Raw genomic sequence first — 72089 nt, forward strand, 5'->3', positions numbered from 1 at the left:
GACTCCACCGGCTGCACTGAAGCAACGCTCTGACAGTACGCTGGAAGGGGGACAGGAGAGCACTTCGAGGGTGTACTGTGCAAGCTCGCTCCAGATTGGCAGGTGCTTGACCCAATACTCCATGGGATCAACAGGGGCAACGCTGTCAAGCCTGCTGAAGGGCCCCATGTAGTCAGCCACCATGCGGGTCAAGCGCTGCCTGTGACTGGAGAAGGATGCTGCTGCAGGCACCTCCTCTCTAGTCCTTGGCAGCTCTACACTCATGTAGAGCTCGTTGGTCAGAGACAGCAGGTCTGTGGTGCGCGTGCGCTTGTTGCTGGTGGATGCAGGCACCTGCTGCTGCCTCTGTGCTGGCTGGACAGTGGGGGTGGATGGCTGAGGGAAGGCTTCCTCCAAGCACTCAACAAGGGACAGCTGCAAATCCCTCATTTGTTGCGCACGGTCTCCTCCTGCAGGCAGGAACTGGCTGAGCTTCCCCTTCAGACGTGGGTCCAGCATCATGCAGATCCAGATGTCCTCCCTCTGCTTCATCTGGATGACCCTTGGGTCCTTGCGCAGGCACCTCAGCATGTGCGCTGCCATTAGGAAGAGTTTGGCCACGTCTGCTGGCACATCATCGGCAGCCCCAGAGCTGACAGTGCTGTCCTCCTCTTCCTCTGCCTCCTCCACCTCATCCTCTCTCCACCCCCGCACCAGTCCAGCTGCGCTCTGCTGCTCCCCCTTATCAGCAGCAAGGTCAGGGACCTCCACCAACTCCAAGCCCTGCTCCTCAGAGGTGGCCTGTGAAGCTGCCTGCAGCTCCTGCTGGTCCAAGGCTGCTGCTCCCTCTTCCAGCAGTGCATACAGGGCCCTGTCCAGCACACACACCAAGGGGACCCCCTCGCACACCATTGCATGGTCCCTGCTTACCATGTTGGTGGCCTGCAGGAAGGGTGCCAGGACTGAGCACACCTGCTGCATGTGCCCCCAGTCCTCCGTGGAGATGATGGACGGGAGGTTGGTGGCGGCACGCCCAGTTGCAGTGATGGAGGCAACTGTTGCTCGTGCAAGGTACTGGCTGATAGCCTACCTCTGTTCAACCAGACGCTCCAAAATCGCCAGGGTGGAGTTCCAGCGAGTTGGAACATCGATCATGAGCCGGTGCTGTGGCAGGTGCAGCTCCTTCTGCACCTCTTCCAGGCTCGCTATGGCTGCAGGTGAGTGCCGGAAATGACGCACAACCTTCCTTGCTGCCTCAAGGAGTCGGTCCATCCCCTGGTAGGTCCGCAGGAACTTTTGGACTACCAGTTTCAGGACGTGCGCCAGGCAGGGGATGTGGGTCAGGTCTCCCTTGCTGATTGCAGCAACCAGGTTTGCCCCATTGTCAGACACCACCTCTCCGACTCTGAGGCCTCTGGGGGTCAGCCAATTCCTCTCCTGCTTTCGGAGTTTGGCCAGGACATGGTTCGCCGTCAGTTTGGTCTTCCCCAGGCTGACCAATTCCAGCAGTGCTTGGCAGTGGCGGGGCTTCACACTGCTGCTGAGGCGGGGGGTTTGGGCTGGTGTGCCGGAGGATGAAAGAGGATCAGAGGAACCTGCTGCAATTCCGCTGACCCTGCATGGTGGCACCACCCACTGCGTTGTTGTTGCTGCTGCTGCTCTGACAGTGCCCGATGCTGCTCCCCCCCTCCTCACCCCCTTCCACCAAGCTGACCCAATGCGCGGTGAAGGACAGATAGCGTCCTGTCCCAAACCGGCTGCTCCACGAGTCCATGGTGACATGGACCCGTTGACCCACCGCGTGATCCAGCCCTCTCCCGACATTGGCCATCACAGAGAGGTGAAGTGCAGGGATGGCCGTGCGTGCAAAATAATGTCGGCTGGGGATTGGCCAATCGGGGGCTGCACACATCAGGAGCGCATGCATGTCGCTCCCCTCCTGCACAAGGGAATAAGGCAGGAGTTGGGAGCACATGGCCCGTGCCAGCAAGCCGTTCAGCTGATGCATGCGATGGCTGCTGGGAGGCAGAACCCTGACCACCCCCTGGAAGGTGTCGCTGAGCAGGGTCTGGCGACGCCTTTTGCTGGCACGGGAATCACTGGAGGGAGCAGAGGAGGCCACTGAGGACTGGCTGCCAGAACAGGCCTCAGTGTCGGCGGCAGGAGTTGCAGAGGGAGGAGGAGCAGTGCGTTGCTGACGCACTCCTGCTGGTGCTGCTGGAGGAGGAGGAGGGCGGGTGGCTGCTGCCGACGGCTTTGCAGTGGTGGCGGGTCTGCTACTCCCAGCTTCTTTCAACTTCATGAACTCCTCATGCTCATGGAAGTATTTCCCTGTCAGATGGTTGACCAGAGAGGTGGTGTCGTACGCAAAGGGGTCCTTCCCTCTGCTGAGCTGCTGGCGGCACTGGTTGCAGGTGGCATTCTTGCACTCCACATATGGCAGGGTGAAAAAACTCCAAATTGGGGAGGTGAAGTTGCCCCTTTGGCTGGAAGGTGCTGCTGCCGCTGGTCTCCCTGCGGTGGTTGGGGGGGGGGGGGTGTCTTGGTGCGGCTGGTGGCACTGGCAGAACTCTCCGCCTCCGGATTAGCACCCTGTGTGGCCTGCATACCACGCCCACTTCTGATTCTGCCTATGCCTGCGATGCTGATCCTTCTAGCAAGGCCCACAGACGCATCCTCCTCCTCCTCCTTAGAGCTGATGACATCCCCAGGATCTGCCACCCAGTCTCTGTAATTCACCCTGTCATCATCATCCTCCCCCTCCGCAAACATGTCCTGCTGGGATGACCCCACAAACTCCCCTTCTGCATGCATGGTCTGAGGGACAGTCACCACTGTCTGACTGTCCAAAGCATCATCCCCCAAAGTGCCCATCAGCATTTCTTCCTCCTCCAATTCAGCCGCAACAGCACTCCATAGCCCCGCTGTGCTTGCTGATAACAAGAAGGTGCTGCTGACTGACAGGGTGCTGGTGTTGCCCGCTCGGATATCCTAGCTCGGATGAGCATCACTGCTTCCCTGTTCTACATAAAACATGATGTCATGTTTTCCCTTCCTTAAGTTTCCTGATAACACCTGTGGCAGGAAGAGAGGGTACATGTTATAAACACTTTATTACTTCTTATTTAAAACTATCAATAAGCTGAAAATTAACTTTAAAGTAAAGTTACACATTTTGGCACTTATTCAATTCACTTTTTCCTAAGTGCATTCCTTGGTGATATGTTCACACCTTGTCAATAAAATGCCTTTTAAGCCACCATCAAGCAAGAAAATACTTGGAAAAATTTTGACAGTACGTTTTCTACTATTTCTTTGGTAATTTTTCAATTGCAAAGTGCTGAAAATAGGTTTGTTAAACAGAAGAAAAATGATCTCCTGGGAAAAGGGGGTTAGAATAATGACCGTTGTGTTTTTAGTTTTTGTATTCTAAAGAATTCTAAAGAATCCAGCATAGTTTGCGTTGATTGGGAATGTATTTTGTTTTCCATGGTGTTTGTATCCAGTCAGATGTCACACTATTGTAATGCTTGATTCAGAGGTCCAGGTTTCAGAGACAATTGGATGAAAACACTTCTGATGGTCTGATTGTAGGAAAAGTCCACCAAGTTTTCCTTGTTGCACAACAACATTTTTTTATATCTCCTCCTTTTTTGTTTGTTTTTATGTTCTCTAAGTATTCAAAGGAGAGGGAGGATTTCTATTGGTCTGTTTCAATCCAAGGGGAAGGCCCATTATGCTTTTTCCAGCACTTCTCCCTGGTAGCAGTAAATGTGGCGACCCAAGTGGTGGTGCTGAGATGAAGACAGATGAAGGCAGAAGGTGACAGAAGAATGTATACAGCAAACAGCCTAGTGAAAACAAAAACTGGTTTGTTTCCATAGGCTTTCTCTGTTTCTGTCAGCATCCAGAGCGTATTCAATGTTCAAAAATATTGTGCAGGTTGAAGACTTAGCATTCCAATCATGTCCTGATTACCAGAGTGGATCAGAAAGATCCGCTGGAAAAGAACAGATGATAGAATCAACAAATTTATAAAGCACTCTCTATTGAGAGGAGTGTGCTCAGGGCAATAAGACCATATGGCAAAATCAGAAAACAAAATGGTTGCCCATAAAACACCACCACTCCAAGGTTGTATGAAATAGTAATGCAGATGTATTCAATAATTCATAATAAAGCAAACCACAGGTTAAAACCATCTAAAACATAACTCTGTTGGCCAATCCACACATATTTCATGTTTTAATGTGTAATAATTAATAAACAAGCAAATATTGCAACTGGTCCACTGCTCCTTTAAATCAAGAGATGTACAGTGTATTTGTAGCACTCAAGTACTTGAGCACCCAGTATATGAACTTGGTTTTGAACAAATTAAAGTGCATAGTGCTAATTTATGCAAAATCTAGTGCCAACATACAATAATCAATTCACATAAAGTACCGTATTTTTCGGACTATAAGACGCTCCGGACCATAAGACGCACCTAGGTTTAGAGGAGAGAAAACAGGAAAAAAAATATACTAAACCTGGTGCGTCCATGGTGCAGGGCGTCTTGTGGAGTTTCTCCCCCTGAGCCCCTAAGGTCAGTGAGTTGAGTCAGGCTAGGCTGAATTCACCAATTATGGTAAAATATATCAATTAATAATACATTAGGGTAGCTGAAAAAAAAACAATTAAGTGCAAAGTGCAGTTAGTGCATATAATAAGAGCTGAAACCAGGTAAATGGAGAGAACACCTTAAAAAAAAACATTACAACCATGTTTGATAAGTACTGTTGTGAATAAAATAACATTTATTATATAATATATAAGTAAAAAGAATGGAGCAGTGAAGTGAGAGACCATGTGCTGGGAAATGCTGCTTGCTAGCAATAATTAAAAAGTAAAATTAAAGAGGCTGTGTGGAGATGGAGAAGAGTCAGCCTAGAAATATTGATAGAAATTAGCCTGCCTAGGAAGGATAGGAGAGAAGCACCATCAGTGTCACTCACCCTGCTCGTCCCAGGAGCAGTGAGAGCGGTGTCCCCAGGCTAGGCTCCAACTTCTCCCTCTGTGCACATCGTGGCTGCAGCTTGTAATGTCACTCACGCTGGTGCTGTGGTGAGCGGTGATAGTGGTGTCCCCAAGCTAATCTCCAGCTTCACTCTGTGTGCGCATTGTGGCTGCAGATCGACACTTGCCACTCACGCTGCTGGATCCCGGGAGCTGTGAAAGCCGCAATGTCCCCACGCTAGGCTGATACCTCCCGCTCTATCTCCGTGCACAGCGGCTGCAGCCCGAACAGCCCAAGCTAAGCTCCACTCTCTGTGCGCGCATCGTGACTGCAGGTCGACACTGGATCCCGAGAGCTGTGACAGTCACAATGTCCCCACGCTAGGCTGATACCTCCCGCTCTATCTCCGTGCACAGCAGCTGCAGCCTGAACAGTCTGATCGCGCTGAAGTGTCTCGAGTGCAGCGGCTCTTCTTTCCATAGCCCGGCAGGTGTTGCACTTTACGGTAATCTATGGTAAAGTGCAACGCCTGCCGGGCTATGGAAAGAAGAGCCGCTGCACTCGGGACACTTCAGCGCGATCAGACTGTTCAGGCTGCAGCTGCTGTGCACGGAGATAGAGCGGGAGGTATCAGCCTAGCGTGGGGACATTGTGGCTGTCACAGCTCTCGGGATCCAGTGTCAATCTGCAGTCACGATGCGCGCACAGAGAGTGGAGCTTAGCTTGGGCTGTTCGGGCTGCAGCCGCTGTGCACGGAGATAGAGCGGGAGGTATCAGCCTAGCGTGGGGACATTGCGGCTTTCACAGCTCCCGGGATCCAGCAGCGTGAGTGGCAAGTGTCGATCTGCAGCCACAATGCGCACACAGAGTGAAGCTGGAGCTTAGCTTGGGGACACCACTATCACCGCACACCACAGCACCAGCGTGAGTTGACATTACAAGCTGCAGCCACGATGCACCGCTGTCACTGATCTCTGTTTAGTCTCCAGCCGCAGGGCTTCCGAGGGAGGGAGGGAGGAGGGACGGGACCACTAGACGGCCAGGGATTAATTTTTACGGGAGGCAGTAGTTGAACATTCGGACCATAAGACGCAGGCACAATTTCCCCCTCTTTTTGGGGGAAAAAAGTGCGTCTTATGGTCCAAAAAATACGGTAACAATTCCTGGGTGCAAAAATTACATAATAAATCTAAAGTGTGACAATTTCATTAGCGGAGGTGCTATGATACCAAACTGTACTGATGCACTGAGTGCATAGGAGGGTATGTTCGTCACCTCCTAGGAGCAGTGGGAGTGTGGCTAGGAATTGCTCCTATTAGCCATACAGGAGTCAGTTTGCAGTAGACGGGTAAATTGGTATTGCGACAATCACAGCGCTTTCTTAAGACGGGAACTCCCGGTCGATAATTTGTTTGCCGCTATAGAGAACAACCTACGCTGCAGCTATGGAGGCACTGGCTATATAATCTCGGCACCAGAAGTGCCAGAGTTCGACTATTGCATAGCCAAACTCCTGGTAATGTCAGAGGTCAGCAAGTGGCGGTGCACGGAGTTCAGCTACTAAGTAGTGGCCAAGATAGCGGTGGTGGTACACAAGCATGTAACCAAACTCTAAATAGCAGATGAGGAATGTAAGCAGCGGCGCCAGCTATCCTGTAGCTGAACTAGAGATATCGATGGAGGGGGTCAGCAAGGGGCACACAGAGTTCAGCTACCATGTGGCTGAATCCAGATATCAATAGAAGTAGCGGCAGGGTATGTATTTGAGAACATGGGGTTAAATCATTATGTAGCCATAACCCATATCGGCTATCGGTTAATGTTAGGCATATGTGGTGGTGGGGGGGGGGGTAAGATTAAGGTGTAGGTAGTGGGGAGGTCAGTGTTAGGGGTAGGTAGGGTGGAGTTAGAGTAAGGGGCAGGTAGGGAAGGGTTAATGTGAGCGATAAGTTAGGGAAGATGGCAGACTATCATTAACATTACCAATATTCTGGTATCGGTATTACTTGGCACCCAAATTACCACATGCCTTTTTTAAATGCCTCAGCCCCAATATGCAATACATTTTTTTTTTAAATCTATTTCAGAGAAGGTAGCTAACTTTTATTCTGGGCATACACGGCTCGATTTTGCCACTCAATTCTGCCGCTCGATCGATTCCACGCTCGATTCTGCAGGCGATTCTCTTACCTCCTGCTCATTTTTCTTACTTTTTTCTATTGTCCTCAATACAGAGTCGAGCAGCGAAACAATCGGGCGAACTGATCGGGCGGGAGATCGGACGTGTCGGAAATTATCTATCGAGACATCTAAATGGCTCAGAATCGAGCCGTGTATTCCCAGCATAACACCTAATAAAACCATTTTTGCAAGCTATAGAGAATTGCAGAGAAGCCCTCATTCTGTTCCCAGCTCAATCAGCGGCACTATGACTGAGATAACATGCACTCCCAGCATTAATCATATTACTCTAATTGGCAGTTCACAGACTGTTTACATCAGAATAAAACAATCTCTGGCTATAAATAAAGGCCATCTCTGGTCACAGCCACTAATTAAATACTTTGTGTGCAGCGAGAGGTCCAATGCACCTCCAAAGTCACGCTATATACAACATACAATTAAACAGATTAGTACCAACAATTATAATAAAATGCAGAAATGGGTTTTGCATGCTGTGTTAATGGCATGCTATTTTGCATTTTGCAAAAGTCATTTTACAGAATGTGAATTTTTGCTGCCATCCCTTAGAACAATATGTGACAGTTTCACTGAGCTTACATGCAACATAATCTGCAATTAGACAAATTGATTAAATGCTCTACTAATAAATATGACATTTAGATAAGACAGAAGTGTATTTAATTGGACTCTTTGCTGTAACTATGCTTGAGAGTCAGTCGTCACAAAAATAGCCAGCTATAAGCACACGCAGCACAAACAGTTAAAAGCAGAGTTCATATCTGAGTTGATGGAAAGGATTAAAGCTGGCAAAATACTCTAGTCTTCAACTAAATAAAACATCAAAACAAGCAAACATCAGCTTTATTAATGTTAAGCACTATAAGCCCTGCTAAACCGCCGTAAACTCCCCAAATCCCCTGTGCTGAGTCCGGGGAGCACTTCCTGCTTCAGGCAGAGCTTACAGCTGTAGCTCTACCTCTTTGCACGTCAATCCGCGCTGATTGCCGACTCTACCCGCCCCTCTGAATCTTCCTTCACTGGGAGGGGTGGGAAGAGGTGGAGATGGGCAGGGAGAGGCGGAGATCAGCGGGAAGATTGACGCGCATGGGGGCAGAGCTGCAGCTCTAAGCTCTGACTCCATGGGCAGCAAAATCCACGACCAAGAAAGTCGTGGATTTTGCACAGGGGATTTGAGGAGTATTAACCCCTCGTTTTGCCACGGAGATGTGGCGGTTTAGCAGGGCTTATAGTGCTTAACATTAATAAAAGTTAAAGTGGATTTAGACTTGCTTCAGAGTCTCTTTAAAATAGACTGCCATAGAGCATAAACGATAAAACATTCAATCTGTATTGTAAATGTTTAAATATAAAATAAAACCATTTAAAAAAAAAAAAAAGCAATTTTAAGGGCTTCTACACATGCCCAACGCATGCCGCCAGTCGGGGATCAGGAGCTGATCCCCTTAGGCGACATTGCTGAGCCCTGCTGCACAGATGCTGTGTTGCTATGCGGGGGAGGGGGGGGAACGAAAGAGGGACGATGAATGGCGCATGCATGACATCAAGGGGAGCAGTGTGAACAATGGGATCGGCAGGTGGTTGGCTACATCCGTCCTGTGGATTGCTCGCGGTTTGGGCGTCACACCTGATTGTTGGCCGAGGTAGTCGTTATTGGCAGCCTCCACCGACTTCAGTCAGGCATGTGTATGAGGCTTCAGGAGTAGGAGGATAAATACAATGGTTTATCCATCAGTTTATTATCACCTCTGGTTCACTTTAAAGGTATCTAATAAAACCAAAAGCACTCTGTTTGTTAGCTTTGTTTTCCAAACTAGTCAAACACAGGTGGATCTTGTATTATCAAAAATCTAGCACACTTTATCACAATAACCCCATTTATGCTGAAAGGAAGATCAACTAAATGATCCAGTCAATTTACTTCTGACAACAAACTTTCATTTTTATCACCGAGGTCGGCTGTTCACTGTAATCACATAACCAGGGATAACAATGTTTGGTCTCCACTCTCTGGATGCCAAGACTGAGTTGAAGCACAGCCTAGCTATAGGTGCATGCACAGGAGCATGCTTGCACAATGTGCAACATCAGTAAATGGACATTCTCTCCAGGAGTGTAAACACCAATTATGGGACTCCAAGCAAATCTTTGATAGAACGCCACCATATTATAATCCAGAGGCAGGACTTGGCCTGCTCGCAACCAAGGCTGGGATGCCCAAAAGTATCCGCTCCCCCAACACCAAATAGGCAGAATACACACTGATGTGTAGATACAGTATATGTTGCCAAGTTATGAAATATAGCACGCACTCACACTACAAAAAGACAAAGGAGATGAATGTAGATTAGGCCAGGCATAGGGTGGGGGGTTGCCTTAGTGTACAATAAGGTGCAGTGGCGTATCTAAGGAGCTGTGGACCCCGGTGCAAGTTTTAGAACGGGGCCCCCCAAGCACTCTATACAGAACAATTGATACGGCGCACCAAAACCTGCTAATGGCAACTACAGTGTCAGAGGTGCAAGAAGGGGATAAAGAACAGTTTGTTAATAACTACTGCTATTCAAAGTATCTATAGAAGTGATTATTATGAGCACAGGACCACTAGAGAGCTAATACTGTAGTTGAGGGAGGGCCCTTCGGGGCCCCTCTGGCCCAAGAGCCCCGATGCGGTCGCTACCTCTGCAACCCCTATTGCTACGCCCCTGATAAGGTGGGAGGGTTAGTAATCCTGTGTACATTAAGGTATGTACACAGATTAGATAAAAGTCAGCTGAAACAGACGATAACCATCGCATCTGCTGACAATCGTTTGCCTATATAATGTGTGTAAAGTGTCTGCCCAGTGTTGTTTGAGCATCCAACATGTTGGATTCTTAAGGGGCCCATACACTGGTCGATTTCAGCCATCGATCGATCGATTCTATGGAATCGATCGATCAATCAGAAATCGATTCTATCAAATCTACTGGTCGACAGATTTTGATCGATTTGATCTATCTGACAGGATGAAAAATCTAGTTCGATCTGCTGCTTGCAGTAGATCGATGGTCCATAGCGTTGCATTGGATCTAATGGTCCAATAATGCATTTAGATTGATTTCCAATAGATCTCATTCTAAAATCTATTGGAAATCTGTTCCTAGTGTGCGGTCAAGTAGATTCCTGTCAGAAAGATTCCTGTCAGATTCAACTTGACAGGCATCTGACAGAAAACTATCTGATGGTCGAATCTGCTGCAAATCTAGAAGTGTATGGCCACCTTTAATGTCTCTTAGTGACCAAACAGCTCCGATCGCATGTTTTTTTTGCTCCCCTCCCACCTGCAGCAAGCTGCTCCATCGTGCGCCGCTCATTGTCCCTCCGCCCCTTCCATGGATAACAAAGCATCTGTACAGCATTTGGCCGCAGTATCGCTTCCCTGATGGGAATAGACGCTTCCCTATAAGCACATGTGAGTACTTAGCTTCAGAGTCCTCCCACTTTGCCGTATGTACAATCACACAAACATGCATACACACTTCATGTGCACACACAGATTGAAGAGACACATGCTCAGACTGCATAGTTTCTCCCTCTCTCTCTCTCTCTCACACACACACACACACACAACATTCATACTGTACAAAGTCTCACACACATAAGAAAGACACATACTGTTCAATTTCACTTGCATATGCACAAATACATGTACACTAGAGAGAAAAGGCACACAGCAAACAGAATAGTGTCTCACACACAGAGACACAAATTCACTCATAGTACGTACACTGTGGTTCCTCACCTATTCAGTCTTCAGCCTCCCTTCTTCCTTCTCCTTTGTACGGCTTGCTACAGATTTCACATCTCTGCAGATCTCAGCCTTCTCTGGGAGGGGGCAGGCCAGGGATCCCTCTCATGCTATTCCCCCCTGCCATATCTTGCTGTATCTTACCCCAAGTGGCAGAAATGTGTGCGTTTCCCATGCCAGGCCTGTGACTGTTGCAGCCAGAGAGGCCTGTGCTTTTGCCTCTTCTGTTTAGCATGGCCCTGTTCACAGCCTCTTCTCCCTCCACCTGTGGACGGTGACCCCCACAACCAGAGGGCCAATATACCAGGGGATCATATACATGGTGTGGTCACCATTAACTTCTCATAACTGTGCATCCACCATGACACCGCCCCTCAACTTATACCAAGTGTGTCTACACCAGGACAGAGGCTAAGGAGGCACTAACCTCTAGGTGCAGAGCGCCGAAGGTGGCCTGTGCCCCCCCCCCCCCCTTCCTGCATCAGCGCCATCGCTGGAGGGAGTCATAGAGCGAATTTGCTGCTACGGGGCTGAAGAGAGATCGTTGTCTAGAGGTGGATAACTGCTGCAACGCGCTCCACTAGCAACTCTGGGGGGGGGGCTACCTAATACGGGGGACACATCAGGCTTTCTTTATACTGTGGAGGTGGGCTAGCTGATTCTGGGGGCACAACTGGCTACCTTTACTGTGGAGAGGGGATACCTAATACTAAGGGCACATCTGGCTACTTGTACTGGGGAGGGGGGCTACCTAACACTGGGGGCACATCTGACTACCTATATGGGGAGGGGCTATCCAATACTGGGGGCACATCTGGCTACCTACACTGGGGAGGGGGGCACTACCTAATACTGAGGGCACATATGTCCCAGCCCTAGTGCACACCAAAACCTGCTCTGTGGAAAAGTACACACACACACACACACACACACACACACACACACACACACACACACACACTTTTTTGTGTGTGTGTGTGTGTATTGCTAAATCTGTGTCTGTCTACAGAGAATTTTCAAAGTTTTAAAAGACATTTTTTGTTCTCTGTTCTTTCAGACCAATGACAATTCCAAGGCTATGTACAAATATGGCACACATAGGTACATTTTAATGGTTATTTTGCTGTTTTGGTTTCTAATACCAACTTAACCAGAATCTGTGCAATATAACAGTGGAGCAACCCTTATAAATGTTAAGCCCAATCTACTTGATACGATTCTTTGTGCGATTCGATTACGATTCTATTTACGATCCGATTAAATCCGACATGTCCGATCAGGATTTGATTCAATTCGATTTGCCATTGCAAAACAATGGCAAATCGAATTGAATCGAATCCTGATCGGACATGTCGGATTTAATCAGAACGTAAGTAGAATTGTAATCGTGTAGATTGGGCTTAATACTATGTTATCTCTGTACTGAATACAAATTTCCCACTCAGAAAAAGACAAAGAGAACTGTAACTTTTTAAAGCTGTAATGAGTCAGGGGAAAGCTTTGCCATCATTTATTCTTCCTCCTAGTCTGTGAAATACCAACCTCTGTGGCTGCTGCATGAAAATCAAAATGCAACAACCTGATTCTGTCAAGAAACGGTTCCTGTCTCTCCTGTCTGGCCCAGTAATGAAAATGCAAGTAGAAACCTGGAGAGGCTTTTAACTGTCACCAACAGACAATACTGTAGGAATATGGTATAACATACATGGATAGATAGATAGATAGATAGATAGATAGATAGATAGATAGATAGATAGATAGACAACGAAATATTCATGCACTAAAGCCATGTTCATGCACATGCTTTGAAAATATCCTGCACTGAGACGCATCTTGAAGTATTCAGAGGAATTCTTAGCAGTACAGGGAAGCATTAAAAATGTTTCAAAACGCCTCAAAAATAGTTGCCAAAGCGCAGGGCCGGCGCTACCATTAAGGCAAAGGAGGCAGCTGCCCCAGGGCCCCAGAGCTTGTAGGGGCCCCCAGTGGCTACAAGAGGAAAAAAAAATTCAAATCGGCCTTATAGTTTTTGAGAAAATCGATTTTAAAGTTTCAAAGGAAAAAAAATACACATTTAAAAACCTGCCGACTTTAATGGTTAATAGCAAATCCACCTTAAATGCTAGAAACCCTAAATTTGCAGGATATGTTAAGAAGATCATTAGGAATAAGAGGAAAAAACAATTTTTCAAAAAGACCTTATAGTTTTTGAGAAAATCGATTTTAAAGTTTAGAAGGAAAAAAGTATACTTTTAAATGCGGTAAATGTCACTTTTAGTAGCAAACCTAACGGTAGTGTAATTTTACATGCATCAAACGAAAGCGCAATAAATTTCTTGACGGGGTTTCCAGGGGGTCTATACGCAGCCGCAGCGCTTTGGCCAGGGATCGCTATACAGCCGCAATATGGCTGTATGAAGATCCCTGGCATTTTTTCCTATTTTCCCAATTTTTTTTTGTATGTTTAGAGTGTGGGAATTTTTTTAAAAAAAAAATTATGTGGGGTCCCCCCTCCTGAAACTTTTTAACCCCTTGTCCCCCATGCAGGCTGGGATAGCCAGAATGTGGAGCTCCGACCGATTGGGACTTCACACCCTGACTATACTAGCTGCAAAAAAGGTCCCCTAATGCCGATTTTTGTTCTGGGGTATATGTTGGGGGGGCCCCCCAGGTTTATTTTGCCCTGGGGCCCCATTGCTGCTTAAACCGGCCCTGCCAAAGCGGTGGGAGATATTTCGAAATGCTTGTGTGCGAATAGCATAAAATGCCTGACATTCTTTTAATGCCTGTGTTTGACAGTTAAAGTTATCACTACTAGTGTAAGCCTAGCGATTGCCCACTGCAGGCAATTATTTTCTTTACCTGATTCAATACAATTAGTTGTGGGGGGGGGGGGGGGGAGGGGAGAAACAACGCAGAAGTCTTTTTAACAGTTCTGTAATTATCTCAACTGAAATATATTGTGGAAGACACTTTAAAGGGAAACCGTGTCCAAGAATTAAACTTCATCCCAATCAGTAGCTGATACTCCCTTTCCCATGAGAAATCTTTTCCTTTTTACAAACGGATCACCAGGGGGCTCTGTATGGCTGATATTGTGGTAAAACACCTCCAACAGTGTGATGTCAGGACCGGTCCTGACAATTTCCTGTCTGTGAACCTCATTGCATTTGGGGAAATAACAGTCCAACTGCCAAAAAAGCAAGCAGTAAAAATGTCACCATATGGTAAATGTCAGAATGTAAATCAGAGAGAGGAAAGATTTTACAATGGGAAAACACAGACTAAATCCTTTATGCATAATTATTGTAAAAATTAAGCACTTTTTTATTACATTATTTTGACTGGAGTTCCTCTTTAACATCAAAATAAGGCCAAAGGGCTTTTCACCCGCTCTGCTTAGAAAAAAAAATGTGATATTATTATTTAAAAATCCCCCGCCACGCACTCAAGCCTTGTAAACCTCTCCCCCCCATGCGGCTGGTTTGGGCCAAGAAGTGCACATCTAATAACATGGGACTCCACCATCTGGGCAATACCAACACATGATTAATCTAGAAATAATTTAGTTAATTAGGCCCTCTATCTCAGAACAGGTAAAATAAGTGCATGCTGAGCCTAGCAATTTATGTGTCGCCATAGGCCGCAATGCAATTAGCAATTAACGGGTATGGCAGTGCCAGGTGAGTAATTTGGGCACAGGAGTGCACCACTGTAGCCGAACATCAGCTAGGTGCATGGGCGTCCGCACAATTGCACATATGGCAAAACCGGGCATCTGCCCGAGCCTGGCCGCCCGCTGCCCCCCCCGGCCGCGTGCCCATGCAGCCAGAAGGAGAGGAACAGCGCAGAGAAGAGAGAGAGCTATGGGCACAGTGGGGAAGGGCGGACGTCTCCCCCCCCCTTCCCTCACCTTAGGGGACTCTCTCTCCCTCGCTGTCCCCTCCGGAATGAAGTGTGCAGCGGCTGGGCAGCGGGTGGAACTTACCTCTTCTCGCTCCTGCGCCGGAAGTTCTGGTGCCGCACTCTGGTCTGGATCAGACCAGAGTAGCGGCTAATCCATCCGGCGCGTGCGACGTGAGGAGGTAAGTTCCGCCCGCTGCCAGCCGCTGCACACTTCATTCCGGACTCCGGAGGGGAGAGCGAGAGAGGGAGGGAGAGCCCCCTAAGGTGAGTGCCCATAGCTCTCCCTCTTCTCTGCGCTGCTCCCCTACTGCTGGAGCACACATGGCCACCTTTTCTGGGGACATATACCCCTGCCTACATATACTGGGACATATACCCCCTGCCTACATATACTGGGACATATACCCCCTGGCTACATATACTGGGACATATACCCCCCCTGCCTACATATACTGGGACATATACCCCCTGGCTACATATACTGGGACATATCCCCCTGGCTACATATACTGGGACATATACCCCTGCCTACATATACTGGGACATATACCCCTGCCTACATATACTGGGACATATACCCCTGCCTACATATACTGGGACATATACCCCTGCCTACATATACTGGGACATATACCCCTGCCTACATATACTGGGACATATACCCCCTGCCTACATATACTGGGACATATACCCCTTGCTACATATACTGGGACATATACCCCCTGGCTACATATACTGGGGACATATACCCCCTGCCTACATATACTGGGACATATACCCCCTGCCTACATATACTGGGACATATACCCCCTGCCTACATATACTGGGACATATACCCCCCCCCCCTGCCTACATATACTGGGACATATACCCCTTGGCTACATATACTGGGACATATACCCCCTGGCTACATATACTGGGACATATACCCCCTGGCTACATATACTGAGACATATACCCCCTGCCTACATATACTGGGACATATACCCCCCCCGCCTACATATACTGGGACATATACCCCCCCCCCCTGCCTACATATGCTGGGACATATACCCCTTGGCTACATATACTGGGACATATACCCCCTGCCTACATATACTGGAACATATACCCCCTGCCTACATATACTGGGACATATACCCCCTGCCTACATATACTGGGACATATACCCCCTGCCTACATATACTGGGACATATACCCCTTGCTACATATACTGGGACATATACCCCCTGGCTACATATACTGGGGACATATACCCCCTGCCTACATATACTGGGACATATACCCCTTGCTACATATACTGGGACATATACCCCCTGGCTACATATACTGGGACATATACCCCCTGCCTACATATACTGGGACATATACCCCCCCTGCCTACATATACTGGGACATATACCCCCTGCCTACATATACTGGGACATATACCCCTTGCTACATATACTGGGACATATACCCCCTGGCTACATATACTGGGACATATACCCCCTGGCTACATATACTGGGACATATACCCCCCCTGCCTACATATACTGGGACATATACCCCCCCCGCCTACATATACTGGGACATATACCCCCTGCCTACATATACTGGGACATATACCCCCTGCCTACATATACTGGGACATATACCCCCCCCCTGCCTACATATACTGGGACATATACCCCCTGGCTACATATACTGGGACATATCCCCCTGGCTACATATACTGGGACATATACCCCTGCCTACATATACTGGGACATATACCCCTTGCTACATATACTGGGACATATACCCCCTGGCTACATATACTGGGGACATATACCCCCTGCCTACATATACTGGGACATATACCCCTTGCTACATATACTGGGACATATACCCCCTGGCTACATATACTGGGACATATACCCCCCCTGCCTACATATACTGGGACATATACCCCCCCTGCCTACATATACTGGGACATATACCCCCCCTGCCTACATATACTGGGACATATACCCCCTGCCTACATATACTGAGACATATACCCCCTGCCTACATATACTGGGACATATACCCCCCCCGCCTACATATACTGGGACATATACCCCTGCCTACATATACTGGGACATATACCCCTGCCTACATATACTGGGACATATACCCCTGCCTACATATACTGGGACATATACCCCTGCCTACATATACTGGGGACATATACCCCTGGCTACATATACTGGGCACATATACCCCTGCCTACATATACTGGGCACATATACCCCTGCCTACATATACTGGGGCACATATACCCCTGACTACATATACTGGGCACATATACCCCTGGCTACCTGTTCTGGGGACATCTCTACCCCTGGCTACCAGTTCTGGGGACATCTATACCGCTGGCAACCTATTCTGGGGACACCTATAGACCTGGGGCTACCTATTTTTGGGGAACCACTGCTGTCAGATTGAGTGTATTTTGGGGAACTGCTGCTAGGTGAGAGGTGTCTACATATTAAGGGGGCATTCTGCCTATTTATGTGAAAAGCTGTCTATTTATGTGCCTCATGACTGCTGAATTTGACTTGTTGCGGGCCTCATGGTTACTGACTTTGTCTTGTTGGGTGCCTCATGATTTGTTGGGGGCCTCAAGATTGCTGAATTTGTCTTGTTGGGGGCCTCATGATTGCTGAATTTGTCTTGTTGGGGGCCTCATGATTGCTGAATTTGTCTTGTTGGGGGCCTCATGATTGCTGAGTTGGTCATGTTGGGGGCCTCATGATTGCTGAATTTGTCTTGATGGGGGGGGCCTCATGATTGCTGAATTTGTCTTGTTGGGGGCCTCATGATTGCTGAATTTGTCTTGTTGGGGGCCTCATGATTGCTGAGTTGGTCATGTTGGGGGCCTCATGATTGCTGAATTTGTCTTGATGGGGGGGGGGGGGGGCTCATGATTGCTGAATTTGTCTTGTTGGGGGTCACATGATTGCTAACTGCGAGACTATGGAAAAAGCTGAATCATCATCATATGAGACAATAGCATTGACCCTACTTTTTCCACTTTTTAAAACAGAAAATGAAACTGGGAGGTTCTAAAAAAAAATGAATAATTTTTTCAGGAGTACGATGGATGAAATTGTTTATCTTCACAGTTTCAACTTAATTTTCCATAATGTTCATGTATGAGTTAAAACGTTTGTATTTAGTTTAAATTGCTGTTGGCACTGTGTGATAGTAAAGTGACTTTGCAGTTTGGACACTCGACCTCCAAAAGGTTCGCCACCACTGTCCTAATCCAATGTCCCACCATTGCTTAGTTCATGTAAACTTGTCTCCACCCACGACCACACCCACATTCTGGTTCATGACCACACCCATTTTTCGGCGCGGCACGCGTGGCTCCATTTTTTGGCGCGCCAAACAACACCAGCCCAGATTTGCTGGTGATTACAGCTACTCAGGTAAATGTTGCCGGCTACTTGATTTGAGAGGCTATCGGGTTAGGAGATTTGTGAATCCAGTGGCCTTTCAATAGTAGAGGCTCATACACACACTAGAGAAAACTTAGCTGAAACACTTGTTCTGAGATGTCTTGGCCAATAATCTAGTGTGTACAAGTGACAGTGATAAGTGAGTGCATGGTATGAGAACTTACCCTGCCTGCCAGGACCCACTCGCTCATGTGCCACTTCAATGTGCCTTTTCCCCCTCTATATCACACATAGCTCTGCTATAGCCAAGTAGTGTGTGTTTACAGCACTCATGCCCTGCAATGTAGCCATAAGCAAACCTGTGAAATCTACAATTCTGAAATGTAGTTACTAACCAAGGAGGTGGCTTCCCACATCTTCCTCCCATCTACCGATTCAGCATTGGGACCCTCAGAAGTTCGCATCCATGCTCCTGTAGGCTAATGAGTGGAGGAGCAGGACGGCTCGCGTCTGCGCAGTAGCCACTGCTCAGTCTTGGTGGTACAAGCAAAGCCTGTTTGGCTCTGTGTTACTGCACTGGCTTGTACCGTCTGCTCTTGCACAGGCCTTTATCGAAGCGGGGGGGGAGGGGGGGATAGTAGGTGTAAACTTTTGCATTTGGGGCACTTCTTTCTTTTCAGGTATACTGTAAAGATTGAGCAACAATCAATAAGGGTGACACACATTGGCTTTAATTCTCTAAGTATTAGCACATATGGTAAGGCAGAAACTATTAGATTTCCCGAACATTCTGTGAAATGTCAGTTCAATAAGGCTGTTACCGCATGAAAAAAAATTTAATTACCAACTAGTGAGTTAAATGACTGATTTGTGTAGCAAATACCTCAAAAATATGAATTCACAAAGATTAGCGCATGCGGTAAAACAAGTGAGATGTTTGGTATTTTACCTTCAGCTGTGTGCAACTAACAAAAAGCCAATCAATAAGGTTATAGAAGGGAAGAAACAGAACAGAGAATAGATGGAAGTGAATTAAACTATTCAGGAAAATAAAAAAAGTAAATAATGAAAACCTAATTCCCTAATTTCACAATATTATTATGTAATAATTAAATATGGTTAATAAGATACTAAACCTTTGAGCTGATACAAATTTTACGCTTATTTTAAAGGTCCACTGTTGCAAAAATCTTAAAATGTAAAATACATTTAACCACTTGCCGACCGCACACTCATACCATGCGGCGGCAAAGTGGTAGCTGGAGGACCAGCGACGCAGATGTGCGTCGCCAGGTGCCTCCATAATTAATCAGGAAAGGCCGCTCGCGCGAGCGGCCGTTTCCTGTTAGATCACGGAGCGGGTCTCCGTGAATAGCCTGCGAGCCGCTGATTGCGGCTCGCAGACTAAATGTAAATGTAGGAGACATATGTCTCCTTTGTTTACATTGTACAGCGCTGCTGCGCAGCAGCGCCGTAAGGCAGATCGGCGATCCCCGGCCAATCAGCGGCCGGGGATCACCGCCATGTGACAGGGGACAGCCTGTCACTGGCTGCACAGGACGGATAGCGTCCTGTGCAGCCCGGATCACCAGGGGTGAGAAAGAGGAGAGGGAGGGGGGGAATTTTGCCGTGGAGGGGGGCTTTGAGGTGCCCCCCCCGCAACATGCAAGCCAGGAGGAGCGATCAGACCCCCCCTGCACATCATCCCCATAGGGGGGAAAAAAGGGGGGCGATCTGATTGCTCTGCGTGCCAGCTGATCTGTGCTGGGGGCTGCAGAGCCCACCTAGCACAGATCACAAAAAATAGCGCTGGTCCTTAAGGGGGGGTAAAGGCTGGGTCATCAAGTGGTTAAACACAAACAAATAAGAAGCATGTTTCTTCCAGAGTAAAATGAGCCACAAATTACTTTTCTCCTATGTTGCTGTCACTTACAGTAGGCAGTAGAAATCTGACATTACTGACAGGTTTTGGACTAGCCCATCTCCTCATGGGGGATTCTCAGGATTTTCTTTCTTTTCAAAAGCACTTAGTGAACGGCAGTTGCTCTGTCAAACTGCCAAAAAAAAGTGTATGGTGAGCATGGAGGCTGGTTAGCATCTTTTTATAAATCCTTTTCAGGGAGTGTCTTTATAAAGAATAAAGGCCATGCTGAGAAACCCCTATTGAGAGATGGAATAACCCAAAACCTGTTGGTTCTGTCAGATTTCTTCTACCTACTGTAAGTGACAGAAACATAGGAGAGAAGTAGTTTATAGCTCATTTTACTCTGGAAGAAACATGCTTCTTATTTGTATGTATTTACATGCATTTTACATTTTAAGATTTTCGCAATAGTGGTCCTTTAAGCACCTTGGACTTTCACTTTACTAAGAGAGTCAAAGTCTCTGCATGCTCATGATTTAAAGTGTACCGGAGACTACAACAGATTTGATACTTACCCGGGGCTTCCTCAAGCTCCATAAACACACAAGTCTTTTTCCATCCTCCCGAGTGCCTCCATTCTCCAGCTATCGGTCCTGGTAATCTTGCTCAGTCGCATCAGTCGGAGTCTTCTGCGCATGTACGGAAGACCCCGACTGGCATGACTGAGCCAGTTACCGGGACCGATAGCTAGAGAATGAAGGCACTCGGGAGCACAGCGAGAGATGCAGCGGTGCCTATGGGGCTGGAGGAAGCAACGAGTAAGTATAAAACCTTTCTTTATTATAGTCTCAGATTTACTTAAAAGTCCTGTATTAGGCCTGGTTCACACAGGACAGATCAGTTTTTGATCCGTCGCTGTGGAATTGTCGCTGCCTCCAGAAACTTGCAGTCCGTTTGACGGAACTTGCAAATACAACAATCAATTATTTTAAGACCAACAAAGTGGAGCAGTCTTTAGATCAATTGTAGCCCTTAATATTAATCATTATGATTATGATCACAAATGTTTAAATCCACTCCAATTTACGTTTGATTAGACATTTTGTCTAATTGCGGAATAAGATTGTAGAGTGTATGGCCAGTGTTAAAGGCAGAGCACAGGGCACAGGAGTCTAGCATTGTTTATTAGAGAGTCAAGATGGCAGCCTTCATATACCACTTACTTCAGGGTCCCTATAAAGGAAACTGTAACAAGAGGCATATGGAGGCTGCCATATGTATTTCTTTTTAAGCAATACTATTTGCCTGGCTGATCCTCTGCCTCTAATACTTTAAGCCCTAGACCCCGAACAAGCATGCAGGGGCATAGCAATAGGATGGCAGCCATAGCAACTGCTATGGGGCCCTGGAGAGGGGGGGGGGGGCAGATGGTACTTGATGTGTTTGATTCTCCACCCTCTGACATTGTCTCAGTGCCCATGAACTAAACACAGTACATTGCATGGAAATTGCCTGGTCAATTCATATCCATAGGTTAGGGGCAGGTGGCATTGCTCAAGAGTGCCCACTTCTGAAGGCACCATGAAAATGTTGCTATGGGGCCCAATAGTCTCTAGCTACGCCATTTATGCAGCATATCAGTAGAGATGGCTCGAACCGCCGATTTTAGGTTCACGAACCTCGAGCGCGAACTTCCGCAAAAGTTCGGGTTCGCTCAAACTTCGTGAACCGCAATAGACTTCAATGGGGAGGCAAACTTTGAAAATTACAAACATTTATGCTGGCCAGAAAAGTGATGGAAAAGATGTTTCAAGGGGTCTAACACCTGGGCATGGCAGAGTGGGATACACGCCAAAAGTCCCGGGGAAAAAATCAAGATTTGATGCACAGCAGCGTTTTAAGGGCAGAAATCACATTGCATGCTAAATTGGAGGCCTAAAGTGCTTTAAAACATCTTGCATGTGTATAAATCAATCAGGTAGTGTAATTAGTGTACTGCTTCACACTGACAGACCAAACTCACTGTGTAACACATCGCAAACAGCTGTTTGTGTAGTGACGGCCGTGCTGGACTGGTGCGCACCATGGCGAGAGTGCAGGCGATAGCGGTTTTCAAGCCCATATGGTCGCCGGGCAGAGGTAGCTCAATGACAGAACAACAGTGACTGTCCAGTTGATCGAATTTGGTCTGTCCACAATGAAGCAACGACCTTATTATCTTGGGTGTGCCCCCCCGACACACTCATATAGCCGGCGGTCATTGCTTCATTGTGATACGCAAGCCCCTTCACCGCAGCAACGTAATGATCACAAAGGGGAATTGACACATGTACATGCCTTTTGTTTTGTTGTTGCAGCTGCAGTGCAGCCAGAAAAATTAGGCAGGCATGTACACACACCAGAAAAAAAATTGTTATTAGTTGTTAGCGGTCGCTGCTAGCAGCGGCCTTAAAAATTCAGGAATCCGCCTGGAGTCCTGGACCCTGTTGGTGGTGGTGGAGAAGGCACTGACTTACTAATACAATATGCAGTCACACAGTTGCAGTGAAAGGTATGCAGTGACTGGTATTACAATACAATGTGCAGCTGTCACACAGGTGCAGTTAACAGGTATGCACAGACTGGTATATAAAACAGCGTGCGGTCACACAGGTGCAGTGAACAGCTATGCAGTAAATGGTATTGCAAATGTGCAGCTGTCACACACACAGGTGTAGTGAACAGGTATGCAGTGAATGGTATATAATATAACACTGCGTGCTGTCATGCAGGTGCACTGAACAGGTATGCAGTGACTGGTATCAATACAATGTGCAGCTGTCACACACACAGGTACCGTGAACAGGTATGCAGTGATTGGTATTACAAATGTGCAGCTGTCGCACACATGCATCTAAAAGGTAGGCACTGAATGTGCTGGGCCTGGCACAGTAGGAATTAGCAAGGGCCAGCTGTGACTGACTGGCAGGGCTGTTTATGCAAGTGTCAGTGGGCCACACACACACCACAAAAAAAAAAAACCCATATCACAAGAACAACATTAGCTTTCAAAAGAGCGGTTGTGGGGTGTTTTTTAGCAATAAGTATCAGCAAGGAGCAAGCTAACAAGCCTAACAAGAGCCTAAGCTTTCCCTAATCTGTGCAGCAACCTCTCTCCCTTCTCTAATTACTGCAGCCTCACCTAGTGAGATAATGGCTGAAGCAGCTGCCTTATATAAGGGGGGGGGGGGGCTCCAGGAGGAGTGCAGCCTGATTGGCTATTATGTGTCTGCTGACTGTGATGTAGAGGGTCAAAGTTTAGCCTAATGATGTAGTATAGGGGGCGGGTCGAACTCGCATATAGTTCGCGGTTCACCGCGAATGCGGACCAGCAATGTTCGCCGGCGAACCTGATCGGGCCATCTCTACATATCAGGTGTATCTTACATTATTGTCAGATCTTACAACATTAGCTGCATGCTTGTTTCTGGTGTGATTCAGACATTACTGCAGCCAAAGAGGTCAGCAGGGCTGCCTGGCAACTGGTATTGTTTAAAAGGAGATAAATATGGCAGATTCCATATTCTTCTCACTACAGTTGTCCTTTAACATTGTGGCATTCCTGATCTGCATTCCTCGCTGTTGCAGATGCGTGCCTCATCATACATCAGGGTTGCACAGGATATGTAGTTTAAGGTTGACCCAAATTAAAAATACAAGATTTCAGAAATGAAATCTATTTTCTAAATTATAATAAATAGCAGCCTTTTTTCAGCTGCATGATGACAAATATAAAATATTTTACATTTATTGGAGGAATCCCTCCCTTCCTTTCATATTGCCGGACAGAATCCGGCAAACTGGTGGAGTAGGTGGTGTCCAGCAAAGGAGGAATTTCTAATGGCTGCCACATGTATAACCCTAGTTATGAAAAGAGAAGGGTGACAAGCATGCACTGAAATGCTCATAGGCTTGAAAGAGTGTTTATTTATCTTTGTACTTGTCAGAGTGGTGCAACTAAATAAATGTTTGGTTTGGGTCCGCTTTAATTAGGAATATACGAACTGCAAAATTATTGTCTTGGTTTTCAGTATACTGTAATAAAAACTTTACAAAAAATATTTTCAGTCTATCGTTGATGCAAAACAAATCTTATTTCTTTCAAACTTTTGTCTTAAGGTACCCATACACTACGACGATTTTCCATCAAAATACAGCAGATTCGATCACTGTGATCGAATCTGCTGTGAAAAAGTTAATGCAAATGTCTGTCCAGACAGAAAATGTAGCTTGATCGCCGGCGGGTCGGGAGCTCGTCGTTAGCAGCGTTCAATACGGTGAAGACCGACGCAGCAATACATCACCTATCCACCGGCGCAAGCCCCCGGGTCCCTATAGTCTCTCACTTCTTCCGGCGTCTTCTCTGTCTTCACTTCCTGTCCCATCCTGTGAGAAGGCGAAGTTCAAACAGTAGAGGGCGCTCTACTGTATGAACTTCTGCTTGTCATGGACGGGACAGGAAGTGAAGAGGAGATGGAGGAGGATGCTGGAAGAAGGAACAGCACAGACCCGGGTACTTGTGCCGGCGGACAGGTGATGTATTGCTGCTGGCCGGGGGAGCAGGGGCGGAGAGGCAGGGTGGCAGCGGCAGTTGTTGCTGCCACCCTGCCCATGCTGAAATCGATTCAAAATCTGTGTGCTGTGTATGGGCAGCGCCTAGATCCCTCTCTGATCAGATTAGATCAGAGAGGGCTCTATCTGTTGGTCGATCTGGTGGCAATCAACCAGTGTATGGCAGCCTTGAGCGAGTGGAAGGTAATCACTAAAACACAATTGTGCTCATTATCAGCGTTACTAATTAAAGACACAATGATCTCAGTCTTGTCTGATAGTAAAAGAAACAAACATTGCTGAAGAAATTCAAGGCAGAATGCTTTTACAACTTTACTTTAATCCTCTTACAAATCACAGGACTGAGCAAATAGTTCAAAGTCCTAATGCGAAGCTTCAGCTGCAGGACCAAAGGCCAGTTTAAAAAGCCTGACACTGAACATTAATGGGCAATCCTCACAACAGTCTGCAGGCAGGACTGAGCATAACTTACCAGGATTGTGCACTTGCTAAACATACAGGCCAAGCGTGAAGATGGGGCATGTGATATCTGTGTTTGTGAGAGAGCTGCCCACGGCATACATATTTGGTGGCATTTTCTTGCCTGTCACATTGCTGCTGCTAAGCCTCATTTACTATCTCAGGATAAAACTTGCTGAAGGTAAGTGTTATAGTGTAGCACAGAACTGCACACATGTCTGCATATTCATGAGTTACATATAAATGTTAAACTGTATCTTTTCAGGTTCTCTCTTTTCTACAGTACATGTTATTAAAGGATCCAGGGCTAGGTTCACACATAAACTTGTGCAGTGCTGTGGAAGGTGACGGCACATATGCTGTCACCATTCGTGGAACAGGACACTCAGTCATGTCTGTTGTATTGGACATATAATAGCAATGCTGCTATTATGACATGTCTGTCTTCTGTCTGGTGTCTGTAAAAATTGTGTTTGGGAGTCGGAACGTTGCAATTTGTTATTCAGACCAGAGACAACAGATACGACTCAAACAGACGTGTGAATGGGTCCTATTTATAACATGGAATCTGTCCATGTGCCCATTTGCCTGCTGACCTCCTGTATGGAAAATTGTACTTTTTCAATGTGTGAACCTAGCCTTATCAAGCACCAAAAAATCTTAAAGGACAACTGAAATGAGAAATATATGGAGGCTGCCATATTTATTTCCTTTTATACAATACCAATGGCCTGGCAGTCCTGCTGGTCTATTAGGATGCAGTAGTGTCTGAATGATGCCAGAAACAAGCATGAAGCTAATCTTTCAGGGGCCGTTTCCACTAGAGCGAATCCGCATGCGTTTTCTGCATGCAGATTCGCAAAACCAATACAAGTGGATGGGGCGGTTTCCACTTGTCAGGAATTCTGTGCAGTCTGCTGTGCAGAAAAAATCTGCACGGCAGAGCTGTCAGAATTCGCATGCCGCACACACGCACGCGAATCGCCGCTTATGTAATTTAATAGGAAAACCGCAAGCAATTTTGTCTTGCAGTTTTCCATGCGTTATCGGTTAAAAACCCATGGCAATGCTTACCGGCATTGACATAGTTAAAATCGCATAGCGCAAACCGCAAGCGATTCCGCGTGAAAATCCACATGGAAACGCGAATGAATCCGCACCCGCATGCAGATTCATTGACGCGTTTTCCGCAACAAAATCGCAACGCACAAGGGGAAACGGGTCCTCAGATCTGACAATAATGTCAGAAACACCTGATCTGCTGCATGCTTGTTCAGGGTCTGTGGCTAAAAGTATTAGAGGCAGAGGATCAGCAGGATAGCCAGGCAACTGGTATTGTTTAAAAGGAAATAAATATGGCAGCCTCCATATCCCTCTTGCTTCAGTTGCCCTTTAACCATTTGAGGACCGCAGTGTTAAACTCCCCTAAAGACCAGGCCATTTTTTGCTAAATTGGCCACTGCAGCTTTAAGGCCTAGCTGCAGGACCGCACAACTCAGCACACAAGTGATTGCCCCCTTTCTGTTGCTGATCACCCCCACCATTGTTTGTTTATTTTTTATAAATATTTATTTTTTTATTATTTGTCTAATAAATATATATTTTTTTTTTTAAACTCGCCCTCCCTTCCCCAGCCAATCACTGTGATCGGCTGTCATAGGTTTCAGCCTATGACAACCAATCACCCCTGAGCCTCTGGAGGGGACAGCCGTGTCACATAGCCTTAGATCGCAGCGCTGTACGAACTGAAAAGATGGCGGTTTCACCTTTTATCAGTCTCCTAGCGGTGATCACTAGAGACTGAAGGCGCAATCTCCTGCAAAACAGGCCTGCAGGACAGGCCCGCAGGACCTTACGCCGATCTGTGTTAGGCAGTCCTGGGGCTGCGGCCACGCCCATTGGCGTGACACGGTCGGCAAGTAGTTAAGCAAATTTGCAGAAATGATCCAGAACATGCTCTAGTCTTCTTTGTAGCAATAAATCCCTTCAACACATTATGAATCTCTTCTGAGGCCTTGTTCCCATTACAAATCGCTAGCGCAATCGCAAGCGCTGAGCGATTTGTTCAGCGGTTTTAAAAGCGCTTTTCTATGCGCTTTTGCTGAGCAATTAACTCTTGTACCCAGAAATGAATAAATACAATGTATTTATTCATTAAAGCGCTTGGGAAATAGCAATTCAAATCACTTTTTCAAGCGCTTGGCGATTTCCCTATACCTTCCATTCAGCCAAAGCGCTCAGAAAATGGTACATGTAGCGCGTTTGTGATTTCAAAGAAATCTGAACGCTCACATGTGAACACTGTCATAGGAAAACATTGCACAAGCGCTTTTAGAGTGATTTCTAAAATTGCCAGCGCTTAAAAAAATCCACAAACGTTCATAGTGTGAACGAGCCCTAAGAAACAGTATAACTTGCCACTTTCAGATGCACAGTTCAATCAATACAGGTAAATGGTCTAACCTGTCAAATTACTTATTAGGCCTGGGACCGTCGAGCAGTGCTTTTCTAAGCGCTTGTGATTTAAAAAGCTATTGGTAATGTAATGCTATGTGTGTGAACCCACTTGAGGGATGTGATCCCCATAGCATTACATTAGCAAGAGCTTTACAAGTCACAAGCGCTTAGAAAAGCACGGCTAGTGAGTCTCAGGCCTCATACTGCTTTGCTCACTTTTTTATGTTTCGGCTTTGTAGCTTCTCATGTCATCTCTGTACTTTAATTTACTTACTATGCTAGCCAAAAGTTGAAGCTTTAGGCCGGGTACACACCATGGAAGTTTCACTTCAAATCCTACCTCCGATTGAGCAAATGATTAGATCGGGCAAAAACTATACAGCCTACAGATTGCCAGTGACCAATCCCAAGCTCAAAACTATCTCTTTCTCACTCAGAAGCAGATAATACAGAATGAAAAATATCAATCAAAATACTGGTCATTGCTCTTTGTGTATGTCCAATTCTGGAAGCATTTTTCCTTTCTATTCAGGGATGCTGTCACGAGTAGATTCGAGTGGCCTAAGCACTCGAACTCGTGATTCAAATGAGCAATAATTAATGCAGGTGAGGAGCGGGACATAAGGGGTTATTTACCCATAAGACTGCGTGCTCCCTGCGCTCCAAATAGGATCCATACGTGTCCTATTCATCGCATTACAAGCCTCGCTGCAGGCACTTCTTCCGGCTTGAAGGAGGAAGTGCCCGCAGTGCCTGCAGCGAGGCTTGTAACGCAAAGAATAGGACGTATGTCCCGCTCCTCACCTGCATTAATTATTGCTCATTTGAATCAAGAGTTCGAGTGCTTAGGCCACTTGAATCTACTCGTGAAAGCATCCCTGTTTCTATTAACCACTTCAGCGCCACAGGATTTTTTGCTTAAAAACCAGAGCAATTTTCACATTTCAGCGCTCCTCCCATTTATTCACCAATAACTTTACTGCTACTCATCAGATGTAAATGATCTATATCTTGTTTTTTTTGCCACAGATTATGCATTGTGAGGGTGATATTTGCTTTTAGTAATTATGTTATTATCTGTGCATTTTAAAGGGAAAAATGAGAAAAAAAAAGAAAAAATACACTATTTCTCCATTTCCATCCACTATAGTTTTCAAATAAACAATGTTACCATAGGTAAAACCCACACATTGTATTTGCTAATTTGCCCTGGTTATCTCAACATTTAAATAATGTTCCTAGTACAATGTATGGCGATAATATATTAGTTGGGAATAAAGGAGTATTTTTTCTGGTTAGTGTTTTTTGTTTTCTCATTGTATCTCTATCAGTAATTAACCCCCTTGGCGGTATGAAAAATACCGCCAGGGGGCAGCGCAGCAGTTTTTTTTTAATTATTTTTTTTTTTAAATCATGTAGCGAGCCGAGGGCTCGCTACATGATAGCCGCTGCTCAGCGGCATCCCCCCAGCCCCGCCGATCGCCTCCGGCGATAGGCGATCAGGAAATCCCTTTCAAAGAACGGGATTTCCTGGAGGGCTTCCCCCGTCGCCATGGCGACGGGGCGGAATGACGTCACCGACGTCAGCAACGTCGGGACGTCATTGGGAGACCCGATCCACCCCTCGGCGCTGCCTGGCACTGATTGGCCAGGCAGCGCTCGGGGTCTGGGGGGGGGGGGGCCGCGCGCCGCACCGGATAGCGGCGATCGGGCGCGCGGCGGCGGCGATCGGGGTGCTGGCGCAGCTAGCAAAGTGCTAGCTGCGTCCAGCAAAAAAAAAAATTAAGTAACTCGGCCCAGTAGGGCCTGAGCGGCACCCTCCGGCGGCTTACCCCGTGTCACACACGGGGTTACCGCTAAGGAGGTTAAAAGCCCTTATCTTCATGATTAACAGTAATACACTCTCATGGCATACATATTTTAAAAGCTAAGTCCCTAGGGTAACTATTTATGTATTCTTTTTTCAATAGTGTCACTTTTGAGTATTTTTACAAGTATTTATTTGGGGGTACAGAGTATATGAAAATAACAGTTTTATTGCTTTTCATTCAGTTTTCCGGTAAAAAAAAATCACATGACTTAGCGCTCAGTTGTCAAACACCACAAAATCTATTCTCTCACTTGTCACGGTTAAAATGATACCCTATATACATAATCAGATAGCTTATTGGGCATACAGCACACTGTTAACTACAAGTAGCGCCAATGGATTTTTCAAGGCCATTTTTTGCACCAAAAGTAATACAGTCATTCTTTCTTTGCAAAGCCCATGGAGCGTCTGAACAATCAAGGAGAGCCATAAATGTCGCCATTCTGAAAACTAGAGACCCCGGTCTATACAGATAGACATATTTTGTAACATTTGAACTTATGTGGTTTTGCTGAAATTGCACCATAACTTTGAAAATTTTTTTTTTTTGCGTTTTTTTCCACTTTGGCACTTATAAAAATTCATATAACATAGGGCTTCAGGCTTCAAAGACCCCTAATTCTATTCTCTCATTTGTCACGGTTACAATGATACCATATATACATAATCAGATAGCCTTTTGGGCATACAGCACACTGTTAACCACAAGTAGCGCCAATGGATTTTTCAAGGCCATTTTTTGCATCAAAAGTAATACAGTCATTCTTTCTTTGCAAAGCCCATGGAGCGTCTGAACAATCAAGGAAAGCCATAAATGTCACCATTCTGAAAACTAGAGACCCCGGCCTATACAGATATACATATTTTGTAACATTTGAACTTATGTGGTTTTGCTGAAAATGCACCATAACTTTGAAAATTGTATTTTTTTGCCTTTTTTTCCACTTTGGCACTTATACAAATTTGTATGACATAGGGCCTCAGCCCTCAAACACCACAACTTCTATTCTCACACTTGTCACAGTAAAAATGATATACCACATACATAATCAGATAGCTTTTTTGGCACACAAGTAGCACCAATGACTTACTCAAGGTCGCTTTTTTACCAAAGTGTCAATCTTTTTTTTTTTACCACAACCATATAGTATGAGGGCTGATTGTGAATACTATGAACAGATTGTGTAGCCAAGCTCTCATACTACATGAGAATACAGAAAAGTTTCCAAACATAAACACAATTAGTACTCACCATTTTAGAAGCTGTAGAAAGGTGTTCAGCAGTCATGCCAGAGGGTGGTTCGACATCCATGCCGGGAGGGTGGTTCGACATCCATGCCAGAAGTCAGAGGGTTCTTTGGCATCTATGCCAGAGGTCAGAGGGTGGTTTTACATCCACGCCAGAAGTCAGAGGGTTGTTTGGCATCCATGCCAGCAGTCAGGTGGTTATTTGGCATCCATGCCAAAGGGCAAAGGGTGGTTCAGCATCCATACCAGAGGTCAACGGGTGGTCCGGAATCCATGCCAGAGGTCAGAGGGTAGTTGTTATGCCAGGTGGTCAAATTGTAAAGAGTGGCTAGCCATGCCAGAGGTCAGATCCGGAAGGTGATATTAAAGTCCAGTGGTAAAATAAAAATTTGGGCAGTGAAAGAAAGAGTAAGAACAAAAAAAAAAAACTAATAATTTACAGCTGTGTGGTATATTTCAAAGCAGGGATTGAGGCACAATCCTGCTTGTGATGGGCATTTCGGACAGTGGTACTGCGTTTCCCTTCTAACTCCACTTCTCCGGCAAATTTTGCACCTTTTTTGGGGGAATTTCTTTGATGCAGTTGGGGGGATTGGGGCAGGAAAGTGATTCCCCTGAAGTCTTAGGACATTTTCGGACTGAAGTTGGTCTGGGTTTGGGGCAGGGTGTCCAGATTTGTAGATCAATGTCCGTATAATTCTCCGCTGGTACTGTAAGAAGCTGTCCCTGTGCCCGGATTTTTCATAGAGAACAAAGGCATTCTGGAGACAGATCTGGAACAATTGTAATGCCACCTTTTTGTACCAGGTCTTCCTCTTTCTATCCATCCTGTACGGTGCCAGCATCTGGTCGGCCAGGTCTACTGCCCCCATAGATTTATTGTATGCAACAATGGCCACAGGCTTTATTATGTTCTCTCTACGACTACGAGACCTGATGGTTGTTGTGGCCTCGGAGTGGATGGTGGTCAGGACGAATACATCCCTCTTGTCTCTAAATTTGAGGGCAAGCAGCTCGTCACTCCGTTGGCTGACGATCTCTCCTTTCTTCAGCTTTTTGCTGACAACTTGTGGTGGCAGGCCCTTTCTGTTAGATCTTACTGTGCCACATGCTGGAGTCTGGGCAGAAAACAAAAATTTGAAAAGTGGGACACTTGTATAGAAATTGTCCACATACAAGTGGTAGCCCTGGTGGAGTAAAGGGTGGATTAAGTCCAGGACAATCCTCTCACTTGTGCTCATGTAGGGAGGGCATACAGCAGGCTCTATCAAACTGTCCTTTCCTTCATAGATGGTAAATTTGTAAGTGTACCCACTCCCACTTTCGCACAGTCTGTAGACCTTTATACCATACCGGGATCTTTTGCTTGGAATGTACTGTTTGAAAGAAAGTCTGCCATGGAAAGGGACTAGGGACTCGTCAACGGCTATGTTTTGTTCTGGGGTATATACTTCAGAAAATGTTTTATTTAGGTGGTCAAGCAGGGGCCGCAATTTAAACAATCGATCGTGGGCTGGGTTTTCACGGGTGAGTTGATGTGCATTGTTGTTGAAATGCATGCAAGACATCAGCAATTGAAAGCGGCATCTCGTCATGGTGGCAGAGAAAATGGGCATGCTGTCAATTGGATCTCTTGACCAATACATTTGTTGTTGTGGTCTTGGGCAAAGGGCCATGTTAAAAATCAAGCCCAAAAAAACCTTGAACTCAGGGGGTGTTGTAGGGGTCCAATGTGCCGCTAGTGTTGAGATGGGCTTTTTTGCTATAGATTGGAGGGCATAGATGTTTGTCTGCTCGCAAACATGCTGCAGAAAATTTTCTGGGAAAAACAAATTAAAAAAATCAATTGGCTGCATGGCGCTAGTGTCCACTTGTATGCCACTCCTGGCTGTGAAGGAAGGGAGATTAGGGGCCTCCATATTGGGTGGTGACCACTGTGGGTGGAGTAGTTCATAGGGTAGCGGTTGTCTTCCCTGGCGTGCTACCCTCGCTGGCATGCTCTGCCTTGGCCTGGCAGCCCTCTGACCTCTGGCATTGTCACTGCTGGTAGTAGCCACAGGTGATCCCTCTTTTCCGATGCTGAGTCGGTGTCACTAGTGGCCATCATCTCCCCCTCTCTCCTAGGTTGCTGAGCGGTTGACGGCCCAGCAGAATCAGTATCTGAGTCGCTTTCTGTACAGAAAGACGACTGAGTCGAGTATCCAGTCAGCGTCTGACTCCTCCAACTCCTCCTCTTCGCTGCTGCTGTCCTGCTGCATTATGTCGGCCATCTCCTGTGCGGAATAGAGCCTCTTCGCCATCTTGCCCCCTTGCTCCCAAATAGCCAATATGGTGATAGTGGCTATAGTGGCGTAGTGGCTAGGCAGGTCAGGTAGGTGATAGTGGCTATAGTGGCTTAGTGGCTAGGTAGGTCAGGGGTCCAATTATTCTTTTTTTTTTAAGTACCACAGTTATATACCACAGATGTATGTTTGTGGTATAAATATATAGATTACTGTATAGGGGGAAGTGCCTGATTGGCAAAAAAAAAAAGTGCCTAAATGTAAAAAAAAAAAAAATGACAGGTGGGAGAAGGGAGTCAAAGGGAGGCAGGGGTTAATCAGGGCTGGCAGGAGTTAAATGTAGTAATTTTAATAAAAATGCTGTTTGTCAGAACACTCACAGTGAGCAGATGCAGTTCTCTGAGATCCCTCTCATGAGTGATCTCAAAGAAACTGTATCTGCTTCACTACAGATACATTGTTTATAAACATTTCTAATGAATGAACTCTGCCATTGGCTTTTGGCAGAGCTCATTCATTATAAGGAGGGCTATGATTGGCTATGGGAAGGTCTCTTCCCATTGGCCAATCTTTGACTTTAGAGGCCGGGGGCACGCATGCGCACGTGAACGTGCGCGATCGCGCGCCAGCCGCACATAAAAGTGCTTTTATTGTAATGTTTACATTGAATGAGCTCTGCCATCGGCGTTGGCAGAGCTCATTCATACTGTGGGGCAGTACAATTGGCTTTGGGAAGGTTTCTTCCCATTCGCCAATTGCGGAGGGACCTGCAGGGCGCACGCGACGCCGCGCGATCGTGCACAGTAATCAAAACAAAACAAGTACGCATATTTACTCCCCTGAGCTCCAAGTGAAGTTCTGTGGGGAGTAGATATGCGTAGCAAGGGATGTAAAGTGGTTAATTTTCAATCGATATCCTATTGGAAAAATGATCAAAATCTGAAAGAAATATTGCATACCTTGTACTCACGCTTTCTTCTAGATCCGATCGATGTGAAAGTGAAAATGGCATGGTGTGTACCAGGCCTAATGCTAAATACACACAATGCAATTTCCCCTCCAACTGACAATTACCGTATGTCTGATCTGTTTCCATTTGAGAACAGGATCGATTTTCCAAAGTTACCATGGAAAAATCAATCCCGTTATCGATTGGGAGCTCTTTGGACACACAACTTCCTGTCAGATTACCCGTTGATCGAACAGGTAATTGAATCGTGTGTACCTACAGTAGCATTGGTCTACAGGTGGTAGAAGGTGCCTATGGCTGACCTATTTCCTGTAAACCAGGTATTCTCACCGGGGTTCCGCAGAACTGTTCACCTGCAGCCAGTTCTCACTTCCAGCCAGGATGCGCGTCCTACCTACCCACCCACAACCCGCTCTGTGCACAGGGAGTCGTGCAGGAGTTGGCTCTGGAATGCTGCACTTATCATTGGGGTTTTCAGTGACATTGCTGACACTTCACTTGATAAATGACATGTGCCCATTCAAACTCCACTGCCACCAATTATTTCTGCAGTGTGGGGGTAATTGTTGGCATTCTTATATGAGGTGATTGCTACACTGTGGGTTGTTTCCAATCTTATATGGGGTGATTGATGTACTGTTGGGTAATTGTTACTATTCTTATGTGGGGTGATTGCTACACTGTGGAGTAATTGTTGCACTTCATATTTGGGGAGATTGCTGCACTGATGGGTAATTGTTGCTATTTTAATGTGGGGTAATTGTTGCTGTTCTTAAGTGGGGCAATTGCTATACTGTGGGGTAATTGTTGCACTTCATATTTGGCAAGATTGCTGCACTGTGAGGCATAATGTTTGCCATTTTAATGTGATGTAGGGTAATTGTTGCATTTCATTTTTGGGGTAATTTGTTGCACTGTGGGGTAATTATTGCTATTCTTATGTGATTACTGCACATTTGTGGAGTAATTGTTACCTTTAATATTTGGGTATGATTGCTGCATTTGTAACATGGGGTAGTGATTGCTGTGTATGTAAAATGACACTGGTACTTATTGTTAACTAGTGTTGGGCGAACACCTGGATGTTCGGGTTCGGGAAAGTTCGCCGAACATGGCCGTGATGTTCGGCATGTTCGGGCCGAACCCCGAACTCCCCGAACATCCCGCTTTTGGGGGCCCTATGGGGTCGCAGGCATAAGGAGGGGGCATGCCCCGATCGCGGGGGGGGGGGGTCGGAAATTCCCCCCACCCCCTCCGCTAGCGCTCCCCCCTCTGCCCGCTTCCCCATACAAAAGTTTAAGGAAGTAAAACAGTACCGGTGGTAGTGGGTGGCTGGCAGTGGGCGGCACTGTGAAGTGAGTGACTGAGGAGGAGGAGTCCGGAGAGTGACGCGTTGAGGGAGGCCGGGCAGCGGGCGGTTCAGCAGTAGTACGGTACTACTGCTGAACCGCCCGCTGCCCGGCCTCCCTCAACGCGTCACTCTCCGGACTCCTCCTCCTCAGTCACTCACTTCACAGTGCCGCCCACTGCCAGCCACCCACTACCACCGGTACTGTTTTACTTCCTTAAACTTTTGTATGGGGAAGCGGGCAGAGGGGGGAGCGCTAGCGGAGGGGGTGGGGGGAATTTCTGACCCCTCCCCCCCCCCCCCCCCGCGATCGGGGCATGCTCCCCCCTTATGCCTGCGACCCCATAGGGGGGCAGTATTCGGCCGAACAGGGCCCTGTTCGGCTGGCCATTCAGCAGTTCGGGCGACCCCCGAACAGTTTGGCCGAACACCACCAGGTGTTCGGCCGAACTCGAACATCACCCGAACAGGGTGATGTTCTGCAGAACCCGAACAGTGGCGAACACTGTTCGCCCAACACTATTGTTAACCAAGAGGTGCAAAATAGTAGGTAGAAGGGAAAACTCATAAAAGTGGCATGAATTTATGCAGGGGTTCACAGATAACTGAAAAATTTTGTAGGGGTTTCTCGACTCTAAAAAAGGTTGAGAAAGGCTGCTGTAGACTATGCCATTAACAGTGAAGAGTAGTTTCTGCCATTAGGTTCTCTTTCAGCTTGACTGGTATTTTACCAGTGCAGGTGTTAATACCAAATTAGGTTGTCATGGTTACATAATGCTTTCATGATGCTCAATAAGAATGAATCCATTCCTGCAGATTAGGATTGAGACGAGAAACATATTTGCGCTGTGGGTACCAGCAGCTTTGAGGACGTAATATGGGATTTTCTAGAAGCACTTAGCAGAGCCGCCATCAGAAATTGCGAGACTCCTCCCCCGGTCGACCAGGGACCAGTGCAGCCAGTGGGTGCCCCCAGTATAGGTAGCCAGCTATAGGCCCCTCCCAGTATAGGAATCTAGGCATAGGTGCCCCCAGTATCGGTAGCCAGTATAGTTGCCCCTAGTATAGGTTAGCTAGGTAGGTGCCTCCAGTATAGGTAACCAGTATTCTTGCCCCCAGTTTAGAATAGCTAAGTAGGTAGGTGTCTCCAGTATAGGTAGTCAGTATAATTGCCCCCAGTATAGGATAGCTAGGTAGGTGCCTCCAGTTTAGGTAGCCAGCATAATTGCCCCAATATAGGATAGCTAGGTAGGTGCCTCCTGTATAGGTAACCAGTATAGTTGCCCCCAGTATAGATTAGCTAGGTAGGTGCCTCTGGTATAAGTAGCCAGTATAGTTGCCCCTAGTATAGGTAAGCCAGGTAGGTGCCTCCAGTATAGGTAGCCAGTATAGTTGTCCCCAGTATAAGATAGCTAGGTAGGTGCCTCCAGTATAGGTAGCCAGTATAGTTACACCCAGTATAGGTTAGGTTGAGAGAAATCACCGCCGGGAGACTTGGGCGCAGTCGGTATGGCTTATCCTGCTTTTGCACAAGTTCCCGGCGACGTTAAATACTATACCCCCTTCTAGGTCCACGTAGATAGTGGGGGAATGAAATACAGAATAGAGACACTGAGAGCCCAATATAGTGTAGTATGTACTGGTATGTGGATATGATAAGTATCTATTTATACTCACAAACATGGGTTACCGTCCAGGTAACCACTATATTAGCAGGTGAGGAGATTAGACCTGCCCCCCCTCAGGATTAAGACATCGCTCTCTGTAGATGGGAAATAAGGGGCAACACTCCTCCACCAAGGGTGGACTCAGGAACTGTAAAGGCAAACAGAGGCGCCAAAAGGATAAAATATTGTAAAATGTTTAAAATGAGAGGAGGCAGAGGTGGACTTACCTCCCCCAAGCAGACACACACGAGTGTGTATTCAAAACAACAAAAATTTATTTATATACTCCAGAAAGTGCAACGCGTTTCGTGGGCATCTCCCGCTTCATCAGGCAATAGAAACTGAGCATAAAACTCAAATAAGTCTGGTGCAAAGCTCAGCGCCTCTTTGCGATTTAATGATTTAATCAATCATTTTCAAAAATGATTGGTTAAATAAATCCTATATAATCAACACCACCAAATTGGTATTTTAGATATTTACATGCAATAGTAAACTTTTGGAAATCGTTTCAAACAAATACCATGTACTACTAAATATCAAGGGGTACTTGAGATAATCTTTACCATACCAGGGAGTGCTTGGTGAGTACAGACTTCCAAAAGGGCTACATACCAATAAAATGTTGAGAAACACTTCTTTAGAATACAAAAAGTTGTACAGTTGAAACTTCCCATTTTTTTCTTTGGACATGCTCATTCAAATCCCCTTTTCAGTAATATGTCTAGAAATAATTTCCATAAAATGGTTATTATACATATTTATATCCTGTATGCATGTACCTGTGTTTTTTTTTCAATTGGTTCAATCAACCTTGAAGCCAACAGGGCTTATATATTATCTGTATTATCATCTTTATTATCGCAGAATGAATTCCAATGTTACACATTTACATGAGTGAAATTAATACAGATGATAAAACCATTGTAGTTGATACCTAGAAAGATAAGTATTAGGGACTGAGCAATCTATTTCAGGCATATAATTTAATATGAACCTGAAAGCCCTTTTATTGCAATAAAAAAAAAAAAATCGACAGCAAATTTCAGCTTTGCCTTCTTAAAGTGAACCCGAGATGAGAGTGATATGAAGGCTGCCATATTTGTTTCCTTTTAAACAATACCAGTTGCCTGGCAGCCCTGTTGATCTGTTTGGCTGCAGTAGTGTCCTAATAACACCAGAAACAAGCATGCAGCTAACCTTGTCAGATCTGACAATAATGTCAGAAACATCTGATCTGCTGCATGCTTGTTCAGGGTCTATGGCTAAAAGTATTAGAGGTAGAGGATCAGCAGGATAGCCAGTCAACTGGTATTGCTTAAAAGGAAATCAATATGGCCGCCTCCATATAACTCTCACCTCGGGTTTACTTTAAACAGAAGGCATCTATAAATATGCAGCTTCACATGAGCAAGGAGTTACTCCCAAAATGTATCATTTCAGTTGATTGACAAAGCTAGACCTATATCCAAAACATCTAATTTTGGATACACACTGGAGCGATTCTTCAGCGCTTTGCTATGGATACATTCACACTGCAGCGGTTGCGATTGCGATTAATCGCAAATGTGCTGCATGCAGCATTTTTCGGGGGCAATTGCACAGCGATTCTTGTTTTATTGAACGGGAATCACAAGTGCAAATCGCGAGATTTGGGCTGCTGAAACACGGGCGCAAACGCGATCACGGTAAAGCGCCCAATGTGAACCAGCCGTTACAGCCTATTGAATTTACTGAGTCATAAAATACAACTTCTATCTGAAGCTGACCGTTTGGCATTCAGCAGTACAAGGTATGGACTGATATATATCTGTGGTCAGGACTTGTAAGATGTAGAGGTGTTAAGCTACGAACACATGCTGTATTAAACTTGGCCAAGGCAGCCATTAAAACTTTGGGTAATAATTTAGCATGTGTACAGAAGCCTTCAAAGTTTCGTGATGGTTCAGCGTAGCAGTTCTTTGGCAATTTTCTGATGCCCAACACACACCAAGTGCATTGTTTTCCTACTCACACCATCTGCTCCAGGAGACAGAAGGGGGCACAAAGGGGACAAGAAAGCAGCATAGGGGGATAGGAGGCAGGGACACACACGGGGGGGAGGGGGCAGAGGTGGCATGGGAGACTGAAGGAGGCACAAGGAGACAGAAGGAAGCACAAAAGGAACAGAGGGATGCACAGGGCAGGAGAGGTGGCCCAGAAAGACACAGTGGGATCTGCCGGCAACTTATAATATTTGGACCTTGTGATGTCGGCTCCAAGATGCGGCGATGCTACTGCTCCTCAGTAAACTGAACTTCCTTCTGATGCACACATGCAGCAGAAGCAGGTTATTGAACACCAGCGGAAGGCGGGGCTTCATCTGGGTTGGGGCTTTGTTCAGAAGCAGGGCTTAGTTCAGGAGCATGGCTCAATTCAGGGGCATGGCACCCCCCAGGACCAATGGCACTCTAGGCAATAGCCTGGAATGCCTTTGGTTACAAATGGCCTTGTGGAGATGTTACAAAGTATAGAACCAAGTTATAAAGCACCATTAGGATTTCTTATAAAAAAGGTACTTTGCAATTTAATCAGCTTTACCTGATCAATAAATCAATAGCTTTAATGGTCCTGGTTTGCTGTTCCTTTTGCTAGTCCTGATATCTTCTCCCCTCCTGAAAATGCTGGAAACACATCCCTCTGAAACAGAAAGTAACCTACTGACTTGTATTGTCCTTCAGTCTGTCTCGTAGCTCTTAATGAAATTACTGGGGGCCCCATAAAGCAAACCTGAAGATGAACTGATGAGATAAACAATTGTATGGTCCTATTCCCAAGTAGGATTGTCCTAGAATCCCAGCCTTTTGTTGTGTTTGAAAGCTTAAAATGTGTTTAACCACTTCACCACTGAGGGGTTTTACCCCCTGAGCACCAGAGCAATTTTCACCTTTCAGCGCTCCTTCCATTCATTCGTCTATAACTTTATCATTACTTATCGCAATGAAATGAACTATATCTTGTTTTTTCCGCCACCAATTAGGCTTTCTTTAGGTGGGACATTATGCCAAGAATTATTTTTTTCTAAATGTGTTTTAATGGGAAAATAGGAAAAATGTGGGGAAAAAAATAATTATTTTTCAGTTTTCGGCCATTATAGTTTTTAAATAATGCATGCTACTGTAATTAAAACCCATGAAATGTATTTGCCCTTTTGTCCCGGTTATAAAACCATTTAAATTATGTCCCTATCACAATGTTTGGCGCCAATATTTTATTTGGAAATAAAGGTGCATTTTTTTCATTTTTGCGTCCATCCCTAATTACAAGCCCATAGTTTATAAAGTAACAGTGTTATACCCTCTTGACATAAATATTTAAAACGTTCAGTCCCTAAGGTAACTATTTATGTATTTTTTTTAATTGTAAATTTTTTAATTTTTTTTTAATTACAAAAAAAAAAAAATGGGGAGTGTGGGAGGTAATGAGTTAATTTTATGTGTAAAAGTCATTTATTTGTATGTGAAAAATGTGTAGGGTGTAGTTTACTATTTGGCCACAAGATGGCCACAGTAACTTTTTGTTTTAATGCGACCTCCAAGCTTCCTTCCGGAAGCTTGAAGGAAGTATAAGGAGGCTGGACACGTGAGTTTTTTCTCACAATGATCGCGCTGCCCATAGGAGAGCAGCGGATCATTGCGGGGCTTAGATTAACGAACGGGAATGGATTTTCCCGTTCATTGATCTCTGGGCGAGCGGGCGGCGGCGTGTTTACTAGCGGCGGGCGGCGTGTTTACGAGCGGGAGCGCGGACAGCGTCGGGAATGCGGAAAGTACGTATTTCTCCGTCCCTGGTTGTTAAAGGATGGAAAAAGGGGCGGAGAAATACGTACGCGCGGGGGTAAAGTGGTTAATATTTGTCTTGTCTCAAACAAAATGACGCAGTGTTTTACCATTTAACCGCTACCATCTATTGACCTTTTTATTTATTCCCCACACTGAGAAGTGTTTCTCTACCACATAAGAGATTTATTGCTTGTAATTAATTATCAGTAGCAGTAGAGTTTTGTACCGTGTTAGCCATTAGTAAAAGCAAGAAGTTTTGAATCAGGATGATACGATTTATTGGCTAAATTTACTGGTTCCGGACCAACTCAGTACGAATCTACGTCCAGCAGGTGGTGCTGCAGCTCTGCCTGGATGTAGATTCAGGCTGGGTTCACATTGGCACCACTCCTGTACTGCGTTCTGCTCCGTGAAGCGGAAGGATCGTGCAGGTCGGGAACGTCCAACGAGCGGAACGCAGGGAGCGGAACGTAGCAATGTGAACTTTCCCATCGGGAAAGCATTGTTTCTCTGCTTCGTTCCGCTCATTGGAGCGGAACGTGAGCTATTTTAGCCTAATATGAACCAAGCTTCTAGGAAGTGTCCGCAACACCGCAACCAAATAACTGTGTGTGCTAGGGTTCAAAACAAGAGCAATTATATGGTAGAGGAAGAAAGCCCTTAAAAAATAGCACCTCCCACTGCAAAATTTGAAAAAGTATAACAAAAATCTTTATTCAACATTGGGTATATTAATAATCACAGTACTGATGATTCAATTAAGAATAAAACCATTTAAAAAACAAGCAAATATTCCACCATGATCCCTGCTGCATATGAAACAATCACTCTAAATGCAATATATTGTATAATGACACAATGCTGCTGTCAGATATAAAACCCCACAGTAGGCTCAATATTGAGCCCAACAGGGGGAGAACCCGGGTTCAATATACAACCTAATGTGATGCAGGACCAATAAACAACACCTGTGCAATAAAAAAAAAACCCCCACACGAATAATTATCGCATATATAAGATTATGAAATAAAGTGCACAATTGCTATCCAAGTATACAGTAGTACTAGTGATAAGATGCCTAGTAAAAAATTAAGGCAAAGGAGCAGCCCATAGGAAAAAGAGCATAAAGTGGAGTAGTGCAAAAAATAGGAGATACTTAGCCCAGAAATGGTGAAGTCAATCTCAGCAGCACAGCAGGGAACAAGGAATCCCCTCAGAGGACAAGATCCCACTAGTTCCGCGAGAGTCACTTCGCTTTATCAAGGAGAGAGGATGCATCTCTCATTGGCTCCTGACTGTGTGATCATGGAGAGCCAATCACATTGGTTCCCATTGGTAGACAGCATGAGGAGCCAATGAAAGCGGCTCCTGACTGGCTGTCAGCACTCTGGCGTCAGAGACAGCAGAGAGAGCAGCCTGCGCTGATGGAGCAGTGTCATGACTAGCGAGAGCGGCGGGTATGTGCGGCGATTTGTCAGGGGGCTGTGTTTTACCGTACCAGCAGTCTATGGTCCTTAAGGGGCAGAGACTGCTGGTACGGAAGTGGTTAAAGAATAAGAGTAAGCAAGCTTTCGGCTTTGCAGCCTTCATCAGACTTCAGGATTGTAGTCTGACAATGGTTGTAAAGCTGAAACCTTGCTTACTCTTATTCTTTTAAGTTAGCCAATAAATGGTATCCTCCTGATTCTGATAAATAAATGGTATCCTCCTGATTCAAAGCTTCTTAATTATCAGTTAGTGTTGCGCTACAGTCTGACCGAAGTCCAACCGAAGAGAAAGTGTAATTTACATACCTCAATCCTCACCCATTACGGTGAAAGAAAATAGTATAGGTCTACGTAGGCCTTGAACTGAGGAGACACGTTTATGTCGTGTCACGTCAGTTCAGGTATTCTTTAACCCCTTTGGGACCAAGGATGGTTCAGTTAAGTCCTGTGCTGCTGGACGTAACTGTAATGTCCCTTGGTCCAACTACGTGCAGCCGAATGGGGAGATTCAGCTGTCATATGACAGCTGACAACTCCCCTCACTGATCAGGAGCCATGGCGATTAGCTCATGATCATGTGATCCCTACGATCGGCGCCAATCGTAGTGAATTCTAGGCAGCGGCAGAAGAAGAGCATTCACTCACCTCTCCTGATGTTACTCCATCGATCGTCGGTCCCCTCCACTCTGCCCAGCATCCAGCCTCGGCACTGCCTCTAGTGTCGGTCCCGGCTTGATGTCGTCATCACCTGAAACCAGGACCTGGAACTTAGCAGCAGTGTAAGGCTGGATGGTGGGGAGGGAGGAAGCGGGGAGAGCTGCTTCTCGCTGGAACTAGGAGAGATGAGCAATTTCTGACTACCTATACTGGAGACACCTAAGCCTTGCTATCTATACTGGCAATACCTATGCCTGGCTATCTATAATGGGGAAACCCTTAATTTTACACCCCGGTCCCAAAGTGGTTAAAGTATACATTTCAAAGAGGCACATGTTAATTTAGGCACTGGGTTTACCGTTATTTGAATATTGTTAATGATAATGGTCTACTGTCCATTTCTGTGCTGCTATTTCCGTCATTGCTTATCTGTGACTGTAACTAACACTAACCTCTAACTCTATTCCTAACACTAACCTTCCTATAAATATACCTAAAACTAACCTCTAACCCTATAACTAACCCTCCTATCACTATACCTAACCTCTAAACCTATCACCCCCCCCCCCCCCTCCCCTCCGCCAACAAAAGCTAGCATTAAAGAGACTATTTAGTATAACTTAATCTTTTATTGTATTGTCTTAAACTATTAAGGTAACAGTTTTATCTCATCCAGTCACAAAGGGGCTGGTTCATGAAGCTGCGCTGCTATAGCAGCACAAGCTCCATAACAGCACCGCACTCTACATTTAAGGCTGCATGCTACGCTCGCTTTTGCATGCCTTTTTTAGTCATGCGTGTTGCTTACATAGCAGCTTCATGAATCAGCCCCATAGTGTCGCTATCCTCGCTTCATTCTGTCTTCGTCAAAAGAGGCATATACAGTAGCATGATAAACTTTTAACAGGGCCAAGCCACAGGAGCTATGATGAAGATGGGACAGGTATAGCAGTCTTTGGATATCCCTTTGGCTATATAGCCTCTACTGGGGCACACAGTAGCAGGATGGCCCATTTTTAAACCCTTAGATCTTATGCACACTATGGTGATGCACTATGGTGGTGCCGTCAGCTGTTGTGCATTAAACATGGTGTGCGATCTGCATGGAAATATGAAGGTCAACAGGCTTTCACGGTATCAGTAGTAGAGCAGAGGTGCCAGCAGAATAAAAGTGAATACAAATCTTAAAAATAGGAGAGGCAGTGGTGGACTTACCTACTCCCAAGGACACAAGCTAAACGAATAGAAATGTATTCAAATACTCCACTTCATCAGGCAATAAAAAGGAGCATAAAGCGAATAGCATTCAGGTCCGTGAAAAGCACCTCAGATTTCACATTATCATGGACACCTATGCTTTATGATGCTGTTTAGTGCATTATCGCACGTTATGGATGACACAGGCGTTTCCCAGGGGCGTAACAATAGACCCTGCAAGGGATGCTCCACAGGGGGGCCCAGAAGCCACAGGGAGCCCGTGGGGGGAAAAGTTTGAGAGACTGACAATTAAGGGCATGGAGAAAAAAAAAACTTATTCTGCTCTCGCACCATTGTTCTATTGACTGCATGTGTCCACCACACAGATAAGGACTCATACACACTTTGGAAATTGTACACTGTCCCTGCTCCCTAGGGTTCGTAAAAAACATCTGTCTCTCACTGCTACAAAGTTCTGATGACTGCAAGTACAATCTTAAAACCAAACGAGTCACATTTTGAAAAAAGTTGTATACTTTCCCTTTTTCACTCTGAAAGGATTCCTAGATTCTTATCACACAGGCTGACCTTATGGCCTCGGATTACTTTTACAACACAATGGAATGGAGATTGATGTCTTTACTGTTGCTGCTTCATTGAGAGCTAGTTGTCTCATGGTCCAAGATCTTGTAATAACAGTATCAATCAGTGACATTCTGAATGTTTTGCCAAAGTTATGCTGGGTTTACACCATACAATTTTCTATCAGATTCTTCTGTTAGATTTTCTGTTAGAATGCATAATTAGTTTATTTTCTGTAGAGAATTGTCATTATCTCTGGTGCAATGCCTAATTGCACTGCAGATAGCTCGTAAGATAGATATATTTCCAACATGTTGAACTTTATCTATCTGGCAGGTAAATCTAACAGAAAATTTTATGGTGTAAACCCAGTATTATGCTGGGAATACACAGGTCGATCCGGCGGCCGGTTAGCCGCCGGATCGACTCCAGCCACGTCCCCGCCGGCGCTTCCTTATCAGCGCTCGATTCCCTGCCATTGCCCGCCGGCAGGGATCGGGCAGGGGTCGAGCGGCTTGATCGGGCCAGCTGGTCGATACACGGTAGAGAAACGTACCGTGTATCCCCAGCATTACAGTGATTACTATATCTTATGTTCAGCATGTCATTGTTGTTCCTCCATATAGCATGTGCTCTCATGTAGTAAAATGCAGCTGTGTGTGTATGTATGTACTGGGAGCAGAGCTGCAACAAGGGACTTGTCAGCTGCAAGGGGCTGGAGGAAGCCCCGGGTAAGTAGATCTGAGGGTAGCGTAGATTGCCTGACATTTCCTTTATGTCTAGGTTTTTTATCTGCATGGGGAAAACACATTGGTCCTTAGTTTTCCTGTGCAGAAAGCGAGGGGGGCGCCATCCAAAGTTTCGCGCGGGGGGGTCCCATCCAAAGTTTCGCAGGGGGGCCCAGTGATGTCTAGTTACGCCCCTGGCGTTTCCCGTTCTATTGCATCTTGGCAGCAAACATGCACATTGGAATAGTCAAGCTTTAGGGTAACTTTATGTTATGTTATTATATAGTAAACACTAGATAAAGCTCTTATGAGCCACTGTATGGTAATTAGTTATACGATAATTGGCAAAAGTATATAATGCTTTATTTCTTTTATCTCTAGTTGACAAGGAACTGGCTGAAGCCCGAGACCCTACGGAGGCACTGCAGCACTACTACATTCAGCAAAGGAGATTCAAAGCAACTAAAACCCCACACTTAAAGAAGACCTCTTGATATGGTGTTGGCACAGCGCACAAAAGCAGCACATACAGGAGCTATTTGTGGCACTGCAAATTACAACAGATGCAATGCAAATTGCAGTAGCCTATACCACTTAATACTAAAAGTGACTATAGAAAAAGTAATACATGTGAAACCATATAGACTACAAATATCTGAATATAAATCTATACATTCTTCCTCCCAAAGCTGCAGTGGTGAAGCAATAGGGGATGCGTTGGCTGAGGCTGCACTGAGACCCCTGGACCTTTGAGCCCATCTAGGACCCCCCGTCAGCCCCTAAATTTGGTCTTTGTTGGTTTCATGATGGTAGTGATAAACTATATTAGTTTTTTAAATAGTGCCAATCACTAACAAGCAATGCTCACATTTCTAGCACATTGAAGCCGTCCTTGGAAAGCAGGATTTGGGACTTGATATAATGCAATTATTATATGCACGGTACTGAGGAGGGGCTCCAAGGAAAATCTGCACTGGGACCCATGGTTCTGTAGCTATACCACCATTGGGCAGCTGGTTTGGAAAAGAAGATGGGTCTGAGGCTGTGCATGGATGGGTATTACTTATTATGTGCCAGCAAACTACAGGACCATAACCCACACACACCCACACACCATATGTTTCCCTGATTATGCTGCAGAAGCCCCTGGCAGTTTCCAGAGGATACATAGACTGGCCTGCTGAAAGAAATACTTCTGCCTATAAAAAGTACTGGTTAATTCATAATGTGGCAGCACAGTGAGGTTGCCATGGGGCCGCACTTTGTGTATTGACATTACACTTCCTACTACCTTATTAAATAAAGCATTAGGAGAATCTGCTGATGCATGGATCTCACCAGGGAATTTGAGAGAAGCTAAGGGCTGATCACAATTCTAAGGGAAGAAAAAAAAGGTGCTGCCAATTAAAATGTGTTTCTTGGAGAAAGCCGGAACATCTGAGGCTTCAAAAACCGGAGCTGTCGTATGCATCACTTTGTGATTTTCCTTAGGTTACTGGTGCAGCCTGTGTAGACCAGTCATTTAAAATCTCCTTCTTTGCTAGTTATGCTGCTCAGATACCATGTTCTAACCATACCGCTGGCTCAGAGCTAGGCAGAAAATAAACCTATTACAAGCCACAGTCTGGTCCCGAGGAGGACATCCTATTTCTCTGTAAAAGTGTTGCTGTTCGGTAAGATGCAGCATGTTGAGCTGTGATACATCTGTAAAGCTGCCAATTTGTCCTTATATGACTCTTAACCTATGGGGTTTTATCCACGCAGCGTTATGACCAATATGGCTGTGTTGGGAAAAACTGTGATCTTTATTGAGCCCATCATTAGGGCAGAGCAGTCTCCCAGCATCATTTCATATTAGTGAAAAGTAATAAAGTGGAAGCAATTACCAGGAGTGTGGGAGTTGTTAGTGTGACACTGGCTGTAAATACAGACTTCAGTGGTGTTTACTTTGTGACAGTGGAAGGTAAAACTGCAAACTCCAAGAGCGGTAGGAAAAGAGCTTCTTTCATCAGAAAAATGGATACTTATTTCAATGTATGGATAGTGGTTACAGCAGATTTCAAAGTATAGAAGGAAGAGAAGACTGCATCAGATAAAACTGCTTATAGGGCTATGATGAAGATGGGATAGAAACAGGATAAAAATGTGCACAAAGTAGAATATAACAGTCACTTCACAGCAGAAGCTGCCCCTAGTAATAGCAAGCACGATGGAGGCTGGCACTTCCAAAGGTATAAAGCTCTTTTATTGAAACATCAGTAAAAATCGATAAAAATGGCCAAGTGGCGACAGCCCGTTGTTTCAGGTGTTCAGCCCTTTCTCAAGCCGTTACAACCATATCAGCATTAATGCACAAGTGACCCTTAAATAGTGAACACTCAATCCATCAGCCAATAAATTTAAAATAACAACAGCCAATCGGCTTACCGGTGTCTTCAGTCGGACCTGAGTGAGAACTGTCCTCCTAATATGTAAATCCCTCTACGGCGTGATGCGGAAGCTACACAGCGTCTCACGCCTGTAGAGTTACGCCGATCCTTCTTCATTCGCCCAATCGCGTCCTGCAGTAAAACAAGCTGGCGACGTCACCGTGGAACGCTACAGCAGCCAATCATAGCGTAGCTTTTACTACAGGACGCGATTGGGCGAATGAAGAAGGATGGGCGTAACACTACAGGCGTGAGACGCTGTGTAGCTTCCGCTGTGTAGCTTCCGACTGAAGACACCGGTAAGCCGATTGGCTGTTGTTATTTTAAATTTATTGGCTGATGGATTGAGTGTTCACTATTTAAGGGTCACTTGTGCATTAATGCTGATATGGTTGTAACGGCTTGAGAAAGGGCTAAACACCTGAAACAGCGGGCTGTTGCCGCTTGGCCATTTTTATCGATTTTTACTGATGTTTCAATAAAAGGGCTTTATACCTTTGGAAGTGCCAGCCTCCATCGTGCTTGCTACTACTGGGATCCGGAGGTGTGAGGACCTTTTGAGGCTTAGGCACTCATTTCCCCTTTTTGAGTGAAGTGCTACTCTTTTTACCATTTGACCAAAGCTGCCCCTAGTAATGACATATCTTTACCCAGGCAGTAACAGTGTTAAAGCGTACCTGTATGGAAAAAAATTGGCCAACATTAGATACTTACTCTAGTGGAGGGAATCCTCTAGATCCTAGGTTCTCAACGTGTGGTACGCGTACCCCAGGGGGTACTTCTGATGGTTCCAGGGGGTACTCGGGCTTCATATACTTAACCAAGAATAATAAATTTAGAGATTTAGAAAATGATAAATCTTATTTAAACAACACCAAGTTAACATTCTAGCTAGTTAAAAGCAATAGTAAATGCTTGGAAATTGTTTAGAACCAATTATCATGTACTACAATCAAGAAGTTTTAAATCAGGATGATACCATTTATTGGCTAACTACAAATGAATAAGAATAAACAAGCTTTCGGCCTTGCAGCCTTCGTCAGGTTTACATCCTGTTAGTTTGCAAGCTGGTGGTACAGACAGCTTATATACATGCAACATCAAAAGGGAAAACAGATATTTTTTTCAAGCATAAATACGTCATTAAGATGCCTTAATACAAACAGACCATCTAAATGGGGTAAGATAAGGATCCTTGTTTACTCTATTGCTCACAGACCTGGTATTAGGATTGACCCAGAGGTATCGTAAATTCTTAGTTCATAAGTTCAGCTAGAGTGGCTTAGACAGTTCATATATCATCAATCTCATACCAATATAGAAAGTTGTTGTCTTTATTCAAACCCTTCTGCACAGCTTTGAACCAATTTATAAATTTTGTTTCTGCTATTAATCAGTCATTTGACATTTTGAAGCCGCCCTTCAGGGCAGTGACACGAAGATCATCCATGCTGTGTCCGTTGGACCGAAAGTGTGTAGCAACTGGGAGTCCAGATTTGGTATCATTAATAGTGTGCCTGTGTCCATTCATACGTTTGCGCAGTGTTTGTCCAAGTTCTCCCACGTACATAACATTGGGGCATTTAGCACACATGATCAGATATACCAGATTGGTGGACCCACAGGAAAATTTACCTTGTACTCTGTACTCCTGTTGTGAACCTGGTATCGTTACCCTGTCAGTGGAGTAAATGTGTCTGCAGGTCCCACATATTTTTTGTCGGCAGGGTGATGTTCCGTTTTGTTGAGGCCTATTCAAAGAGCTCCTGACAATCATCTGTTTTAGATTGTGTGGTTGCCGATATGACAAGAGTGGAGGTTTAGGGAATATCGTTCTCAGTCTGTGATCCTTGTGTAAAATGGGATGAAGTTCCTTAGCAATCCTCCTTAAGATTTCCAGGTGTGGGTTGTAGGTGACAACCAAAGGGACACGTTCCTCTTTCTGGTTTTGCTTATATTTCAGGAGTTCAGTCCTGGGGATGTTGCTGGCTTTCCTGATTTGGGCCTCAGCCATGGGAGGACTGTAACCTTGTTTAATGAAAGTGTTCTTAAGGTGATCCAGGTGCTTGTCTCTGTCCTTCCTGTCAGAACAAATCCGTTTGTACCTTATAGCTTGGCTGTAAATTATAGAGTTCTTAATGTGCTTGGGATGAAAACTGTCATATCTTAGGTATGTGGGACGGTCTGTAGGTTTGCGATACACAGAGGTTTGTATGTTGTTACCCCTGATGTATATGGTGGTGTCCAGAAAGTTAATCTCTGTGTGAGAGTAGGTAAGTTTCAATTTGATTGTAGGATGGAACGCATTGAAGTTCCTGTGGAACTGGAGAAGATCATCCTCACTTGCGGACCAGATGATTAAAATATCATCAATGAAGCGGAAGTAGGCCAAGGGTTTTATGCCACATGCATTGAGGTATTCCTCTTCGATTTTGGCCATGAATAGATTTGCATACTGTGGAGCGAATCGCGAACCGATTGCCACGCCCATCTGCTGTAAATAGAGATCCTGTCCAAAAGTGAAATAATTTTGAGTGAGAATGAATTTGATCAGTCCAGTAATAGGCTTTACAGGTATGCCCTGACCCTGAAGATATTTACGGCAGGCCGCAATACCATCATCATGGGGAATGTTCGTGTACAGGGACTCCACGTCCATCGTGGCCAGTATGGTTCCCTCAGGTACTGGGCCGATGGCTGTCAGTTTTTTCAGGTATCCTGTAAGTAGCTGGGTCTTTTACAGACAAGAGGTTTCAAGATGTTTTCCAGCCACCCTGAGATGTTCTCTGTAAGAGTTCCGCTCCCTGAGATTGTGGGCCTGCCTGGGTTTCCCTCTTTGTGGATCTTGGGAAGCATGTAAAAGCAGGCTGTTCTAGGCTCTTCAGGGATAAGGGTCCTTACATGTAGTCTGATGTTTGCAGGCAATCTGTTAACCATCCTATTAAGTGCCATCCTGTAGCCTTTTGTGGGGTCCCCCTGTAATTTGGCATAGTGAGCGATGTTGGATAATTGTCTTTGTGCCTCCTGGATGTAGTCACTGGTGTTCATTATGACTATGGCACCACCTTTATCCGCTGGTTTAATAATAATGTCCTTATTCTCCTTAAGGGATCTGATGGCCTGTTGCTCCTGTGGTGTTACGTTCTGGGCCAGTGTCTTTCTTTTACTCAGGATCCTGTCAGAGATTCTGCGTCTGAATTTGTTGATGTATTTATCCAGGGCCGGGTTTTTTCCTTCTTTGGGGATCCATCTTTTTTTCTTTTTAGATCTGGTACGTTTTGGTCCATTATCCATTGTATCACAGGCTTCCTTATCATGGTAGTGTTCCTTGAGTCGCAGCTTTCTGAAAAATTCCTCCATATCTCCACAGAGTGCAATACTGTCTATGGGTCTCGCAGGGCAGAATGACAGGCCTTTGGAGAGTACTGACATTTCAGCTTCAGTAGCCCGATAAGAGGAAAGATTCATTACACCTGTGGGTTGCTCTTTTTCTGCTGCTTGTGCATCCAGGCGTCCACTCTTAATTCTAAGTCTCTGAAGTTTTTTCTTTTTGTTGTTAATTAGGAATCTATGTAGTTTCCCATAGAAGGTTTGTAGTTTATCCCATGTATATCCAGTGGGGTCATCATTCAGAGACAGTTTCAGGCTCTGTATCTCATCCTTTGTAATCCTCTTACGGTTATAGCAAACTCTTAAAAGGTTATTCCGTATTCTCTCCGAGCTCCTCCTGCAGATTTCTTCTGCAAACCTGCTATTGTATGTCTGCAGGGTGGGATTCTGTATCCTTAGTCCTTGAGGTATAAGTTTTTCCTTTTTGCATGTAGTCAAGAAAAAGATGTCGCTGTCCAGTTGTGCAAGTTTCTTCAGGTCTTTCTTTAGTTCCAGGAACTAACAACTTTCTATATTGGTATGAGATTGATGATATATGAACTGTCTAAACCACTCTAGCTGAACTTGTGAACTAAGAATTTACGATACCTTTGGGTCAATCCTAATACCAGGTCTGTGAGCAATGACGTAAACAAGGAGCCTTATCTTACCCCATTTAGATGGTCTGTTTGTATTAAGGCATCTTAATGACGTATTTATGCTTGAAAAAAATATCTGTTTTCCCTTTTGATGTTGCATGTATATAAGCTATCTGTACCACCAGCTTGCAAACTAACAGGATGTAAACCTGACGAAGGCTGCAAGGCCGAAAGCTTGTTTATTCTTATTCATTTGTAGTTAGCCAATAAATGGTATCATCCTGATTTAAAACTTCTTGCTTTTACTGATGGCTAACACGTTACAATGCCCTACTGCTGTACTACAATCAAATATATATTTGTCAAGGGGTACTTGTGATAATTTTTACTATGCTAGGGGGTACTTGGTGATTACTGGGTTTTAAAAGGGGTACATATCAATAAAATGTTGAGAAACACTGCTCTAGATAATCCAGAGACTTGCCCCACCGATCCAGCATTGGGACTAGTTACGAGAGAATCACACTCGCTAATGTTGGCTTGTAGCGCTGCTATGAGTTAGAACCAATCATTTAATCTAAAGGAGTAAAAGACTATTTATTGTTTATAAATTATACTTTAACTTTATGACTTATATGCTTGTCACGCTATAGAAAAATGAGGCCTCTTTTGTACTCACAGAGATTCCTAGATTAAACCAAAAGGCGACAGGTAGCAGGCCAGGTAAGGTAAGTAGTTGGAATTATGGATGGACTCCTACCAAAACCAGCATACTACCAATCACTTTAAAAAGACATTCTGTTAGAAGGCTTTATTTAGTAAATCACCGATCTCAACTGTTTTATAAATAGATACAAATAATGATACACCCATCTCATGATAGCCCAGATGCTGAAAACCCCTAATGCTGGGAATACACGGCTCGATTTTGAGCCAATTAGATGGCTTGATAGATAATTTCCAACATGTCCGATCGTTTCGCCGCTCGATTCCGGATTGAAGTGAATGGAAAAAGATAAGAAAAACAAGTGGAAGATAAGAGAATTGACTGCGGAATTGAGCGGCGAAACGATCGAGCGGGAGAATTGAGCCGTGTATGCCCAGTATAAGGCTCTGTTCACACTATACCTGTAACACAGCCAACTCACTGCCCATACTGTTTTATGGGCCTGTTCACATCTACTCTCTGAGTAGTAATGGAACTCTTAATTCTACCTTGCTGTATGTGCAAGCTTTGAACTAAAATGTATCTTCTAGCGGTGGCTGGATAGTGTAATGGTTAAGGGCTCTGCCTCTGACACAGGAGACCTGGGTTCAAATCTTGGCTCTGCCTGTTCAGTAAGCCAGCACCTATTCAGAAGGAGACCTTGGGCAAGTATTCCTAACACTGCTACTGCCTATAGAGCGCGTCCTGGTGGCTGCAGCTCTGGTGCTTTGAGTCCGCCAGGAGAAAAGCGCGATATAAATGTTCTGTGTTTGTTTGTTCTGTGTTTGTTCTAAAATGCAGTGTCCATTGCAGTTCACACACATTATGGAGTGTGCAATGTGAATCCAGCCTAAGGGCTCAAACCCACTAGCCGCCTTTTCTAAGCACTAGTGATTTGAAAAGCTCTTGCTAGTGCAGTGCTATGGGAGATTTTTATAAACTCACATTGCTCAAGTGGGCCACACCCATAGCATTACATTAGCAAGAGCTTTTTCAAATCACAAGCGCTTAAAGGGACTCCGAGCAGTGCAGAAACTATGGAAAGATGCACATCATTTTAAAGCTCTCTTTCTCCTCTTTCCAATGATATATAAACCGCCACCTTACGCCTTTTAGTTTTCGCTATTTTCGCGATTGAAATTGCCGCGGCCGCGAATTTGATCGCGAAAATAGAGAAAACTAAAAGGCGTAGGGCAACGATTTAGGTGTCGTCAGAAAGAGGAGAAAGAGAGCTTTAAAATGATATCCATCTTTCCATAGTTATATTGTATTACACAGGGCGACTTTTTGTCAAAGTCAGCAGCTGCATTCAGCAGCATGGAGCTGCTGACACTGGGGAAAGTGTCGTCCTGTGCAATACAATATAACTATGGCTTGATGGATATCATTTTAAAGCTCTCTTTCTCCTCTTTCTGACGACACCTAAATCGTTGCCCTACACCTTTTAGTTTTCTCTATTTTCGCGATCGAAATCGCGGCCGCGGCAATTTCAATCGCGAAAATAGCGAAAACTAAAAGACGTAGGGTGGTGGTTTATATATCATTGGAAAGAGGAGAAAGAGAGCTTTAAAATGATATGCATCTTTCCATAGTTTCTGCACTGCTCGGAGTCCCTTTAAGGCCATACACTGTTCGATTTGCCATCAGATCCGACCAACAGATAGATCCTTCTCTGATCAAATCTGATCAGAGAGGGATCGTATGGCCACCTTTACTGCAAACAGATTGTGAATCGATTTCAGCATGAAACTGATCACAATCTGTGAAGCTGCCGCTGCCCCCTTCCCCTGCCTACATTACCTGCTCCGGCCGGCGCGTGTCCCCTGGTCTCCGCTGTCTTCTCCTCCGCGCTCGGCTCCTCCAGCTTCACTGAACTTCCTGCCGGGGAAGTTTAAACAGTAGAGGGCGCTCTACTGTTTAAACTTCCTGCCGGGACAGAAAGTTCAGTGAAGCTGGAGGAGCCGAGCATGGAGAAGGGACAGCGGAGACCAGGGGACATGCGCCGGCCGGAGCAGGTAATGTATTGTCACTAGCGTCGGTCGTTGAACATTCGAACGCCGCTATCGACGCATTTCCGCACAGACCAGTTCAGGCATTTTCTCTCGTAAAAGATGTAATCAACAATTACGTCCAACCAAGCCTCCCACCTGAATGCTAATTTATGCAGATCCTGCTAGATCGGTATGGCAGGCAAAGGGTGTATGACCGTGCTCCTGATTGGCTGACTGGCGCCTGCTGGCCAGATAGAGGTAGGAAATTGCCTGAACTGGTAGTGAGCAATTGTGTGTGTTGCATTTTGCATTCAGTTTGGAGGTGATGGGGGTGAAGTCCCTGGAGGTGAGAGAGCCAGGGCTCGCCCGCATTTCCCTCTGGGTATCGCATGGTGGTTTGGGGGCCCCAGCCAGTGAGAGAGGCTGGGGCCCCCGGCTGTCGTGCGAACCAGTGTTTGTGATTTTAAATTTCTGTTTTTGCAGCTACCAGGATGCGGTTGACAGGTGAGTGGTTAGGGAGGGGACTGTGTGGGAGATGCCTACACGCGGCGGTCCCTGTAAAAGATGTCACAACATTTTCCCAACATTTTACAAAGTGCTTTACATGCGATAGCAACATCTAATGGGCAGATATTGCATAGGCATTCCTCATCATGGCAGAAAAAAATCTCTGTGTTTAAGTTCTACTGAAGGTTGCATTACTATCGTCTGGGAACTCCATCACAACTTTATTCTCACGTTAAATTATCTCAATCTGTGCTTAAATCTGTTGCCTCACTTGCAAGAGATCAGACTGGGTGTGGTGCACAACATAAGCAAAGTCTTCTGAATGCACTAATAAGGGCTTGTTGTGATATTCAGTGTCATTAACTGCAGGAATTATAATTTGCTGACTGAAGTTCACACAATCTCCTTTATATAGTATCTTTAGTAGAGTGGGGCCGAACCTCCGATTTTAGGTTCGCGAACTTCCGCGTTATGTTCGGTTCGCGTAAAAGTTCGCGAACCGCAATAGACTTCAATGGGGATGCGAACTTTGAAAAAAAAAAAAATTATGCTGGCCACAAAAGTGATGGAAAAGATGTTTCAAGGGGTCTAACACCTGGACCCCTAGGTGGAGGAGTGGGATACATGCCAAAAGTCCCCGGGAAAAATCTGGATTTGACGCAAAGCAGCATTTTAAGGGCAGAAATCACATTGAATGCTAAATAACAGGCCTAAGGTGCTTTAAAACATCTTGCATGTGTATACATCAATCAGGTAGTGTAATTAAGGTACTGCTTCACACTGACACACCAAACTCACTGTGTAACGCACCGCAAACAGCTGTTTGTGTAGTGACGGCCATGCTGGACTGGTGCGCACCATGGCGAGAACAGGTATGCAGTGGCGGGTTCACTGAACAGAACAGGTATGCAGTGGCGGGTTCACTGAACAGAACAGGTATACAGTGGCGGGTTCACAGAACAGGTATGCAGTGGCAGGTTCACTGAACAGGTATGCAGTGGCAGGTTCACTGAACACAACAGGTATGCAGTGGCAGGTTCACTGAACAGGAATACAGTGGCGGGTTCACTGAACAGAACAGGTATGCAGTGGCGGGTTCACTGAACAGTATAGGTATGCAGTGGCAGGTTCACTGAACAGGTATGCAGTGGTGGGTTCACTGAACAGGTATGCAGTGGTGGGTTCACTGAACAGGTATGCAGTGGTGGGTTCACAGAACAGGTATGCAGTGGTGGGTTCACAGAACAGGTATGCAGTGGTGGGTTCACAGAACAGGTATGCAGTGGCAGGTTCACTGAACAGGTATGCAGGTACTGAACAGAACAGGTATGCAGCCAGGAACAAGCTAAGCCTAACTAATCTTTCCCTATGAGAGACAGTCTGCAGCAGCTCGCCCTACTCTCACTAACACAGGCACACGAGTGAGCGTAATGGCCGCCGCTGCCTGCCTTTTATTAGGGGGAGAAGTGGCTCCAGGGGCTAGTGTAGCCTAATTGGCTACACTGGGCCTGCTGACTGTGATGTAGAGGGTCAAAGTTGACCCTCATGGTGCATTATGGGGCAAACCGAACTTCCGCAAAAGTTCGCCTGCGGGACGCGAACGCGAACCACTGAAGTTCGCATGGAACCGTTCGCAGGCGAACCGTTCGGCCCAACTCTAATCTTTAGTTGCTAATGGCAATATACCCAGCAAACGATACAAGAGGGATATATTATACTGTACTTATGTGTGTGAGCAAAGAACAAAATAATCACATTCCACTGTAGAGATTACAGTAGTATTGATGACTTACTTTGTAATTTTACTTTGCCTACATTGTAGATTCACTCAAAATGACTTCACTTATGCTGGATATACACGGTACGATTTTCCGTGCGATAGATGCATCCTATTGATAAAATCCCTCATGTCCGATATTACTCCCGATCGATTTTGTGCTTGATTTCTCATAGAAGTGAATGGAAAAAGATAAGAAAAACAAGCGAAGATAAGAGAATGGAGTGCAGAATCGAGCGGAAAAAAACATCGGGTCGGAAAATTGCACGGAAAATCGTACCGTGTGCATCCAGCACTACACTTTCCAGTATTAATAGTGTGGAAATTAAGTGACCCAAAGAATCATCTTACTTGCGTAAGGCCTCTTTTCCACGGACTGTACTACTCATACTGGGCACTATACTAGCTATACTGGGCACTATACTAGTCATAGTGGGGCACTATACTAGCTATACTGGCCACTATACTAGCTATACTGGGGCATTATGTCAGCTATACTGGTGTAACTATACTAGCCATACTGGGGCACTTATGCTAGCTATGCCACCGCACATCCCCCCCCCGTAACCTGATGCACACGACACTGTCCACTAGGACGCGCCCCCCAAGACTGACCCCCGCTCCACGGAAAAAAATTTGGTCAGAAAGTGGTCCCCGGCCGGGAAAGGTTGGGGACCCCTGGTTTAGTGTACATGCATCACAACATGTGTGTTGGGTAATATGCGCTCTATACTGCATACATACTGCAACGCACAATGCATGCATAAAAAGCGTTATTTCATAGCATGTTCAATAGCTATGAAAACGTTTTCACATTATCCAGAAACGTTAGATCAGTTGCAATCCAGCAATGAGTATGGATGGTCAATGAGATGCAAATCATTCCAAGTTCATGCAAATTGATACAGCTTGAAAATGGACCAACTTAATTTGACCTTGGCAAAATTGGATTGGTTCATTTTAAAGCTGCATAAATTTGCATACAGAATTTTTATAATCCTGTATGAACTTGGAATGATTTGCATCTCATTGACTATCCCTAGATGTGATATAGTGCGGGCAGTGTGTAAACATGCTGTTATGCATTACAATGTTGCACAATTGCGCATAGTGTAAGAACACACTAAGGGCTCAGCCACACTATAAGCGCTTTTCTGAGCGCTTTGTGATTGATAAGCATTTTATGATCGCTTTTTAAAAATCCCATTCACATTCATTAAAATCGTGGTAAAAATCGCAGCGTTCGCGGTGATTTTTACCGTGATTTTAATGAAAATGAATGGGAGAGAATTTTAAAAATAGCTCAGAAAGCGCTAATCAATCACAAAGCGCTCAGAAAAGCGCTTATAGTGTGGCTGAGCCCTAAAGGTGGTCATACATCAGGTGACTTGGCTGCCGATTGACCATCCGATTGTATAATTATAATCAAATCGTGAATGTAATATATTACATTTCCGCTTTCACTCGCCATGCATGGGCACCCCAAGTGGTTTCCTAGTAAAGGGCGCGTGTATGACGTCAGACGTCATATACTGGCCACGTTACTAGGCAACCACGTGGCGCGCGTGTATGATGAGTAGTGTGCGCCTGCGGAGGCAGCAGAAAGGTAATGTATACCTTGCACTGGGCACAGTGCAGTATCTGGACATGGATAGGCACACCTTGCCGTGGGTGCATTTATTCTCCCCTCTAATCACACCCTGATCACCTATCAATCACCCCGTCACTGCTACTCATCAGATCAGACCCTAATCTGCCCCTTGCGGGCACACAAAAACCCACCCACACCCTCAGATTGCCCTCAAACCCCCCTGATCACCTCCCCAGTGCATTATTTACATCTGTTCTCCCCTCTAATCACTCACTGATCACTCATCAATCACCCCCGTCACCGCTACCCATCATACCCATCAGATCAGACCCTCATCTGCTCCTTGTGGGCACCCAATCACCCGCCCACACCCTCAGACCCCCCCCCTGATCACCTCGCCAGTGCATTGCTTGCATCTATTCTCCCCTCTAATCACACCCTGAGACACCCATCAATCACCTCCTGTAACCCCCTAGCACACCTACCCATCAGATCAGGCCCTAATTTTCCCCGTGTGGGCTCCAGATCACTCGGCCAAAACCTCTGATCCCCCTCAAACCCCCTTCCGATCACCTCCCCAGTGCATTGCTTGCATCTATTCTCCCCTCTAATCAACCCCTGAGACACCCATCAATCACCTCCTGTCACCCCCTAGCACTCCTATCCATCAGATCAGGCCCTAATCTGCCCCCTGCAGGCTTCTGATCACCCGGTCAAACCCTCACCCACCCCACCGCAGTGACAGTATTTTTTTTTCTGATCACTGCTGGTCTCAGGACTTAATTGTGGCTGAGACCAACCGTTATGCCACACAATACGCAACCGCCAATCCAAGAAGCTACCATGCCCAGCTTTTTCGGTGGAAACCACTCCAAGTTTCCGAACATAGCATTTTTGGTGCCTTCTCCTTAACATGGGTCTAGTCAAAAATAATGTATTGCAGTCTTATTGGTCTACGCACACAATACATCACATGCCCATGTTCTCTGCTGCCATGTCCAGGTCATGATTTGAGAACATCCTGCGCTTCCTGCACTTCAGTGCCAATACAACCTGTCATCTAAGAGGCCACCCTGCTTATGACCGGTTCCACAAAATTTGGCCCCTCATAGACCAACCGTCATCAAAATTTGCAGATGCTTATACCCCTAAACAGTCATTTTGAGGCATTTGGTTTCCAGACATAAGTTAGCGGAAATTGATTTTTTTTTCACAAAATGTCATTTTTCACTAGTTTGTGACAAAAAATAAAATCTTCTATGAACTCGCCATACTCCTAACGGAATACCTTGGGGTGTCTTCTTTCTAAAATGGGGTCATTTGTGGTATTCCTATACTGCCCTGGCATTTTAGGGGCCCTAAACCATGAGGAGTAGTCTAGAAACCAAATGCCTCAAAATGACCTGTAAAATCCTAAAGGTACTTATAGGACTTTGGGCCCCTTAGCGCACCTAGGCTGCAAAAGTGTCACACGTGGTATCGCCGTACTCATGAGTAGTATAATGTGTTTTGGGGTGTATTTTTACACATACCCATGCTGGGTGGGAGAAATATCTCTGTAAATGGACAATTGTGTGTAAATAATAAAACAAAAATCTGATTTACAGACATATTTTTCCCACCCAGCATGGGTATGTGTAAAAATACACCCCAAAACACATTATACTATTTCTCCTGAGTACGGCGATACCACATGTGTGACACTTTTATGCAGCCTAGGTGCGCTAAGGGGCCCAAAGTCCTATGAGCACCTTTAAGCTTTACAGGGGTGCTTACAATTTAGCACCCCCCAAAATGCCAGGACAGTAAACACACCCCACAAATGAACTCATTTTGGAAAGTAGACACTTTCCAAAATAGAGAGGGGCATGGTGAGTCCGTACCAGATTTCATTTTTTTTTTTTTGGTCACAAGTTAGCAGAAATGGAAACTTTTTTTGTTTTTTGTCACAGTGTCGTTTTCCGCTAACTTGTGATAAAAAATAAAATCTTCTATGAACTCACCATGCCTCTTAGTGAAAACTTTGGGATGTCTTCTTTCCAAAATGGGGTCATTTGGGGGGTATTTATACTATCCTGGAATTTTAGCACCTCATGAAACATGACAAGTGCTCAGAAAAGTCAGAGATGCTTCAAAATGGGAAAGTTCCCTTTTTGCACCATAGTTTGTAAACGCTATAACTTTTACCCAAACCAATAAATATACACTTATTGGATTTTTTCAAAGACATGCAGCACAATAAATGTGGACAAAAATGTATATAGAAATTTTACTTTATTTGAAAAATGTCAGCACAGACAGTTAAAGTTTTTTTGACAAAATTCATGTCTTTTTTGATGAATATAATAAAAACTAAAAATCACAGCAGCAGTCAAATAGCACCAAAAGAAAGCTGTAATAGTGAAAAGAAAAGGAGGTAAAATTCATTTAGGTTGTAGGTTGTATGAGCGAGCAATAAACCGTTAAAGCTGCAGTGGTCTGAATGGAAAAAAAAAGTGTCTGGTCCTTAAAGGATACCACAACTGAAATGTGGCATGATGAGATAGACATGTGTATGTACAGTGCCTAGCACACAGATAACTAGGCTGTGTTCCTTTTTTTCTTTCTCTGCCTGAAAGAGTTAAATATCAGGTATGTAAGTGGCTGACTCAGTCCTGACTCAGACAGGAAGTGACTACAGTGTGACCCTCACTGATAAGAAATTCCCCTTTTTTACCTCTTTCCTGCTCTCAGAAGCCATTTTCTGCTAGGAAAGTGTTTTATAGTTGGAATTTCTTATCAGTGAGGGTCACACTGTAGTCACTTCCTGTCTGAGTCAGGACTGAGTCAGCCACTTACATACCTGATATTTAACTCTTTCAGGCAGAGAAAGAAAAAAAGGAACAGCATAGTTATCTGTGTGCTAGGCACTGTACATACACATGTCTATCTCATTATGTCACATTTCAGTTGTGGTATCCTTTAAGGGGTTTTAAAGTGAATGGGAACCGGTTTAAAAAAAAAAGTCAGATACTCACCTAAGGAGAGGGAGGTTCTGGGTCTCTCCTCTCCCGGTCCCCGCTGTTGTCCTGGCTTCCCCGTAGCAGTATTCGACTGTTTCGGTCAAATACCACTGTCTTCGAAGGGAGGCTTCGGAAATATTTCGGGAGCCCGAGTGCTCCCGAAGACAGGCTGTTCTACACTGCTCACGCGCGCGCCCTCTGTGATGCACTCGCGTGTGCGCCGCTTGTCTTCGGGAAGACTCGGCTCCCGAAGTCCCCTTGGCGGGGGATGAGAACGGAGGAGCCAGCGCAGCGCCGGGGCCACCGGGAGAGGAGAGGGAAGGCTCATTAGGACCGATCCTTCCCTCTCCTTAGGTGAGTATCTGACTTTTTTTATTTACATCGGGATTCCATTAGCTTTAAGACTGCAGTCCTTAAGTGGTTAAAGAAATGTGCATTTTTTGCACACTCTTAAAGGACAACTGAGGTGAAAATAAACTGATGAGAAAAACAATTGTATCCATCCTCCTCCTTAAAATGACTTTTTTTTTTAAACATCCCCCAGTTTTAGATTTAAATTTAGTTTTAAAGTTTTTACTGTTTCATTGTCTCTGCTCATTGGCACCTTCATTGAAGTATGCTAGAGCTCAAATCTATGAATTAATGAACCTTTTTATTTCTTACCTGCTCTCAGAAGCCATGTAGGGCTCATTTCCACTAGTGCGGCATGCGTCTCTCAGACGCACGCCGGAACTGAGCGGGTGGGCGGAATCGCAGGTGAATCCCATGAGCCGTGCCATGCACGGCTATGGTATTCGCAGCCTCCGCCGCGAATTCTGCAGGGGGTTCCGGCTGAATCGCTCCCGCAAGCGATTCGGCCGCGGCGCCGTTATCCCCTATGGCAGAGTTTCCCCGTACGATTCATGTGCGGGGAAACTCTGCTGAATCGCGGCGGAAACCGCGATAGTGGAAACGGGCACTAACTGACAAGAAAGTGTTTTTGCCTGTAATTGCTAATTAGTGAGGGTTATGCTATAGTCTGACCCAGTCCAACCCGTTCCCGACCCGGTCAGACGCTGTCACTTGTATACCTGATTTGTAACTCTTTCAGGCAGAGAAAGAAAAAAAAAAAGGAACACAGCCTAGTTATTTGTGTGCTTGGCACTATACATACACATATCTATCTCCTTAGGTCACCTTGGTTGTCCTTTAAGCAGAATTGTTTAGAAAATTGTACATGCAGCAGCATTGAGATTTTCTAAAAATCAAAATGCCACTGTGAGAACACCATGACAGGGTGACCCTGCACCTGTGCTTTGCCGATCACTGGTGATTGGCAAGTGCAGCACAATCGCCTCCAGTGTGAACCAACTTTAAAGGGTACCAGAGATGTACCCTAGGTGAAAAAATGAAAAAGAAGTTAAACATACCTGGGGCTTCCTCCAGCCCCATACACGCTGATCAATCCCACGCCGCCATCCACCGCTGTCCGCATCTACGAGAACCGGCTCCTGTCGCTGACGTCATCGGAGCCGGCCTACGCAGGAGAAGTGCGCCCTCTACATATCTCTCCATTCACTCCTGCAGAGATACGCAAAGAGCGCACCTCTGCTACGCTTTCTCGGTTCCTGGTTCTCGTAGCTGCGGGCAGAGGAGGCTGGCGGCGTGGGATTGATCAGCCCGTATGGGGCTGGAGGAAGCCCCAGGTATGTATAACTTCTTTATATTTTCAGCTCTGGTTCCCTTTAAGGCTGGGAGCACACTTGTCTGTGTGGAAAACCATGCTTTTTCAGCCTTGTGTGTTTGTATAATTCTCTGCGTGTTGCATTTTTTTGAATTGGGTTGCTGTAGGTGTTTGCAGGTACATTTTGCATGTTCTTTTTACACAATCTAGTTTTTTTTATTGTTTTCTCAAGTGTCAGTCATTGTATTGTATTTTTCTTTGCAGAGGACAGGTCAAAAGTTTGCTAGCCTGCTCTGTAAAATTATTTAGCATACTGAGTAGTGTGTAAACTACAAATATTCGAGAACAATGCAGTGTTATTAAAAAACAAACTATATAACTGAAAATAAAAATATGAGAATATTTTCTTTGCTACTAATGTTCTAGTAATTATCCGTACTACACATAGAATCCATTATATCATGTTTTTTTTTTCGCTTCAGTGTCTCTTTAAAGCTCTATCAAAGGGGGGTTATTAGAAGTACATGTTTCACAAATATTATATTCAATTTTAAATGAAAGTTTTGTTTTCCTTTAAACATGCTTATAGGGAAAACCAAACATCGCAAAATTAAGATAATTCTCTGCTTCCTACTTTACATAGGTCTTTTTTTCTCATTTTTCTGTCTGACAAAAAAACAATTTCTAATAGAAAAGCAGAAAATATATAAAGAACTGAAGGATGATCAGAGCATTTTATGTGTGTAATGTGTATTCTAAATCTCCATGATAACATAAATGTCAGCACTTCCATCTGGCAAACAATATAGACTCAAAATAGCTTAAGTGCGCTGCTTCAGCTGAGCTAAACACTTTATTGGCAAATTACTGTTCAAGCATCCAAACACATACTATTTGTGTAAATTGCTATAATGGACAAAAATGGCAGTTATGATAACCGTAAAAGTTTATTTTATATCAGAAAGATCTTAGTTGTACAAAAGGAGGACAAGATAAATATGTAAATTGGTCTACAGTGCTCTGAAACAAGGCTTTCTATTTCTGATTTGCAGTAACAACACTTAAAGCAGATATGAACTCAGAGCTTCCTGTCTGCTCACAACTTAACCTCCCTGGCGGTAAGCCCGACACAGTGGTGGGCTAGCCGCCGCAGGGGATCACATCGCCCCGGGAGGATTTTATTAAATAAAATTAGTTTCATATTGTTAAGCTAGCACTATGGGGAGGATCGTAACTGCGCATGACGTCGCCATAGCGACGAGTAAAGCTGTGGCTCTCGCAGGAACGCGGACGGGTAAATATATCCGGCGGCGATCGGGGGGAGGGTCAGAGAGGTGCCGGGGACTTGGGCCACATAGTTAGCTAGCCTAGTGCTAGCTAACATAAAAAAAGCACTTATTTAAAAAAATCCCTCTCGCGGATGCAGCCACTAAAACTGCGTACCGCCAGGAAGGTTAATAACCTTTGAAAGAAAGCATTTCTTTGTCACAGCTTACAGAACACCTACAATAAATCTGCAGGGTGTCTACTTCATGCTTTCATGGAAGCAGACAAATTGTTAATACCCTGTGTTTACATATTAGTTGTGTCTGCCGAGGACTGACGAATTCCTGTGCTGACAGAGCTGAGAGATCAAATTACACTTGTGATTACTTAACCACTTCGTCCACAGGTCAGTAGATATACGTCCTCTGGGACTTCATCTAAGCCACAGGTCAGTAGAATCTACTGACCTGTATTGAAGCAGTGCTGTGCAGGATTGGGCTTGCTCCTGTGCACATTTCTGGCACTATCTGATGCAGGACTAATTGGTGAACGGGAATATAAGTTTCCTGAGCTAATGACATTGATTTTTACCATTAAAAATACTTTTATTTTCTCATTCATAGTGAAAAAACACACTCTGTAGCATTATTTCAGAATCAAATATCTTCACCATAAATTGTGACAGGAACATAATCTAAGTTTTGTGATAAACAGTAGAAACAGCCAAACAAAATGTGTGTTTTTTATCTACAGTAACACTCTTTATTTTTAAACGGGAATTGGTAAAACTGAGAAATACATGTTTTTTCTAATTTTTTCTTTGTTTTACCATTAAAATTCATAGAAAACAAAATTGTTTGAGGGAAAAAATGGCATACAATGAAAGCCTAGTTTGTCTTGAAAAAAACAATATATATTTCATTTCTGTGTCATAAGTAGGGACAAAGTTATTTCTGATTAAATAGGGACATAGCTAAACTGTCAAAACTGCTCTGGTCAATATGTTGAAAACAAGGTCTGGATGCGAAGTGGTTAAAGATGGGTTGGGGATTGCACAGGCTCTTCTCTCTCAAACACACAGGGCGCCTTTCTCTTTGTTTTCCTTATGACCTTTGCAAGAGTTCAAGTGCTCTTTAACCACTTCACCACTGAGGGGTTTTACCCCCTGACCACCAGAGCAATTTTCACCTTTCAGCGCTCCCATTCGTCTATAACGTTATCATTACTTATCACAATGAAATGAACTATATCTTGTTTTTTCCGCCACCAATTAGGCTTTCTTTAGGTGGGACATTATGCCAAGAATTATTTTATTCTAAATGTGTTTTAATGGGAAAATAGGAAAAATGTGGGAAAAAAATTATTTTTTAGTTTTCGGCCATTATAGTTTTTAAATAATGCATGCTACTGTAATTAAAACCCATGAAATTTATTTGCCCTTTTGTCCCGGTTATAAAACCGTTTAAATTATGTCCCTATCACAATGTTTGGTGCCAATATTTTATTTGGAAATAAAGGTGCATTTTTTTCAGTTTTGCGTCCATCCCTAATTACAAGCCCATAGTTTATAAAGTAACAGTGTTGTACCCTCCTGACATAAATATTTTGAAAGTTCAGTCCCTAAGGTAACTATTTATGTATTTTTTTTAATTGTAAATTTTTTAATTTTTTTTTTATTACAAAAAAAAAAAAATGGGGAGTGTGGGAGGTAATGAGTTAATTTTTTGTGTATAACTAATTCATTTGTATGTGAAAAATGTTTAGGGTGTAGTTTTACTATTTGGCCACAAGATGGCACCAGTAACTTTTTGTTTAACCACTTAAGGACCACAGTCTTTTCGCCCCTTAAGGACCAGAGCCTTTTTCTCCATTTAGACCACTGCAGCTTTCACGGTTTATTGCTCGGACACACAACCTACCACCTAAAGGAATTTTACCTCCTTTTCTTGCCACTAATACAGCTTTCTTTTGGTGCTATTTGATTGCTGTTGCGAGTTTTAGTTTTTATTATATTCATCAAAAAAGACATGAATTTTGGCAAAAAAAATGACTTTTTTAACTTGCTGTGCTGACATTTTTCAAATAAAGTAAAATTTCCTATACATTTGAGCGCGAAAGTTATTCTGCTACATGTCTTTGATAAAAAAAAAAACTATTCAGTGTATATTTATTGGATTGGGTAAAAGTTATAGCGTTTACAAACTATGGTGCCAAAAGTGAATTTTCCCATTTTCAAGCATCTCTGACTTTTCTGCGCACCTGTCAGGTTTCATGAGGGGCTAAAATTCCAGTATAGTACAAATACCCCCCAAATGACCCCATTTTGGAAAGAAGACATCCCAAAGTATTCAGTGAGAGGCATGGTGAGTTCATAGAAGATTTTATTTTTTGTCACAAGTTAGCGGAAAATGACACTTTCTGACAAAAAAAAGAAGTTTCCATTTCTTCTAACTTGCGACAAAAAAAAATGAAATCTGCCACGGACTCACTATGCTCCTCTCTGAATACCTTGAAGTGTCTACTTTCCAAAATGGGGTCATTTGTGGGGTGTGTTCACTGTCCTGGCATTTTGGGGGGTGCCTAATTGTAAGCACCCCTGTAAAGCCTAAAGATGCTTATTGGACTTTTGGCCCCTTAGCGCAGTTAGGCTGCAAAAAAGTGCCACACATGTGGTATTGCCGTACTCAGGAGAAGTAGTATAATGTGTTTTGGGGTGTATTTTTACACATACCCATGCTGGGTGGGAGAAATATCTCCGTAAATGACAATTGTTTTATTTTTTTTACACACAATTGTCTATTTATAGAGATATTTCTCCCACTCAGCATGGGTATGTGGAAAAATACACCCCAAAACACATTATACTACTTCTCTTGAGTACGGTGATACCACGTGTGGCACTTTTTTGCACCCTAACTGCGCTAAGGGGCCCAAAGTTCAATGAGTACCTTTAGGATTTCACAGGTCATTTTGAGAAATTTCGTTTCAAGACTACTCCTCACGGTTTAGGGCCCCTAAAATGCCAGGACAGTATAGGAACCCCACAAATTACCCCATTTTAGAAAGAAGACACCCCAAGGTATTCCGTTAGGAGGATGGTGAGTTCATAGAAGATTTTTTTTTTTGTCACAAGTTAGCGGAAATTGATTTTAATTGTTATTTTTCACAAAGTGTCATTTTCCGCTAACTTGTGACAAAAAATAAAATCTTCTATGAACTCACCATACTCCTAACGGAATACCTTGGGGTGTCTTCTTTCTAAAATGGGGTCATTTGTGGGGTTCCTATACTGCCCTGGCATTTTAGGGGCCCTAAACCGTGAGGAGTAGTCTTGAAACCAAATGTCGCAAAATGACCTGTGAAATCCTAAAGGTACTCATTGGACTTTGGGCCTCTTAGCGCACTTAGGGTGCAAAAAAGTGCCACACATGTGGTACCGCCGTACTCAGGAGAAGTAGTATAATGTGTTTTGGGGTGTATTTTTACACATACCCATGCTGGGTGGGAGAAATATCTCTGTAAATGACAATTGTTTGATTTTTTTTACACACAATTGTCCATTTACAGAGAGATTTCTCCCACCCAGCATGGGTATGTGTAAAAATACACCCCAAAACACAATATACTACTTCTTCTGAGTACGGCGATACCACATGTGTGACACTTTTTTGCAACCTAGGTGCGCTAAGGGGCCTAACGTCCTATTCACAGGTCATTTTGAGGCATTTGGATTCTAGACTACAGCTCACGGTTTAGGGCCCCTAAAATGCCAGGGCAGTATAGGAACCCCACAAGTGACCCCATTTTAGAAAGAAGACACCCCAAGGTATTCTGTTAGGAGTATGGTGAGTTCATAGAAGATTTTTTTTTTGTCACAAGTTAGCGGAAAATGACACTTTGTGAAAAAAAAACCAATACATATCAATTTCCGCTAACTTGTGACAAAAAATAAAATCTTCTATGAACTCATCATACACCTAACAGAATACCTTGGGGTGTCTTCTTTCTAAAATGGGGTCACTTGTGGGGTTCCTATACTGCCCTGGCATTTTAGGGGCCCTAAACCGTGAGGAGTAGTCTTGAACCCAAACGTCTCAAAATGACCTGTGAAATCCTAAAGGTACTCATTGGACTTTGGGCCCCTTAGCACAGTTAGGCTGCAAAAAAGTGTCACACATGTGGTATCGCCGTACTCAGAAGAAGTAGTATAATGTGTTTTGTGGTGTATTTTTACATATAACCATGCTGGGTGGGAGAAATATCTCTGTAAATGGCACATTTTTGATTTTTTTTACACACAATTGTCCATTTACAGAGAGATTTCTCCCACCCAGCATGGGTATGTGTAAAAATACACCACAAAACACATTATACTACTTCTCCTGAGTATGGCGATACCACATGTGTGACACTTTTTTGCAGCCTAGGTGCGCTAAGGGGCCCAACGTCCTATTCACAGGTCATTTTGAGGCATTTGTTTTCTAGACTACTCCTCACGGTTTAGGGCCCCTAAAATGCCAGGGCAGTATAGGAACCCCACAAGTGACCCCATTTTAGAAAGAAGACACCCCAAGGTATTCCGTTAGGGGTATGGTGAGTTCATAGAAGATTTTATTTTTTGTGACAAGTTAGTGAAAAATGACACTTTGTGAAAAAAACAATAAAAATCCAATTTCCGCTAACTTTTGACAAAAAAATAAAATCTTCTATGAACTCATCATACACCTAACAGAATACCTTGGGGTGTCTTCTTTTTAAAATGGGGTCACTTGTATGGTTCCTATACTGCCCTGGCATTTTACGGGCCCAAAACTGTGAGTAGTCTGGAAACCAAATTTCTCAAAATGACTGTTCAGGGGTATAAGCATCTGCAAATTTTGATGACAGGTGGTCTATGAGGGGGAAAATTTTGTGGAACCGGTCATAAGCTGGGTGGCCTCTTAGATGACAGGATGTTTTGGGCCTGATCTGATGGATAGGAGTGCTAGGGGGGTGACAGGAGGTGATTGATGGGTGTCCCAGGGGGCGGTTAGAGGGGAAAATTGATGCAATCAATGCACTGGGGAGGTGATCGGAAGGGGGTCTGAGGGGGATCTGAGGGTTTGGCCGAGTGATCAGGAGCCCACACAGGGCAAATTAGGGCCTGATCTGATGGGTAGGTGTGCTAGGGGGTGACAGGAGGTGATTGATGGGTGTCTCAAGGTGTGATTAGAGGGGGGAAATAGATGCAAGCAATGCACTAGCGAGGTGATCAGGGCTGGGGTCTGAGGTGTGGGCGGGTGATTGGGTGCCCGCAAGGGGCAGATTAGGGTCTAATCTGATGGGTAACCATGACAGGTGGTGATAGGGGGTGATTGATGGGTAATTAGTGGGTGTTTAGAGGAGAGAAGAGATGTAAACACTGCACTTGGGAGGTGATCTGATGTCGGATCTGCGGGCGATCTATTGGTGTGGGTGGGTGATCAGATTGCCCGCAAGGGGCAGGTTAGGGGCTGATTGATGGGTGGCAGTGACAGGGGGTGATTGATGGGTGGCAGTGACAGGGGGTGATTGATAGGTGATCAGTGGGTTATTACAGGGAATAACAGATGTAAATATTGCACTGGCGAATTGATAAGGGGGGGTCTGAGGGCAATCTGAGCCTGTGGGCGGGTGATTGGGTGCCCGCAAGGGGTAGATTAGGGTCTAATCTGATGGGTAACAGTGACAGGTGGTGATAGGGGGTGATTGATGGGTGATTGATGGGTGATTAGTGGGTGTTTAGAGGAGAGAAGAGATGTAAACACTGCACTTGGGAGGTGATCTGATGTCGGATCTGCGGGCGATCTATTGGTGTGGGTGGGTGATCAGATTGCCCACAAGGGGCAGGTTAGGGGCTGATTGATGGGTAGCAGTGACAGGGGGTGATTGACAGGTGATCAGGGGGGATAGATGCATACAGTACACGGGGGGGGGGGGGTCTGGGGAGAATCTGAAGGGTGGGGGGGGGGTGATCAGGAGGGGGCAGTGGGCAGGGGGGGGGATAAAAAAAAATAGCGTTGACAGATAGTGACAGGGAGTGATTGATGGGTGATTAGGCGGGTGACTGGGTGCAAACAGTGGCCTGGGGGGTGGGCAGGGGGGGGGTCTGAGGGGTGCTGTGGGCGATCAGGGGGCAGGGGGGGGGGAAATCAGTGTGCTTGGGTGCAGACTAGGGTGGCTGCAGCCTGCCCTGGTGGTCCCTCGGACACTGGGACCACCAGGGCAGGAGGCAGCCAGTATAATAGGCTTTGTATACATTACAAAGCCTATTATACATATGTGCAGCGGCGATCCGGGTGCTAGTAACCCGCCGGCGCTTCCGAACGGCCGGCGGGTTACTACGAGCGGTGGGCGGAGCGAGTCCCCGGCGGCTGATCACGTCACGAATGACGCGATCGCCGCATAGCCACTCCCGCAGCCGCCCCCGCCGATGGGCGTATTTCGGTCATTTGGGCCCAGACTTTGCCGCCGCCCATCGGCTGGGGGCGGTCCTTATGTGGTTAATTAAGTAGTAGGAGGCTGGGTAAGTTTTTTTTTTTTTCCACAATGATCGCGCTGCTTAGCGGAAAAGCAGCGGATCATTGCGGGGCTCAGATCAACGAACGGGAATGGATTTTCCCGTTCATTGATCTCCGGGCGAGTGGCCGGCGGCGTGTTCACCCGCGGGAACATATGGTGCGTTCCTGCACTCGATTTCCCGCTCGATTCCCGTCGACTCGATTATTCCCGACATGTCCGATTTGCGTTTCGATGGATCGTTAGGTCGATTTGGCATACTTTACATGCAAATCGACCTAACGATCCATTGAAACGCAAAACGGACATGTCGGAAATAATCGAGTCGACGGGAATCGAGCGGGATATCGAGTGCGGGAACGCACGGTGTGTACCCGCCAGGCTGCCGCCATAACAACTAACTGCAGTACTAACTACAATACTATAACACAGTAATCCTCCTATTCCCTATACTGTCCTGCTGGCCTGCATAGGACACACAGACACAGACAGGACCTAACTGAGTGAATGAAAGCAAACAATTACAAGCTAGCTAGCTAAAAAAAACAATAGAACAATAGCGTAGTGAAGATGTTTAGCACTCAAAGCTTTAGGTTCATCACTGTATACAGCACTTGCTAAGCCAGCACTGGAGCAAGTCTGTCAGTGACCAGCCAGCCACACAAGCAAGGATGATCTGTCTCATCATGCCAGCCCTCCTTGCTTTACAGGGGGGCTGGCCAGTAGTGTTGTCCGGATCATGAACGATTCGGATCTTTGATCCGAATCTATTTTGTGAGTCGAATCATCTGAATCATCAAAATGAGTGATTCGGATCGCAAAAGGGGCGGGGCCAGGAGCGACACGCCCCCTCTCAGCGGGCAGCGGGGTCCTGGAAGCAGAGCAGAGATGGATCGCTCTGTTGGAGGGGACTCAGGGGAGCCAGCCTTGCAGGGACAGGTAGAGAGGACATGGGTGCCACTGCCAGATATGTGTAGAGCACACATACTGGCTATAACGTGCTGCTCATTACAGGCTGTCTGTTCCGTAGTTGTGCACAGTGAACACATTGGAAAATTTTGGCTCAGCTCAGCATAGCTCAGTAACTTTGCAGGCACTGTGATTGCAGCGTAATAGGATCC

The 72089-nt window shown here is 45.1% G+C and overlaps 1 protein-coding gene across 1 annotated transcript; it reads left to right on the forward strand.

Moving 5' to 3' along the window:
* The first annotated feature begins 25177 nt into the window (after positions 1–25177).
* On the forward strand, positions 25178–47417 carry SMLR1 (small leucine rich protein 1). The gene is made up of 2 exons (XM_068279483.1): positions 25178–25398; positions 45913–47417. Exons 1-2 carry the CDS (start codon positions 25272–25274, stop codon positions 46023–46025), a joined length of 240 nt encoding a protein of 79 aa, XP_068135584.1. The 5' UTR covers positions 25178–25271; the 3' UTR covers positions 46026–47417.
* Positions 47418–72089: the final 24672 nt, after the last annotated feature.

The sequence above is a fragment of the Hyperolius riggenbachi genome, chromosome 4, assembly GCF_040937935.1.
Source record: "Hyperolius riggenbachi isolate aHypRig1 chromosome 4, aHypRig1.pri, whole genome shotgun sequence".
Taxonomy (NCBI): domain Eukaryota; kingdom Metazoa; phylum Chordata; class Amphibia; order Anura; family Hyperoliidae; genus Hyperolius; species Hyperolius riggenbachi.

Excerpts from the sequence above, each read along its gene's own strand:
- SMLR1 (XM_068279483.1), top strand. The coding sequence starts at position 25,272 with ATGGGGCATGTGATATCTGTGTTTGTGAGAGAGCTGCCCACGGCATAC. Across the intron at positions 25,399-45,912 it reads CAGGATAAAACTTGCTGAAG|TTGACAAGGAACTGGCTGAA; the intron begins GTAAGTGTTATA and ends TTTTATCTCTAG.